The sequence below is a fragment of the Myzus persicae genome, unplaced genomic scaffold (assembly GCF_001856785.1).
Source record: "Myzus persicae strain clone G006 unplaced genomic scaffold, MPER_G0061.0, whole genome shotgun sequence".
Lineage (NCBI taxonomy): Eukaryota > Metazoa > Arthropoda > Insecta > Hemiptera > Aphididae > Myzus > Myzus persicae.
The window spans coordinates 674,005-746,093 of NW_019103922.1; the positions used below are offsets into that span (position 1 = coordinate 674,005).

Here is a 72,089-nt window from a genome sequence, read left to right on the forward strand (position 1 = left end):
TTAAGTACCTGAAATGATAAACCTAAAGTTGCGTCTGCGTATATATTATCTTATGCTGTACCGGGAATAATGATGCAAACACTAAGTACCTATAATAACTACGACTGAACAAGGCTCAACATAATTATAAACTAATAATATTGAGTTAGGTGGATTTGCCTAAATAAATCGTCTGAAACGTTAACGTAATATTCGTCTTCAGTTCGATGGGAATGGATCGTAAATTACTCCACTATTATTCACCACAACTTACCTCCATAGATTCAATAAATACACTGTAGTCATCAGTACATATTTTATAAGTTATTTCAAACTCGCCACAGTTAGCATTTAGTCTTAGCACACATGGAATATTGTACGACGCTTCTACGCCAGAAATATGTGAAATGCAAATATTTAATATTACTTATATAACTTCAAAGAAAAATTTAAAATAATACATAATTAAATCACAGTAATTTTATAGGAGGTACACTTAATATTTCATATTGATTATGCATGTGTAACAAATAACTTAAGTACCAAACTAAAATTTTAGAGTAGAGTTTTCTTCACTTTATATGTATTATTTCTACACAACTATAAGAGTTTCATTGTTTCTATTATCCACTAGTAATATCATTTATTTATAGTACACACATTGTTAAAATCTTTTTTAAATGTATTTTTCGTATGAGGTTATTTCTGTAATTTTATGAAGAATTGATAAATTCTAATTGATTATTTTTATTAAGTGGATTTAATTTTAAGTTCAGTACCTACAAATTTTACACCAATTATTATGTTCAATCGTAAGTTATAACATAGAACCAATTTACACTTTATAGTGCTTATAAATAGTTGAATACAAAGAGTTAGGTATATGATTCATAACAATGTATTGATATTTTCTTAAATACACAAGGTATTATTTAATATTATTTGTTTAAAATTTGAAATCTTTATATTTTTTGCTTGTTTTTGCTTCTTGACCAGCTTTCCGTTTTTTTCCCTCACCCTGTTGTCTATCCTTCATGTTTTGCTCATATTTAGCTACTATAGCTTTTACATCTCCAGCTAAATCTAATTCAGATGGATCTAAACTGACTTCAACTTCGCCAGGTTTATTTACCACATCTGTTTGTATGTCATACACGTGTGTAGATGCCACCATAGAGTCAAAAACAATGTCCACCTTCTTCTCTGGTAAAATACGATAGAGTGATTGTTGCTCACTACTTTCCATTTCAAATTCAATCTTTCGTTTTCTTAATTCAATATGTTCGGGTATTTCGTAACTACTTGATAATTCAGACATTGTTTCTGATGATGTAGCTAGATCTTTAGCAATTGGTGTGGCACTACCGCTAGCATCAGTAGCTACTTCTTCGATTTCCTTTACTCCTTCTTCCTTTTCATCTTCTTCTTCTTCTTCTTCTTCTTCTTCTTCTTCTTCTTCTTCTTCTTCACTTTCTTCTGGATCTGGTTCTCCCCACATTTTTGTATCAATTGGCTCTTTATCTATATGTGCGGTATCATTGTAAGTTGGTGTACCAAACACATCTCCATAAATAGGTCGACCAAATTCATTTACAGGAGGTTTACCCCAACCACCAGCATGATAACCAAAAGAACATCCTTCAGGAATGGCAACATTAACACCAGGGATTTTTAGATCTGGATAAGACGGTGGTGGACCATAACGTTGCATACCAATAAGCCACGGTGGAGGAATTTTGTGAGCATTATGACCAACTGGCATACTTAATGCAGTGCGCAATTCATCACTTAAAGCGCCAGGTTTCAAATCTTTAAGTTTAGTTTCACATTCTTTGCCTTCATAATACAAGTCACCATGAATTGTTAATCTTGGTTTAGTTTGAAATTTAAAAAATGCCTCATGTAATTTTTGGTAATCCATATCTATCTTTCCCATTGTGGGCCTAACCCTTTCTCTCATTTTATTTTTTAATGATGTTTCGTCTTCTTTTTCTTGGTGGACAGCTCTCATTTCCATAATACCAGTACGCTTAATAAAATCAGGCAAATCAAATGGTGGCTTTTCAAAACCTCGTTTACCTTGTAAATATTTACCCTTCAAACACCAATGGTGAGGTACAGGTACTGTATTACGATATGCTTTTAACTGTATTAAGAGATGAGGATCTCTGGCAGCCACATCATGCATTTCTACAACATCTGGCCGAGAAACAAGTTGCTTTAGTTCAGCTACACTTAAACGATTAACCTTTTTAAATTGTTTTCTTGATATCTTATCAGGACCATTCAACTGATTTTCTCTGTCATCTTCATCATCTTTAAATTCAGGGAGCTTAGGTACTTTCTTTAAATTGGGCGAAGTAGCTTTTTCAATGCCATATTTATCTGCTGGTTTTTTTTGTGGTTCAGGAATCTTGAAGTTCTCAAATACTTTAACATATTGCCTATACATAGGTACCAGGTTGAGCACGCTTAAAGGTTCTTCTATATATTCAACTTCAACAGCTAATTTTTCATCCTTGTTTTCTTTGTTTAAAGATATTTCTTTTAATTTTTGCTCATTTTTCAATTGCTTCGCCATTTTCTTCTTATACTTTTTCTTCCTTCTTTTAGCTATTTGACGATAATTATTAGACATTTTAACTACTTGTTCTTTTTCATCCCCATCTTTGTCCTCCTCAAAATCTTCAATTGTAGGCTGTATAACTTCTTGTGAATATTCTGTTGCTTGAATATAGTCCCATGCCTTTTCAAGCTCTGGGGGAACAGCAACACCCTTACCAAGTGGAATTAGCAAATCTTCTTCAAAAACTCCTGGTTCATACATAGTTTAACGACACAAGAAAATTTAAAAGATATTTTAATTATAACATAAGTTGACAGTTTTAAATATTTGTTGAAAGTTCTCGAGTACTGTTGCATGAATTGAGTTACAGGTATTCTATGTTTCTTAAATACGGAACACGATCACTATTTCTACCAGGAATCACCACTTTTGCACCTAGAAATATATAAATTTAATTGTTATACATAGATTACATGAATATCTACTTGTTAAATGCAAAATAATTATAAAAGTAATTTTCATTACCAATGAAAAAGCTCTCGGAAACTGAAATTTGGCAATAACTTGTATATTCAACATTACAACACCTAAAAAATAAAATAACATACATATCATTTTTTTTTTTTTTACTAAAATAGAAAATTAACAATCTTTAACATAGTATATACTATAGGCAAATAGGATACATGATTGTGAATATTTACATGAAACTGTATTTATGAGGAGAATGGCTGTCCAGTGACAGAACCCTCCATGTAGGTTATATGATATAACACATGCAAGAGATAATTCAAATTAGTTATCAGTTACAGATTATATGGTATTTAATTGTATGTAATTTTAAAGTATAGATTTTTATCTGTTTGATTTATATATGATTAATTATTTAGAAATTAGGATTTCTACAAGCTGCTCATAAAAAATAAGAACATGATATTTAGCTTTTTTGCTTAGTTTTAAAATAAATAACCATATTTAAACCTATACAATTGGGTAATACTTATATTGTTTGTTAATTGCCAACAACTTCACACAGGGGACTGCTGTTCTACTGATATTATTTTTAGGTAAACCTTAAGAAAATCTTCAAATAAAATTAAATAGTTAATAATAAATACATAATTTTTACAATTAATAGAGGGGTATCGCCCATTTGTGACAACAAAAATGAATTTGTTTTGGGTACACCCCTTTTCACCAAAATAAAAAAGGATGTTTTTTTAAACATCCCATTTGGGCCAAATTAATGTACGAAAACATTTTAAGGTAACGACTTGGTTAGTTCTTATATTTTAAAGACGTCATGTCTGTAACTTAAAGTACAGTAATTTTTTTAAATCTATAGATTTTAAATGTAAATGACTAAATAATACTAAATGTTAAATGACAGAATGTAACTACCGCTTACAAGCATGTGGCTGTCGAAGACATAAGTATTCGTCCTCGGAAAATTATTTTAACTGAAATGAATAACCATAACTAATACAGATTTCACTATATCTGATGTATCTGCTATACAAAAAAAAATTACCATTAACAAAAATTAAAGCGTTTTGAATATGTGCAAATAGTTGCATTTAATTACAATAAAGATTAGAAAGATATTATGTTTAAAAAATATTTATTTATTTTTAATAATGATTAATTTGATTGATATTTAAAAAAAATCATATTATTGACTATAATTTGATTAAAAAAATTGTATAATAAATTATTATTAGAAAAATAAAAGATTAAAAAAAAACGAATATTAGTTTATTATAATTAATAAAAAATATGTAAGTACTATTAACTACTATAAATTATTTGTTATAAATTATAATATTTAGTAATAATTTATTACCTACAGTTTTTAAAAATAATTTGTATTAATTTTGATTCAGGGATGGATTGGACCATCGGGAAGTCAGGAAATTTTATTTTTGTATCTATCATCACGGTTTGGGTCAGTAAAAATGCATCGATTTTCATCAACAGCAACTTTTCTGGTAGGAAAGTAAATCTAGGTGGTGCATATGGGAGGTCAAAATTTGAAATTCCTAATAGTTTTCAGAAAGACAGGAAGAACAAACAAAAAATTAAGGAAAACAAGAATTTTTATTCAAAATCAATTTTCGAAAAAATCGGTTTTGATTTTTGGTGTTACTCTAAAATAAATGACCACAGATTCATAAAATGTTCACTGAATGTTTGTGTTAGCAACATTCTATACACTATAAAATGTTCAAAATATTTTGACTCGTGTTGAACTATCTATAGGCATATGAAATTTTATTTTGAAATCACGAAAATTAGCAAATTATTTTGAGTCAGAAATTCATAAAAATGTCCTTTTCATATCTAAGACTTTAAAATTAAATACAAGATTATTTATAAGTATATGTACCGCTATCAAAAAAAAATTCTACCGGAAACTCAAATTAATTTTTTATGAGCGTTTGAAGTTGAAATTTTTACATCATTGGATATCCACTAGATTTATCATGTAGCAATTATTCGATTTTATTGTGCTTCAAAAACAAATAACTGTTGATACTTTAAATTTACGCCATGGCACCTATGTTCATTTTATCAATTCATATAATTGATAACATATTCAAAATATTTTGACTTGTTTTGAGCTGTTTGCTAACATTTAAAAAAAAATTATTTTTTATAAATAAGAATAAAATTGTATTTTTCTTTTTTAAAAAATCGTGAAAACTTAATACAAGCTTCCTGATAAATTGTTACAATATAAGTTGAAAAATGTTAAAATTAAAAATACAAAAGCACTTTTTTGTTTTATAATTATTTAAGTTCAAATTTTGACAACATTTCTCGTATTGAAAATTGAAAAATCATGTTGTAGTTAAACATTTATTAAATGTTTAACTTTTAAAACCAAAGATTGAAAATGTAATATGAGGTTCTACGTAAGTAGTTAATTCTGTAACTAAAAAATCTAATAAGTACATAAACACAGCTTTTTATAGTTATTTAAGTTCAAATTTAGACGAAATTAACACAAAGAATTACAATTTTAGTAATTTTGTTATAATTCAGATCCAAAATGGCTCAATTTTACATGAGTATATGCTATATGTAATATTTTTCCAGCATCGTTGATAATGTAAGAATCATATTAATTCAACCATTCATTAGTCTACCGTATTAATAATAAGTAATAAGAATTTAAAATATCCTAGACTGACATACCTTCTCCGTTCAAAATAGTTTTTCATAAACAATGAGATTATATCATTGAATTCAAATTTAATATCATCCATTAAAGCAACCTTCCAGACACCTAATGTACAGCAGAGTGACATACACTAACCCTCTTATTAATTTTGAAAGCGATGGTATTTGTAGGTCATTACCCAAACAAAATATACATTTTTTTGCTTTTTTCATGTTATTTTAGGACAGGCTTATCAGGACATCAACGTCCAGCCCTAATAGATATTATGATAGAACAATTACTAATCAAAAAATCATCTTCTGTGAACAATAAAATCTAAAAAAAAATATTTTTATTGTTAAATATTGATTATACACTTTTATGATTGAAGTATTAACCAGTTTATTTTAGTGTATTATTGTATTTTAAATATTGTCTTTTGCTACTGGTAAGATGTTAAGGATTGAAAATGTATAAGACAAGAATACTCATAACCTAGTACCTACACATATTATAATATCAAATATTATTTAATTTAATTTTAATTGCATGAATGAATAAAAATATAATGAATACTAAGAAATATATATTAATTAAATATATAGATTATGAGTATACATTTGTGTATGGGTTACTGAGTAAATAGTTATATTTTTCTATTTGTAATACTTCATGCCCTAAAAAACCTTAAAACATGCATGCATTTATGCTTTAAATCATTAAATACCTGTTGTACTAAACTATGAATATAGAAAAAATTATCATAGTATTGAAAAGAACTTTTTTATTTTAATATCTAAATAATATTTGCAAAATTATAAATTATAATTTATAATAAAAAACTTGTGTATTAACAAATAATTATTTTAATTATTATTTAGTTTTCTTTTTATATTAAGTTTTGGTCTAGAACAAAAAATTCCAAACTATAAAACGTTATTTTAGTATTATTATCAGGAATCACCCATGCAGTGTATCGATAAGTAACTATGCAAGTGATTAAAAAGGAAAACACAAACACCAGTTTTAAAATATAAAACCATTTTACTAATATCTCCGACAAACAGAGTCTATATATTAGAGTCTTCATTTATAACAATTTAAAACTCACGAATGTATACAAAAATTGTGTCAAATATGCACTTATAAATGAAAAATGGTCGACTATGCAAAATATGCAAACTACACATTTTGAAATATAAATTTGTATTGCTGTGAAAAACATTTTATTACTTAGGTATGTTTTTAATGGTTATTAAAAAAAACATACAAACTTTTAGAAGTCCCTAGCCTTATTTATTAACATTATTATTTATTACTAATTATATTATTATATTATTATTATATTTATAAACAATATTTGATACTTCCAATTATTATTATATTATTTTTATAAAATTAGTTTTACAAAATTATATATATTTTAATTTTGTGGTTTTGAAAAATAAAAATAACCTAATGTGACAATATAATTAAGTAACTCATAAATTAAATACTACATAACATGAGAAAAAATTTAACTTTTTACGTTGGAATTTACTCCTAAAAAAAAGTAATTCATTTTGTAACTTAGGTAAAAGGTACTTAACTTTAAGTTTTAACTCGACAATGCCCAGCATGGATTTAGCAATGTTTACAAATATTATGACCCATAAAGAAAAAATGAAAAGCATTTATGCCCCAAATATCTATAACTTCAGAGGAAAAACAAATACTACTGCATTGTATATACAAGCGCGCCCACTGAATAAAATTCAACCCAGGGCAAGATGTATAAGAATTACTTATAATCTAACTATAGTAACATTGATATTAAAATACACGCAGTTAAAAATGCTTATAGTCCCTTTGCCTCTCCCCCTTCCCCCTTTGCCCTTTGTGTATATCTGCAGAAATTGAAACATGTCATTGAATTAAAAATACTGACAAGTTCACCAAAAATGATAATCATGCAGCTTGGCAAAGAATTTTTGCTTATTATAACAGTAAAAATATGAATTGACTTATATTTAATTATTACTCAGTTACAAGCTTCAAATCACATAATTAAAAACTATTAACACTATCATTAATCTGAATAATTTTTTAAGTACAAAAATTTATATAAGTGGTAAACAAAATGGTTTCCTATTTAAAATGTTATTATAATTTGATTACTACAGAAATTCTAAATGCCCACATTGTTTTTAAGAGAAAAAAAGTAAAAAGTAGAATTGTATTTTCAGAAAAATAAGAGACCACATGGAAGCAGGAAATTGGATCGCAAATAAAGCTATGACGACAATACATCAAAACTACACAAAAATTTACAACCACATAATTTAGTAGAACTGACAAATGTAATAGTGTTGTAGCTGCTTCAAAACAATCTATACATTTGACACTAAATTAATTAATAATATATCTCCAACAAACTTTATACAAATGTATATATTTATGGATAACAAGTATTTTTTAAATGGTATCAAATAAAGTAATCACATAAATATATACTCATATACTTCAAGTATAACATGTCATGGAATAGTATCAAATTGAATACATTTGTGAAAACAGCAACCGTGTTCAATATGATGAAATAATTGATAATATAGCTAAGACTAATACAATTACATCAGGTGTTTCTCTAAAAAGCTGCACCAATAATATTTTTATTTTCATCATAAACCCAAACATTTTCTAGTTCATCAGCATTGTCAACTCCAGCAGAAAATTCTGGCAATCTGCTCTTAACTTAATATGTTGTATTGTTGTATAGTGCAGATTGTGTAGTACAAACTATAATTATTGAAACATTGTTTTGTGAATTACCTAAACATCTTCTTAGACGTTTAGGTACACTTTTATTTCCAACCTTTTATAATATTTTTATAAATGTAGATACAGTGCTCTAGTAAATTCTCCTTAGACCTCCACAAAGTGTTTATAAAAATATATGTATAATAATAAATAACCATGTGCTATGTGACACAAAAACTGACAATGCATATACGGGTATAGGCCGTAGCCTATAATAATTACAAAAAATGGTTTAAGTACAGTAATCAGTAGATAAATTTGATGTGTTATTTTGTAACTGATATTTGTGGATGTTATTGACACTTGCTATGTAAATAATCATTTTAAATATTATTTACATAGCATGTGTAAATAACATACACATCAATAAGACATATCATTCACATACTGAATTTCATACAAGCCTTAGCTTTCAGGAGCATTGTAACATTTAGCTCCCAATTTGTAATACAATCAACTCACTATATTTTATACAAGGCGATTATGACTAACTTACCATTTTATTTGGTTCCACTTAAACTTCAAAGACGAACTTTTTTTCAGACTTGACGGGTCGAAAGAATAGAACTTAGAAGTATGGATGCATAGAACACCACCGGTCTATGCAACAGGTATAAAACGTGTATGTCGTATGGTTTGTCGTCTGTGTTTGTTGATATTTTGATGATAAACATTGAACAGATAACATAATGGATGCCATGTGAATAACTGGGAGGTTGTATATTTAGGCGCAATTTTTCGATAATTTTAAAGGGTAGTTGGATTTCATATAATTTGTGAATTGTTAATCATTTTTAATTTTATTTCAATTTTTGACTCTTAGAAGTAGGTAGCTCAAGATCGGTAATATTTCATGCTCGCGATCAAAGAACAAATGTTTTCACTAGACGTGGCCAACACAAGGGGGATGATATTGAACCTGTAGAACGTTACCCGGCAATTCTAGGGGCCCGTAAAATGAATTTATAATTTGATAGGAATACTTATGTAATGGCCACAACAGTATACACTGTTCATTACTATGAAAGTTCAATAAAACTGTTTCTTATAATTTGTATAAATTATAAAGAACGAAGTCACTATTTTTGTTACTCGCTTATAAGATGGAGACAATAAATACGGGTATAACGTCCTCTTTAGACATAAATTAATTTAACTTGAATTAATTATTTTAATTGAACTGCGCACTTCAAAATATGGATTTTTTCAAATCTTTATAGAAATTAGACTAAAAATTAAAATTGTTTCGTACGATTATACTAAGATCTACAGACACTCTTCTGCTGATTTCAAATATTTTTTCTGAGTTAAAGTCAGATAACAATATAACATTAAGTGCATGGGCGTAGGTAGGAAATATTTTCGGAGGGGGTTTTTGTCTAAATCTATATTAATATGATGAGTTAATAATATTCTCGAACAAATTCACAAAAAGCTCAAGATTGTTTTATTTAATTTCGGGGGGTGTTTGAACACCCCCCCCCCTTACCTACGCCCTTGATTAAGTAACTTAAATTATGTTAAGACAATAATTAATAAGCAGGGTGCGGAAAAATTCGTTTAGTGAATTTTATATTGTTTTAGATTTATTGACATTCGGTGTGTATTGTACATAATATGAGAGTGATAACCACAGTAATAGTTACGTGCGTGAAGTTGGCCCCTCGGTTTTCCCGTGACATGAACGAATTGTGTTCATGGGTTTTTCGGCGACTAAGTTTAATGTTTGGTGAAAAACTCGTAGTAACTTCGGTTATGGATAATATCTTATCTGTAAATACAGTTGGAAATTATTTTTTTTTAATTAACTACACTACACAATATACAATTACAATTTTTAACCTCGCCATTTTTTAAAATCAACATTATACTTCAAGAATTTATTAAAAAAAACTATGACTCAGTTTAAAAACAAAAATATAACACGTCTTGACTTAGTTCAAAAATTCTGTAAAAGTGGGAAGGAACATATTTTGTATAATATTATCCAATTAATCATTTATTAACCAGATGCAACTCGTATATGTCGTGAGAAAATTGTGGAAGCAACTCAGATATGTTGTGCAAAAATCAAGGACGAAATTCGGATATCACGATTTTTATTTTCGTATTCTGGGACGCAATTCGTATATGAAGCCATATTAAAATAATATTTTTTTAATTCGGTGGAATATTTATATGTACTTTGAGCATATGAGATTCAGAGTAAAAAAAGTGATTCCTATATAGCCTATAGTCTAGAAACTTATGAATTTGACAATTTTTTTGAAACTATAATAGAACTACACCGTATGAAGGCGTATGCAATATAGAAACATATTATTACTGTAGGTAAATATCATGATAATTTTTAAAACGGGGAGTTAGTTTTTACATTGTAATAGTTACACATTTGAATTAGAATTGTATTGCTCAAATTAATATAAATTCCTTTAAAAATATGTTTTTATTCATAATATTATGTTTTATTCTAATAAATATTTATAATTATCACTGCAAATGTATTACCGTTATCGAAGTACCATTAAAAGTTATGGTATTTTTTTTTAGCTGTGCAAACAAAAATATATCATTAAATTTTCAGTGACCTATTGATATTGAGTGCGAGTGTTAAAAGCGATCACTTACTACTCACACATTCACATAACTCAAATTTTTTTTCGTATGGCACCAATTCGGACGCCTATTTGAAAGAATTTCTAATTGTTCACCCCAAGATTTCTGCAATATGCCTGGATGGAGGTCTCGCCGCCTAAACAGTTGCTTATCCAGAAAGCGAGCCGTCCTTTGCCAGAATTTAAACTGCCGACGGTGAGCGTTAAAAAAACAGACGTCGGCCGTATTATGCGTATAGTGCAGATCGATAAAAGAAAAACGCCGGTCGTCTTGGTATTGTGTTATGAATACCTACCATATGTTACAAAATGTGTTTCACTAGATTTATTAATTTTTTTTATTTTTTAATACTATTACTAAACACCAATTAATATCAATAGTTTTTGCCGTCGATTCGTTGTAAAGCCTTCGTTAGCAATTACCACTAGGCACTGATAAATTAAATAGTCGATTTTCAATATTGTCATCCAATTTTTATATTACGTAAGTAAGTTTTTTTATCCAAAAATTGCAAAATCCAGTGGAGACAGTTAACACATTTTCAATGCGTTTTAGGGGCGTTATCGTTGCGCAACATTTGCGACAATTGTACTTGTATGCCTTGTAGCTTTAGTATGATTGGCATAACACAATATTGCCACACAAAGTGGTCACCACTTAACACGACAGCTACACATAATAAAAAGTGGTTAGGCCAAGAACAGGTACCGATAGAGCGCGCAGCAGTTATATAATAATAATATATATTAATATAATAATAATATATAATAATACATTAATAATCTCAACAGTGAGTTTAGGTCTCGTAGGACAAAGGTCGTATGCATTGACTAGTTGCTTCTCGATGTACCTTCGTTTATCAGTTTTCGCGTCTTCGGCGGCGGCGGCGGCGAGTGTCGACAGCGACACCTCACTGGGCATCACGATCACAGCATAAGTCCCTGTTACGAATGTTCTGATAACTGATGATGTTAGAATGTTAGAACGTTTTTATTTTATTCATTTTACTCGCATATGCTGTCCCTTACAAATGTAAAACAAGTGACAAATATTAATAGCCAATAGGTCTACTTTAACCATCTATTGCAGATTTTGGTCCAGTGGCATATATAGGGGAGGGGCCAGAAGGGGCGATTACCCCAAGCGGTATTTTTTGAGGGGTGGCATCAGTTCTCATAATGCATATCTCGTGAACAATTATATAAATTGGTTAATTTTTTTTATCAACATTATTAATACTATTATTTATTGTTACACCAGCTGGCAGCAAAGGGCTAATAAGATTTGCAAATAATGATGATGATAATCGATGAGTTTAAAGTACCTCTAAGACTCACAACAAAATAATGTGAGTAAACTGTAAATATTTATTGTTTTGTAGTTAGAGTGGATAGTAGGTAAACCTATATTGTATTTGTGAAAAAAAAAATCGTGTCTATGAATTTTGAATATTTACCAAATGCTGTTACATTTGTTACTAGGCACTTATTAAGAACTTTGGAAAAAATGTCTAGCTTTTACTGACATTTATAGAATAAAAACCTAAAAAAATTGGAAATTACAAAGTATGTCTGAAAGATTAAAAATATTTTTAATATGTTAAAATTAACATTTAATAAACATTTCAAGTACCCACGATTAATAGTTTTTGATTAACAACAAAATAAAAAATTGTATGAGAATAATTGGTTAATTTAAGGGTGAATATCCAATGTCTTACTTCAAGTGCTCGTAAAAAATTAATTAGACTTTTCGGTAAATTTTTCTTTTTATTAAATGTTAAGAACTTACTAGGTATCTTATATTAAATTGGAGCAGACGCTTTGGTATAAATAAGTTTTTTTATGAATTTCTAACTCGAAATAATTTAATTTGATGAAGTTTGTCAACATTTTAACTTTAGATGCTCATAAAAAATAAAATAAAATTAATAAAATAAAATAAAAATTTACGCTCAACTTGTTTTATTTAATTTACACTGACAACAACTTTTGAGGAAGGTTGTTTTACATTTTCAATTGTTTTGTCCGTGAATAATTTTATATCGGCAATAGTTTTAAAAAAATAATAAAACTTGAAATTTTTATATTTGTAAATAGCTCAAAATGAGCAACAATATTTCGAAAATGTTGCATTGGAATTGCTTGTATAAACATTTAGTGAATATTTCATCCATATATGGTTATTTTTTTAGTTACCTTACAAAAACAAATTATTTCTTTTTGAAAACTGGTTTTGCGTATAAAAATCTGTTTTTCATACTGTTTTAACACTATAGGGAATTTCTTACTTTTCACCCTCCAAAGTACCAACTAGATTTTTCTACGATAGATAGAGTTATAGCCTTTTACTGCCCTAAGAAGCGGTAATAGACACAAAAAAAAATATATAAAGCTAGTATGTTTAAAATTGTAAATAGTTTGTACATCTTAAAATATTCATAACTCGCTTTTAAATTAAAACATAATGAAAAGCCCATGAGATGCCCTAGAAAATAATTTTACCTTTAAATTTTATGAGAGGTCAATTATTCATTTTAATTTTCAAACCAACGAAGCTAAACGTAATCTACTGAGCGTAAAATGTAATATGTTATGCACTTGTAAGACGAAGACAGCACATGCAAGTATAACATCTTCTAGAAAGAAAACAAAATCGAAAAGTTGGAAGTGAATAGTTAGCTAACAAAACATATATTATAATTTAAAAGTTAATAGGACAATAATACATTAACTTAACTCAGTTTAAAAAAGTTTATCTAATTGTTTTATTAGTATGTGATTATGTGAATCATATAAAGAGTGCAGACGTCGTTCTTTCGAATTTAATAAATTATAATGAACAGTTTTATTGAATTTTCATCATAATGAACAGTGTATACTGTATATATCCATTTTACTTAGTATCAGTTTTTTTTTATTAAATGGCAATTTAAAGTCATATTATGTTATGAAATTATTTAAAAATTGAATTGACTTCTTTTAAAATTTAAATGTGAGATTATGATCCAGGCAATATCAAAGACTTTTTAATTTTTATTACACATTAATTTCAAAGCAAGTCACGAGTACATGTAATACTCATAACTGGCTTTAAAATTAAAATATAATAAAAAGTCTGTGATAGTGCATAAATAATAATCTTGGGCGCAAGTGTATCGTACTGCAGGTGGTAATTTTTTTTTATTCCTTTAAATGGGTGGTAAATATTTATCAATATTTTATGGTGTATTCATTGCTAAAAAAATGATCATATTATACTGTACAGGTTTTAACAAGGAAACATGAAAAATTAATTACATTTTGTTCTAATCAATACTTTTTATTCTTATTTTTTAATACAGAAAAAAAATTCAAAATCTTATAAAAATGTTTTTTTTTTAAACTTTAAGGTAGCCAATTTTTAAGTTTGGTTTTTTTGACAACTTTTTACTAGAAAAACATTTATCTATGTCAAGTGTTTTATTTTTTATGATATTTTAAAACGTCCTTATTTTTTGAAGTAACTCATTATTTTCAAAGTGATACCTATAAGTACATTTTTAAAAAAATTGATTTTTACAATAACCCGTTTAGAAATGCTAGTAAAATGTTTAAAACAAGCTTACAGGTTTTGAATTAAATGTTTTTACAACTGGATCAAGTTTATTTATAAAATATACTTCATAAGCGAAAAAATATTTTGAAAATGTACTTTGAATTTTTCAGAGAAAAATGTATACCAGATTTTTATTTTTTTATTTTCAGTATTAAAAAATTGTATGGATGAAATGGGCACCTTACTTCAAATAAGTACACTGTACAGTTTAAAGATAACTTGCCATTGTATGATTAAACAACATTTATCGATCTTTTTATGCAATATAATTTTTTTATTATGACAATATTTAATATTAAAAATATAATAATAACCTAATTATTCGATTAAAAAAATAGTCACTGTAGCGTATATTATTATAGCCGCACTGGAAATTTTTTCTTTAGTTTTTTTAAAAATAATAATAATTCCCTAATGAGTAATAAATAATAAATCATATTATAACATTAAAGTAAAAAAGTTTAATATATCTATTATGTATTGACTTTTGACTAGGTATGTATATGGTCATATGTGGACTTTGAAGATTGTATTCAACATAGTGTGTTAAATTTAAGTAAATATTAAAATAATTTTACTTTGATACATAATTGTTTCACAATTAATTCACACTTCACAGAATGATCATATAATACAGGCATATAGCAGGAAAAATTGGTGGAATTAGAAATGAAATCTTTTTCGAAAATATCAAAAAAAATTGTCAAACTTTGTCGCGAGTACGTTATTAATAGATACATTTTATGTCTTTACTTTGGCACATTAAAATAAAAAACCGTCTCTAAAAAGTGTCCCCGAAATGCGTTACCTTCAGCAAAATGTTTTTGCTTTGGATCACAGAATAAAAAAACGTTACGAAACCGCTACGAAAAAAATTTGCCATGAAACAAAAAATAAAACGAATCGTGGACTGAAAATGAAAAATTTATAAATAAAATATAAAATAATAATAAAATAAAAAAAAAATTGAATACCAATAGGAGTCGTGTCTTTATTTTTTATCAATTATTACTCTACAAATATTATCTAGTTATGTGCTATACCTACATATGATAGCAAGGACAGCAAAGACATAAAATGTGGTACTCACTGGTACTTCATTGCAGACTCGTATGCAATATGTTTTTATTTTTTTTTTTAATAACATTTTGGACACAGTTATATAAACTTATAAGTGTCTTGTTTTTTTAATTGTAAATACTTAATTTATCGCATTTTAAACTTTAAAGCATTATGAGAGTGGTTTATTTTTAAAATTAATTTTTAGTAAAGCATTCTTAACTAATGTATAATTATAATTTTGCTTATGTATAATGAGGTAGGACTTGGATGTTAAAGTAGTTAAATTTAGTAAAATGTACTACCATTCGCACTAAAAAATAACAACGTTTCATTTTCAATATTCTAAATTCCTAGTTTTATCAACATTTTAAATTAAAATATCTACAAAAAAAAAATGTGCGTATATTATATTGTTTTGATTATTTGGTTATACATTTATTAACTGACTGCTTTGAGAATTTTTGTATTACAATTTCAATCATTAAATATAAAAATTGAAGGTTTTATAAATTTTCAACTATGAAATAATTTTCAACTTTCATGAATTTGTCTAATTTTGTAAAAATTTGATCTTTAAAAGTTTATAAAAAAAAATCTTGACTATGTATTTTTTATATTTTTAAACTGATATTGTAACAATGAGTTATAACTTATAGGAGAATAATTGTATTATATTTTCAAATCTATAGTACCTATAAATAATAATATAGTAATGAACTTTTAACTAGAAAATAATTTGTGAAATTCGAACTTTAAACGTTCACAAAAAATATTGCATTTTGTATTTTCAATATTTTTTAATAGCTGCATGAACCATTTATCACGAACTTTCTATCAAATTTTTCAGATAAAGTTTTTTGAAACAGAGAAAAATATTTTATCGACACTTGTTTTATATCAAATGTCAAATGTCTATATTATATAACTCGATAAGTGTCAAATTATTTTGAAAATGTCCATAGAAAACGTAAATAGGTATAAACATGAAAATTTCAAGGATCTAAAGCGGCTATTCTGTTTAGGTTAAGTACAAAAAACTAATTAATTTTTCTTTAACTGATTTTGTGTCAGAACTCTATTTTTCCTTAACTTTGTTTCTAATTAACCCGATAATTATAAAAATACTGGTAATTTTCTTTTTTGACTTAGTACCAACTAGATCAAATAATTTTCTAAAAGAAACCACCCCCAATGTGAAAAACTTTTATTCTATTATAAATCGTGTACTACCAAAACACACATCATTGTAAAATCAATACATTTATTACTCCGATCAGAATCTAAAATTATAAATAATAGGTATATAAAAATATTTTTAATGTAAATTTACCTGTACCTATCAGATGACAGAAGTAGATAGAATCAAAAGAGATTCACCACATGTTTTATGTAACAAATTATATTATAACTGTAAATATTCCATATTATGATTAATTATGTATTATTTCATTACCTAGTTGTTTCACGTAGCATCTATAGTCTATACCAGCGTTTCTTAAACTGTGTTCCGTGGAACCCCAGGGTTTCGCGGAGGTCACTTCAGGGTTCCCCAAAATTATAACTTGTGGTTTTTTATTCAAAATTTTAAATTTTGACACATAATTATAACTTTTATTGCAAACATTCCTTACATAAAATGACGCATTGAAAGTATTGAAACAATGTAGTGGTTCTAATTGTCGAGCTGTAATAATTTATTGTTAAGAGCTCAATAAAAAAAAGCTAAAAAAAGTTGGGGGTCCACAGTGAAAGTGCACATAAAAAAGGGTTCCACGGATAAAAAAGTTTAAGAAACGCTGGTCTATACTATAATATTTATATGTTTGGCATTTATTATTACTTTGAAATAAAATTATCCAATGAATAAAAAATTTCAAAATATGCGTAAATAGTAAAATAAAGGTTTCAAAATTGAATTGAATATTACCAGTAAGACCTTTTGGCTAACTAAACTGCGTTTTACCTAATCTAGAATAATATTATATTTTTCTATAAATTCACAGCCCTAATATTGCAAATAAATGTTATGCATTTATATAATAATATATCTATTGAAAGACAGAACGTGATCCGGGAGCTACAGAAGGATCGAACCAGCTGGACGTCGTCGGTGGTCCGTGGTGTACCCAGAATCCAGATAAGCACTCGGCGCGCACGGATCGGCCGGGCCTTGGCCTTTGACAGGTTGGACTCACCCGTAGTTAAGTTTAATATTATCACAAATGTAACCACAGTATTACACATAAAATATTACATTATAATATTATACTGTGGTTTAACAGCTGCGTAGAGACTGGCGTATCGGTTAGAACCATGATAAAATAACGTCATCATTTTACTACATTATAATATTATTAAAATAATGTAAGATGTTTATCGTAGTGCACTGGTACAGCCCGTACAGGTCAGTCGTTCGTCTATAGGAGGTTGGGTTGGGTGTTGAAACCCCGATTTCCTGTTGCCGGTAGCATAACTCGCAACTACACGGCTACCATAATATTTACCGACAATCGCCAATCCCGTTCTACCCGTTTGTGTAATTTTGAACATACCGGTTCGTTAAATTTATTTAATTTCTAGTCGATTTCACGTCTTGTCCTTATCACCTGCCGTTCACAGTACGCGAGTTTCTATTCCAGGCGTCGCCGTTGCAGTATGTTTTTTCCGCCAAAAACATAAAATACACACTAGTGCCTCCCGTCCCTCACTTCACAGTCAACCCCGCCCACGACACGTCACAACAAATTGTCACGGGCTGCCGCGTAAAATCGTACTCGTTGTCCATATCTCATATTATCTTATTCTGATATAATTTATAAATCATTTCTCGCGTTCTCGTCCATTATTGAACCTGCTTGCTCGTGGTTGGATAAATCATGACCATCTCCGTCGACGAAGTCCGCAACGAGTTGAATCGCATCGTCGAATCGAGTTCGTCTGATATTCGACGAGTTGCCAAGTGAGATAATATTTTTTATTACGTAGGTATCGGGAAAAATTATTGCTCATTGAAATCGTCTCCTCTGCGGATATACCCCGACCAATGTCGATAATAATAATAATCATTATAACATTTTTGATTGACCGTTTCAGGTGTAGAATTCTGTTGAACAACTTAATGTCAACATTTTTGACAAATTTGGTGGAAATATTGAAAGAAGTCATCAAATTCCGTAAGTTATTTGTATATTATAATCTCTTCATATTAGTAGGTATGTATTAACAGATATCTAACCTAACGTCCAAGCCTATCCAATCAATGTATTTACTTTTTACTTTAGCAACACCACTATTTAATTAATTAATGCATTCAATTGCAGTTGCTCAGGATAACGTCAACTTGTTTGTATCCAGACAAATGTTTTCTGATTTCTGTATGCGAATCTTACCTTGGATTCCAGATTCACAGTCGAAACTATTGGCTCATTGCATGCAGGAAGAAGTAAAGATAACACTGCTGTCTGCTATACTGCAGATACATTTATGTTACAAACAAAATTATTTATCATTTGGTTTTATTTTAGATGCAACCGAGGGAGGTACATTTTGAATATCATTTGTCCATTGTTTGTCATCATTTATCACGTATTTATGAGAAAGAGGGAAATTGGAAGGAAGCAGCTAGTTGGCTGGTCAGTATCCCAGCAGAATCTTATTACAGGTGAGGAAAAAATTTGTTCTTATTGATTTATCATAGTACTAAATAACTATATAATAACAGTTATTTTATTGTTATACTACAAGTTTAAAATGTTTTTAAAGATTTTCTGTTGATTATGAATTGGAACTATTCATAAAAATTGCATGTCTTTACATGGAAGACGATCCATTGCTAGCAGAGCCTTACGTCAAAAAAGCTTCAGTATTGCAAGTATGGTTTATACTCAATTAAAGTACAATTAATGTTTAACACCCATTTTCGGTCTACATTTCTATAATAGAATGGTACAACTGTAGGCTAAACTAATTCATTTTTTTTTATAAAAATGATATTTTGTCTGATTCATACTTAAGTTATGGAACTACGTTTTAAGGATAATAGTTAAAACTATATATTAAGATCATGATAATGGAAATATAATATAGCATAATGAATTTAATTTAATTATTATCTCATGATAATTTGTATTGTGCGTAAGACATGGACGCTTTGAATGCTTTAAGAGCGGCTGTGTTGTGTGCCTTAGTGCATTGAAAATGAAAAGCTCAGTCTACAACTGTGACGTAACAGAAAATAGATGTTACGTCAGGAGTTGATGCTTATGGCCATTTATTCCATCATGGTAATGTAGTTTTAGCATGAGTGCTATTTTTCAAAACGAATGCTCAAATTTGAAATGATAAAATATAATGTAATAACCGTAAACCATTTCACAACTAGTTTCAAACTTTCATCTTAAAATAATTTTTATTTGTTATATATTATTTTTTACTCCAATCAAGTACATGGTTGGACTTCATAAGAAAAATGTGTAAATTAAACCAAAACTAATAAACAGTGTAGGGATGCTGCCGCTACGCTCAGTTCATCAATTTTCAAATTCATCTAGAGGCCTACCTGTGAGCGCTGATGTGTAAACAAACGGTTCAAAGCATACACAATAACTGAACATAAATAAGCGTCTATATCAAACATACTCGTAATATTATTGTTATATCAATAGACTGAGTGCTATACTAGTTCAATTATAAGTTATGTAGAAAAAGCTATATTAGTGAAATGCAAATACATATGTCATAAATAATAAATAATTTTAAATATTATTTTTCAGTGTTTAACATCAAATAAAGATCTTGAATTAAGTTTTAGAGCTTGTAATGCACGAATGTTGGATTTCCGTTTGAAATTTATTGAGGCTGCACATGAGTATCGTGAATTGTCTATCAGTTCATTGTCACAAGTAGAAAGTATGACGGCATTGAAAAATACAATTGTCTGTACTATATTATCATTTCCTGGTAAGATATAAAAGATATTGTTGATTGAATCTGGTTCGAGTCATAATATGTTAATCCATATAATATCATATATCATAGTATAAAATGTGTTAATTAGTAATACCTAAAACTAACTGTGTTATTGGTTGCCAACATTCCTTAGAAAGATAGTCTAACTGGTTTTCCCATAGGTTAGTGCTAACATTTTATTTTTTTATAAAAAGTATGATTATTTGAGTATGTTCTTATCAGGTCTCATTGATTCATGTAGGTGTTTATGATGAATAACTGTTGACTTGTATCTTGAGTAGTTTTGCATTTTGTAAACATATTATATAGGTATTTAGTTTATTGAACATTGCAAGTTGGACATATCTTATCTAAAAAGTATAATTTTTTTTCAATAAGGTTAGGTTCACCCTTTGCCGAAATATATGTGGCCTATTTTGCATAATTTATGCTCTCTGTTGTATGCCGGTTTGACCCAATTTTCGTAGTATTAAAAACCTCTCTTAATTTGTCTCATTAGATGTTATCAATTTAATTCAAAATTTACTCCCTATAAATTAATTTTTTTTATTTAATTTTATAATACATTTATAGATTTCATTAGAGTTATCTAACAATCTTATCTTTAACAAACTGATCTGTTCTTTTACAGTCTTCTGGTATCCATGAACAAATACATCCAAATACACGTAACAATAATTATTGAATGTTGAAAGTGAAAGAGTGCATTGATAGTTTTAAGTTGGTAGTGATTTAAATATTCACAGTTAAAATATACAATTAGTTAGATACTTACAATAAAAGTTGACAAAATTGTAATGAAGTTGTTTTAAATTCAATTCACATTAAGATGTTAACAACTGCTCTTTAGCACAAGCTCTTGTCTTTAAACATTAATATTTTAATAATTGTATTATAACATTCTGTATTATAATAGCCTGTATTATAACATATGTCCCTAAACCAGTTAATGTCCTCCTAATTTTTTATCTATGATCTTTGTGGTAGGTGTTGATCGAACTCTTTTGTTGAATTCATTGAGCTGTGATCAAAGATGTGAAGTCTTTATAAAATCATCAATTCTTGAAAACCTGCGTGACGTTCGTATTATTAAACCTCAAGAAATTGATGAAATAGAAACATTGTTATTGCCACATCAGAAGGTTAAAATAAATTATGGTAATTTTTTACAATACCACATTAAATGCATTTTTATAATATTTAAACATTAATTGGTAGACACATCCATATTGGTTGAAGCTATAGCAGAACATAATATTCAAGCAATCAAGAAACTTTATAAGAATATAAAAATTGAGTCACTTGGCTGCCTATTAGAATTGGAACCATATAAAGCCGAATTAATTGCAAGAAGAATGATATCCGAAGGACGCATAGAAGGATCAATTAATCAGAGAGATGGTTTTATATCATTTGAACGTAAGTCTCATTTTGGTGCTATTTTATTTTCTATAATTTGTTATAATGATATTTTTGTACACAGTCCAAAACACAGATGAATTGTTAGAATCTTGGCGTGACCGAATTGAATCCCTGAACATTCAGTTTAATCGTCTAAATGAACTCGTATTGTCAAATAGTCCATTACAGACAGTCAAGAATGATCATAGAGATGTTTAAATTTCATTGTTGGCGTACAGTGAAGAGGTTTGCAAACAGTCAGTTATTATCAAATAAATATAAATGTACAAATTTGCTAACCACTTTCTATAACAAAATTCTATAATACTAATATTACAGGATGCTCGATGATCAGGATGATGTTGATAGCTTATAGCAATGTATAATTTTTTCATACTTTGGCCAACTTCTACATCTCATAATATAATTTTAAATATAGGTTATTCTCTGCTCAACTAATTATAATGTTAGGTTAATAAGTAATTTCAATTTTTTTTGTTACATCTTGTTTTTATGTAATTTGTAATTTATCATAATATTATTGATTCTTGTATCGTTTATATTATTCCAAAAGTTGCTTGATGCTTATTCTGATATAATTTTAAAAAATTAAAATAATTGATAATATCAAGATATATCAGTATAATATAACCAGTATATAACTTGTATGTACCATATTTATGAATCAAGTTAATTCTGGTTTTACATAATGGTATGTATTATGAATTAGGGCTCCAAACTTAATAATTATGTCGAAATGACAAAAAACGACGGACTTTTAAAAAAAAAAAATTTAAAAAACATGTAAACATGGTTTTTATTCAAAATGGTTCAATATTGGATATTTAAACAAAGAATAACGATTTTTGTTATTTTGTTGTAATAAAAATAAATTATCCCTAGTTATTAACTAAAACTTTTTTCATATTTTATTATTTTTTAAACACACATTGACATTTTCAAATGTTATAACAGCGATATTAATAAATCATAATATAATGTACTTTGTAATACAGGCTGATGGCCGTCTTCTGTCAGAATCGTTGATTTATCATTGAATTAAAATTAACACATTGGTACCCACATTAAAGTGACATTCCTAAACGTCTTGGCACCTACCTATCCCTTTTTTAATAACTGACTTATTATAAAATGTAAAGGCAATGATTATATTCTGTATGGCATCTCTGCAATGGCGGACACTTGGTTGAATTTTTAGGGGTCTATAATAATCCAATAATCTTTTTGAATAGTTTTAATTTTGGGTGCTATTGAAATTTCTAGAGAGACTAAGCCCCCCGTATCTGACTATGCATCTCTGGAGGTTTTCTTAATATTTTAATTTTGAAACAATAGTAATCAGCACTAAACAAAAATTAAATTGAAATCATAATTTACTACCAACTTTATTATTATTAAGCATATATGTATGGTATTTGTATTTTTATATTTTTTATATTCATAAAAATGTTTCATATTATAATATTATATAGTTTTATTTTAATTTGTATTATTATTTTTTTTTTTTTAGGAGTTTTTCTCTTATTGAGTACTTAATTTTATAAATACATGCTGTAATTGGACACAATGCCCTTAATTTTTTTAATAAATAATTTAATTGCAATGGTAATAAAAGTAGTTTTATTTATACAATGAAAACAGTTTACAAAAAAAATTACAATTGTGTTTTGTTAAAGAACTGTCATGTTTTTCAATGCGTTATTTGAATTATTATTGAAATTATTTGTGTAAAGTGTAGTAGGTACACTGTTTATTTATGTATAATTATTATGTTTTTTCTTTTTTTGTAATAAAATATTATTTTAAAACATTGTTATATCTAGCATATGTTTGTTGAATCAATGGATTCATTATGGTGACGGATAGGTATTCCTTTTTTAGTGGTTGACAACAGAAAAATAAATTGTCTATCCTTATGAAATTTGTAGTTTTTTGGTTGATACAGTCCACTATCTGCTATAATAAAACTAAAAGCATGTTCACTGGATCACAGTCATCTCTTGAATTCAATTCAGACTATGAAAATTTAATAGATATAATAATATATTATGTTATATTTTTTATTGAAACATTGAAATTCTGAAGTATCTGGTTTTTAAAATGAAGCAACTTATTTATTTATTATGTCCATTTATTAACAAAACATATTACCTTGAAACCTCTACATAACTGTCTCCACAAAATCAAATGTCAGTAAAAATGTTTTGTTATTCAGAGTTCCAGAATATATGAAAAAATTGGAGAATATTAAAATAAAACATTTTCGAAAAAACAAGTAGATTTTTTTAAATAAAATTTTTTACCAAAGTACAAATAAAATAATTTAACTACTATTATATTTTTAATTTTACCCTTTTGTCCCTATTGTGACTTCTCCTTTACAAATTTTCGAATGAACCAGTTTAAAATTATCTGTAATTTAAACCCATGGTCTATACGGACATAATAATGTTACATCAAATTCAATGTGTGTAAATATTGCCAAAATATCATACATTAAATGCATCAGCTGTGTTATCACTTATCAGGCTCATCATGTAAACAGCATTTTGAATTTGTTTAAAGTGTTTGAAATGTGTTTCGATTTTAATGTTGCTTCTTAAATTTAAAAATTGTTCTTTTAATTAAGAATGAAAAAATCAGGTACATTTAAAAAATTTAATTTATTTATTACTGAATTGAATTAATACTCCATTTAAACCAAGTAAAATTTAAATTAATCCAAGACTGGAAAAGTGTCACAAAATAAATCAGGTACATTTTATAGTTTTTATCTTTTGAATTGTAACATTCATTGCTCAAAGTAAAACAAAATACTTAGGTAGTAGACACCTACAACTACCTACTAGGTTTTCAATACTGTGGACTACAATGTCGAGAGCTGAGAAGAACAGACAGATGATCTGGTGATTTTTATTGGTGGCTGCTGGACTATAATACGATAATATTATAGGAGTCACCCGTTAGCTGGTCACAAGAGGTCTAATATACAATTATAGAACTTTAAAATACGATCAGACGAATAACACATTAAAAAATATTCCGCATAGGCTGTACTTAAACCACAGAAATCTGTCCACTAAATCCACTAAATCCAGAGATTTATTTTCAACGAAATAATTTTTTTTAACTAGGTACCTATTTAAAAATTTCTACGAAGTTCAGACTTTTCATATTTCGATCTGACATAATTTCATTTATTTTAATTACACACTCCATTTGGAATAACAAATGCGGCTATATAGTTCTGACTATTAACTATAATGACTAAAAAGTATAATAATTAATAATAGTATATACTAGGTAGGTAATAAGCAGGGCTCGTAAGTTCATGCACTAAAAAATGTATAAATAAGCATGCATTCATGCCCTCAAAATTAGCAAAATATGCATTAAAATATGCACTAAAAAGTTTGAAAATTTGCATTTATAAGCCCTAACATTTTTAAATTATGCACTAAAAATATGCATTATGTAAAACAACCATGGGCAAATTTTAAAATAATAAGAATATATCCATTAATTTAAAAGTGTTTTATTAATTTTAATTTGTATACATTTATTAACCAAAATTAGTGAAATAAAAAAAAAATGAATACTTGTGAAGTTCATAATATGGATAGCTAGGATACTATAGGTAGTCACAGGATAATAAAAATAATTAAAAATACTCTCATTTTGTAAACGGAAAAGTAAATAAAAAACAAGAAACTTTTCAAATATTTGTCTAAAAAATTTTTTTATGAAATAATATGCGCTATCAACTCTAAAAAATCGACTATATGCCAAATATGCCCTAACACCCAAAACATGCAAAAACATGCACTATTAAACTTTATATTATTATTACTACTGTTATGAAACGGATTTGTATCTCAGTTAGCATGTTTTTCGGTGTAGCAGAAAAAACATGCGGATGCATGAACTTACGAGCCCTGGTAATAAGTAATAACTATTAACTACCTCTACCTGTTACTAATAATATATATAACTAGCTAATCCCGTGTCTATGTAAAGAGATTATTGCGACTGTGAATAAAATCGAACGGAATAAAAACAATACGAAAATTATCACTTTACAAAATTTAAACTTTACTTTATATAGTGAAACATAATATATTAATACCTAATATTCAATATACTACATATTTGTCCATGTTGTTTTTGGTGTTGGCCGGGGGCTCCATTTTAACGATTAATTATGTAATATGGAAAATTTTATAGGCTAAAGTTTTAGCTTTTTCAATTCAAAAAAACATTCGGGAACTCAAAAAATAAATCATCAAAAAAATGTTTAAAAAACGGTTTTTCCAAAATTTTTTCGTAAAAACCTCTTCCTGGCAATGACGAACAATTGAAAAAAATTGAGCTAAATCGGCCCAGCCGTTCTTAATTGATGAATTGTTATACATTTTAGGCTCCATTTATATATATATATATAGATATATGATAAATGATAATAGAAAGTGTTATCTTCCGATCGTCGTCGATGACTTACTGCGACGGCATGAACGAAAATAGTAAATATTACCAGAAACATAAATATAATAATATTAAAATTAATTAAAATAATTTTTACACCATAAAAATATCTAGATCAATTACAGTAGATGAGTAAAGTTCTCATCTCAGATAGATAAATAGATAATTTTAAGATTTTTATGTAAAATATCAACACTGAAAGTAATAGATGTATCCTGTTTAATAAATAATGAAAAATACAATGAATTTTAAGTGCAGCTTCTGTTAAACATTATTCAACTAGTAAACGCATACCTATGTATTTATAAATAAACAATATAGAGTTTATAAATTACCTCAATAATAATTATTCATTTTATAGCGGATGAGTAAATAGTATTTTCACTTATATTTACTATTTATTATTGAAACGCTATCAGCAAACTGCAAGCCCTTGAAGACATTTTCAACATGAACAAATTGATACAAATAATTATTCAACATCCTCTTCTTTTTTTTTCCAAACTTCGTACCACCACGGTAAAACTGTAAAAGCACCTAATAGTTAATACCTAAATAATATTAATATTAAAGTGACGAATACAATCATATTTAACAAATTAGATACTTACATAATTTGTCTGCATACTTTTTAACAAACTGAACATGATTCTAAAGACAATACACTAGGTAAATGTTTAATTATTGGTCCATCTTTCCAATTTACAGCACACTCTTCAAAAACTAACATAATGTTGTATTCTACTATAAAAGACAGGGATGAGAAAGATAGGTACTAAAAAACCACTATCGCGTTACTAGATACTAAATACTTGAATTTGGAGTATCGAGATACTTTAAATACTCGATACTTACATTTTAAGTACATTAAGGAACTCAATACTCTATAGGTACCCGATATTTGAAATAAAATTAGTCACAGGTTTTTTTTAAAATTTTATTTATACTCAATTAAGTATATCTATATATATAACCAGCAATATGGGTAATTCAGGTATTTTATAAAATACCTAGGCGTTATGTAAAATACCAATTTTTTAGGAAAAGTAAAAAACAATTTATCATAATATGTTATAATATTATACTAAAATTCTTATATAGTCATTATATATTATTATTCATGTTATAAAATTTAATTTTTATCTATTATTATACTTTTATACATATCAATAATATTTTTAATAATATATATTGCTGTATTATTAATATTATATAATTATAAGTACTATTACCTATTTATACATTTTACTTAAACTACTAGCTACTTATTACAACATTTTGTGGAAAAATGGCATTTTAAGTGCCCAAAACACTATTTTTAAGGCAAATGCACATTTTATTTTGACACTTTTATTACAAACACATTTAAAAAATCTTTGGTCAGTTCCTGTCGACTCCTCCCTTTGCGACTGTTCGTAACGCCACTTCTGTGTCTGTTGGAACCTCGTAAATTTGTAGAAGCTTTATCTTACATAGGTACTGACTTCTGGTGATTAAAGGTCCCCACACACTGCAGCGGCAGCGGTGGCGGTGGCGGTAAAATGAGTTCGGACACAATTTACCGCCACCGCGGCGGCACCGCCAAGACAAAAGAATTTTACCGCTACCGCTGCAGTGTGTGGGGACCTTAACTGCTTCAAAACTTCAGAATTTTAATCTTAATTGCATAAAATCGTACACACACGGACACGGTACGTGCATTTACGATCAACTATAATATGTAAAGTCGTTGATGATGGACGATACCGTCGATACCCAATTTTGTTTATTTTTATCATATTTCCTACTCCCCGTTGGGCACTATACATAATACCTAGGCAAAGATCGTATTATGTATATTTCCGAGTGATTTTTAGCATCTTATATAATGCCTAAGTAATTGGCAAAATACCGGATTATCATCCATATTGCCGGTAACACACACATGTATATTATATATCAATTAGTTAATACAGACCACATATTTAATAACTTAATAATACTATTAATACTACTAATATTATTAAATGTGTAGTGTATCAGTGTGTGTAATGATTTCTGTGTAGCCTGCAGTGTTGTGTAAAAAATACTTGTCGTATACGTATCTATAGTATATTAGTAGGGCAGGGACTTGTAGACTGTAGTTCTAAAAAAATCAACAAATAAGCACTAAAATGTACAAAATATGCATTAAACAATTCATTTTAATTAGTTTAGAGTATCGACTAATCTTTTGGTGTTCATTGCATACTTTATCGGTGCCACGGGAAACGTAGACCATACAGTATACTGTATACAATATGTACGATACACTAATGCTACACTATGTACTATGACACTATGTCGTACAGATTACGGATATCTAATATAGCCCATGTAGGTACTCACAGCAAGGACTTAAAAGCCCGTTCAAAATGCATGTGTGGTGTGTCACAGTCGACAGTACACAGATACAACTAACTATGGGTAATGGGTTCAAAAATAATTTCCTAAAAGTTGTATACTACAGCTTTCGAAAAATCACCTATAACTACATATTTGTGTTTGTATAAGCAAAATAAAATTCATTACGATATTATTAAAAATCAGAATTATTGATAATTTTGAGTTAATTAATTCTGCCATTAAATTATGGTGTACCTATATAAATTTAAATTTACTGCGCCTTTTACACATATTATCTATGCAAAAAACATAGTCGAACAGTCGTGGTTGGTATGTACTACTACAGTACTACTATATATAGGCGTGCGAGTGAAAACAATCGTAAGCAAATAATTTTTCAAATCATCGCATTAACGTAACTTATGTGACTAGAATCTTTGGATTAAATTATTTTATGAAATACTCAATACATTGACTGAAAATGAATCGAGATACAAGATACTAGATACTTTATATAATTATATCGAGATATATAAGATACAAGATGCAATTATTTCTAAGATAATGCCCGACCCCGACGATAGATACTACAACATTTGCACAATTATTGCACGATATTAACAGTTAACTACACACGCATTTTTATATTTGAATGGTTATAACACCGTACCAAATGCTGTGTATACGCAGTTATTGCACTGAACAATAATCAGTGTGTGCGTGGCTATGTGTTTCATCATTTAATTGTAATAGAACAGTAAGTCACACGGTGTGCGTGAACCAACACAAGCATCTCTATAGGGCACCGTGCAAGGCATGTAAAAATTCGATATTAATTTTGACTAAAAACACGATGCGATGAACTGAGATTAAATCGACATTCGCACACTGCCAATGCGTAGCGCTCACATTACATTTACACATTCATTGCACTGAAATTGCTACTCGGGATATATAGTATATATTATCATATATGGCTATATATAATAATATTATTTATATATTTATGTTGTAATGTTATATGTTATGAAATACTTACCACGTAAGTATGTCATTATATAGGTGACCAACGCAAATGATCTTGTGGCCTAGTGGCCTTGTGGGCCACTTCAGAAATCTATGCTAATATTATATAAAGAAGGATGATTTGATTGTTTGTAGGCTCCGAAACTACTGAACCGATTTAAATGAAATTTAGTGCATAGATAGTTTAGACACTAAAAAAGGACATAGGCTACTTTTTAATACTAAAAAAAAGCTATAAGGGGTTGAAATAGGGTATGGTATTAATATATATATACGTATAATATATATTTATAATAACAATACACACCGAGCTGTACAGCAACACTATGGTTATCGAATATTAGTATTAATACAACTTTTAAACGATAAAATACATACAATTGACATAAAAAAAACAGAGCATTGCATTAATATTATGAGTTTTGGTAAGTTATGATGGGATATTTTTGTTTTTAAAAATGCCAGCAATTAGACACACGAACTGAAGTCATGGAACTCGCAATGCTACAAATCAAAGATATACAATATCAAGTAAAAAACATAATTTGAAAAAGTCAGGTTGTGGGTTACTGGAAACCCGCGGGCTGATGTGCTATAAAATATGTGTATAAGCGTGTCCAAGTATTATGAGTTATGACCAATAATAGGTACTGCAATACAAATGATTTATCCGTTTAGGTCAATATGTTTTTTTGTTCTTAACCTTTTTTTGTAATGTTTTAAACATTTTATACAAAAAATATAAATATATGGAAACATGTTTGTGGGTGGGTATGAGTGCTCTCAGACATTTTTTTATCCCACACAATTTTAAGAATTAAATTGAAATTCTAACGGTATGTAGGTATCGAGATCTACAGATAAAATTTATATTTCATGGAAATAATTACGAAACAACTTTATTGTTTAAACGTCGATTAAAACTTTTAAACGCGTATTCATAAAATAATTTAAATATAACTACTTGTTTAAAACGTTTTAAACACATGTTTAAACTCATTCCGACCCTGCTTATAATATCGTTATATTATAGGGTCTTCTTAAGTATCGTACAAATGTGGAATGACGCGTCATTATAGGGTGGCATTATATTATAATTGTATCAGTCGCGTAAAATCCATTAATATGATACCGAACATATGAAGCAGTTTGTTATTTTGATAAAGACACATTCGAAAACGTAATTTGTATCACTGTACGACGTACAAAACACACGCACACATGCACGCTTAATATTGATGGTTATACACATAACTTTATCGTGTATAATAATATACTTACATTTAATGATTAATATTTATCTTGACCCTACCCTTTTTTTATAAACACATTACACGGGAGTCTTTATAATATTATCCGTACCAAACTGCAGTTAGTTTACTATTACGCCATATTATTGTGGCCAATATATCATATAATATATGATATATATATATATATTATAACGCAGTCGTGAACCCAAGTAATAATAGAGTTTACCTCCTCTACATTTATCCATTTATCCCGAATCCGGAAAGTATACGAGCTCTGCTATATGCGAGTGCCAAAACAACAATAATGATAGTTGTGCATTATTATACTTATATATAATTTTTTTCTTATACCTACTGGCCGCCAGTAGCATGTGCAGGAGTTTTCGATGGTGGGGGGGGGGGATTGAAAATTAATATAATTACTCATGAGTTATGGTTTGTCACAACTCACGAACATTATGTTTAAAAAATAAAGTAGTTGCTCCCTTAGTTCTTACTGATGCCTATGAAAAATAAAATACCTATATTTAATAATATGATAATACAAACTAATAAAACAGTTAAATAATTATTTGAAAATTACAGATGGATTTATGATGCCTTAATATCTGTGATATTGCACTTAATCGCACTATAATTATTAAAGTAATAGTCACTTTTCAATGTCACACGTACACCTAATACGCTGTTTTAACAATGTTCTATGCATTCTTAAAGTTCAGCATAATGCACTTAAGGCCCTTTTAGTTAATTTTTCATAATATACAGTAAAACCTCATCTAGCGGCCACATCTAAAAATTGGACACCTCCAAATAGTGGACTATTTTTTGGGGAAAATCTACCTAAAAACTTTCTATAAGCTAAACCTTAAATAGTGGACGAAATTTCAGTGACCTAATCACTTTATTCCAATTAATTAGTATGAATATAATATTTATGAATTCATAACAAAACAACCATTATGGTTAAACCATACGTATTCATAGAGAAAAGTATATCATTATTTCATAAAAAATAAATAGTTTACTTGCCAAACAATTATTTTTTACATTAATTTATTTAGAGAACGATCTCGAAAATAAGTATGTATTCCAATTGAGACGGTCATTGAAAATGAAGCCGTTGCAAATAAATATACAAATCATCAAATAGTTAATTATATTGTTTTTATTAATTTTAAGGTATTTTTCTAAAATTGACAAATCTAAATAATATTAGGTACCTATTTAGATGTATTCTGTTATGTTACTTTTTATAGTGATGAATGACGACCAAAGGATTTTTTTGATAAGTAAAAATTCTAAAATAAAAATTAATTTCCTATATGTCATAACATATACTCGAGTGGGAATAATTTCAATCGCACATCGGAACTATTAAACAAACTGGCTATGTAAGTTAACTAAATTATTTTAAGTATTCAAAAATAGGATATTAAAGTAGGTATCTGTGCTCAATAAACAATTTCAAAAATCACACTTTGAATAGGTAGACAAATTATAATAGAAAAAATAGAGAAAGCAGGTAACACTTCCTCTGTAAGTATACATGTGAGTACCTACTAAGATACTAAGTTTTACTAAACATTTATACTTTACTATTAATTTCATAATATTGACATACAGGTGTCGCTATAACGAAGGTATCGATGGGTACTTCTGCTACCACTAAAAAATACTTAATTAGAAAAGAAGCCAACTAAATGGAATAGAGATAAGTGTGAAAAAAATTACAAGCAATAAGATCAGTATTAGGTAACCACTAACCAGTAACAGTTTAAATTTTATTCTTAATAAGTATTATAATAATTAGTAAAACATAGTTAACATGTGTACTTGTATTAACGTGTAACTCTATAGAAAATATACAGATTTCAATATTTTATTTAAATTCTAAATAAAATAAAAAGAGTTTAAATATTGACAATATTGTAATGGTATCTATACTAAATGAGCATTATTTGAACATCAAGCATTAAGATGTATTATTATCTATAGTATTCCATAAAATTACGTATTTGAGCTAGGGAAGCGAATAACCGAATGCAAATTGTTTCTAGCAAATTATTATTTTTATTGTTTGTTCTCAGAAATGTTATAATAATTAGGAATGTATTTAAAAAAAATACGTACCAAATATTAATATGTCATTATGTAACTATTGCGCTCTACATGATTGAAAAATTAAGTAGATTTATATTGTATTTTAGTAAATAATATCTGTTGGAAAATTTGGAACATGTTTCAGCTTTATGTAGGTATACATAAGATTTCGTAGATATCATGATTTAATTGAAGCATTTATCTTATACCTAATATTTATAGTTTATACTATTATAATGGCGTGCAAAACCCAGTAATACATTTAATTTCTTCATGAGCTCAAAAGGAACTCTGATGTTACGATGAAAATAAGAAATGTTGGGCAATAGCTAATAAAGTTGTAGTCATTCTGTCACGAGGAAAAGAACCTTGTATCTCAAAATAAAATGGTAAAAATTGTACCTCAAAAAAAATATATTAATATAGAAGGTTTATTTTTTTTAATAATTTTAATAATTTTATATTTTTATAGGTATTCAAGTTTTTTTAATTAAAAAAATAATTATAAAATAGTAATGTACTGATGTCGATCATTTTAATCTAAAGTGGTTCTTAACCAGTGTTCAGCGGAACATAGATGTTAGAGAAAATGTTCCACCCTAAATTTGGAAATGTTTCCGAGAGTTTTCTTATCGCTGCATTAATTATTTTGGTCACGGCCATTCCTTTTGATAGTTCATTAATACTAAAATATTTAGTCCTATATTCACACCCTAAAAGCATATTATTTACACGACTTCAGGCTGCTTGATGAAGAAATATTTTTATCGGTAAAAACTAATTTAGAGTAGCAACCAATTCTTCCGAGTGATTTTACCAATTTTTTTGTTTTTGTAAATAGGATTGTTATACTTAAAAATAAAAATCTGGAGTAAATTGAATCGTGTTTAAATACAATATAGTACAATATAAATGTCATCAAATGCGAAAATAGTAAAATAAAAGTTCCTAAATAAAATTCACTATAGGACCTAATTTAAACGTCTGATCAACGGAGCAGGGTAGTACCATCTGGACTTTGTCGGTGGTCGTTGTGCCCTGCAGAATTCAGATAAACACACTATTCACTATTCAGATAAGCACGTAGCGCGCCCGGGTCGGTCGGACCTTGGCCTTTGACCGGTTGGTCGCCGCCGTGGATAAGTACAACTACCATAATATAATGTATAACATAACATATAACATAATATTATAATATACTGTGTCTTAACAGCTGCTTATCGGTTAGAACTATAATAAATTAACGTCATTAATTTTTATCATACATTATTATATATTTATCTTCGTCAGTTCAGTTCAACCGTTCGCCTACAGGAAGAGGTCGGGTGTCGAAATCCCGATTTCCTGTTGCCGGCACACACTCGCAGTCTCACAGTTGCACGGTCACCATACTTACCGACATCCACCAATCCCGTTTAACGATAGTTTTTGTATAGTTTTGAACTTGATCTATTCGTAAAATTAAATTAAGTTCAAGTCGACTTCACCTGTTTACCTAACATCAGCTGTGTTCTCAATACGCTCGTTTCTTGTCCGGGCGTCACCGTTGCAATTGTGTTTTCCTTAAAAAACGTCGAACACTCGCCTGCGCGCACGACCCCCCCCCCTCCCCCCCAGCCCACTTCGTCCCACGACAACTCAATACATCACAATAAATTGTCACAGAAGATCACGTAAAATCGTCGTTATTGTCCACTCATCCAAATCTCGTATTTTCGTCTGTTATTGCATTTTGTACGTGGTCGAATGAAAATCATGACCATCGCCGCCGATGAAGTCCGCGATGAATTGAATCGCATCTTAGTCTCGTGTTCGTCTGACATTCAACGAATTGCCAGGTGAGATAATATTTTTTCATACGTATCTAGGTATCAGGAGGATTTGACAATTGATCGTTTATATCTTCATGTCTTCTGCGGATACACGAAACCAATGTCAATAACAATAATAACACTGTTGATCGATTGTTGTAGGTGTAGAATTTTATTGAACAACATAATTTCAACATGGTTGACCAATTCGGTAGAAATTTTGAAAGAAGTTGTCGAATTCCGTAAGTGATTTACATAATATTTTAGTCTATACATATCAGTAAATATAAGCTAAGGACTTAAGGTTAACACAATGTCCGAGCTAATTCAACTATTAATGTATTCACTTTTTACCTCAGCAATACCACTATCTTGTGTTTTGATGTTTTCGATTTCAGTTGCTCAGGATAACATCACATTGTTCGTATCCAGACAGATATTTTCCGACTTCTGTATGCAAATCTTGCCCTGGTTGCCGGATGCGCAGTCTAAGCTATTAGCTCAGTTCATGCAAAAAGAAGTTAGGATAACACTTCTATACTGCAAATGCCTATAATTGAGTTTGCAAAAAAAATTATTGACCTTTTGATTTGATTTTAGATGCAACCTAGGGTGGTTCATTTTGAATATCATTTGTCCATTGTCTGTCATCATTTATCGTGCATTTACGAGAAAGAGGAAAATTGGAAGGAAGCTGGCAATTGGCTGGCCAGCATCTCAGCAGAATCGTATTTTAGGTGACTATAAATGTTTTTCTTATTGATTTATCATAGTACCTAAATATATTATATCGTTATATTAAAAGCTTAAAATGTTTTAAAAGATTTTCTGTTGATTATCAATTGGAATTATACATGAAAATTGCACGTCTTTACATGGAAGATGATGATCCATTGCTGGCAGAGCCTTACGTCAAAAAAGCTTCAGTATTGCAGGTATGGTTTATATGCAATAAAAGTACAATTTAAGTTTAACACCCATTGCTATAATAGAACTGTACCACTGTAAACTAAAATTATTAATTTTCTTTTTAAATAAAAATTATATTTTGTTCGACGCTTACTTAATTGATATAACTATAATACTACTTAAGTTTTAAATTGTAAAAATAATAGTTAAAACTACAGATTAAGATCAAGATATCGTTTTATTTTTATTATCATTTTATGAATTTATGATATCAATATTTAATATTATTATTTTATTCAATATCGATATACCGAGTACCCACTATAGAAACATACTCATAGAGTAATAAAACTATATACTCGTATTATACAACAACTAGATATCTATAGCCGTCTCCTTCGTATCATTGATGTCGATTTATAAAAAGTTGTTGTATGTATCTTTGGTACCTTCCAAGCCTGGACAAGTTAATGATAACTTTTAACTAAGTTAAGTTAAGCTGATAAAAAACATTTTAAGAACTTTAAAGTTAATAGTTATCCTAATTTTTGTTTAAACTCAGTTAAGTTAAAAGTTATTTGAAAACTTATAACTAACTTATTAACTTAAGTCAATTGATTTATTTATATATTTTTTTAATATATAAGAAGCTAGTATAGGGCTTAAAACAATAAAAAGTAAATGTTTATGCAATATATATCTTCAAAAATAATTTTATTATATTTATTATTTAATTATTTATAAATGAACAAAATTGGATTTGATTAAAAATTAACTCGTTGTTTATTACGTTTATATCAATACAAATCAGTTAAGTTAAAATTAACTTCAACTTTTTAACTAGTTTATGAACAGGTACCTACTATACAAACACCTAAGATACAAAATATATTATATTATCCTAATATCTATAGAAAATGTTACATAAGTGCAGTGGTTCTTAACTGGTGTTCTGCAGAATTTGTGAGTGACTTAGAGAAAGTGTTCCTTGAAAATTAGTGAAAATGTAAAATCGTCTATAAAGAAGAATTTTTAATTTCATTGTCTTGGTTTGATCTATAAAATTATTTAATTTTATATCAAGTGATTTGTAAACTGCTACATATGTAATTTTAAATATAGGTACCTACCCAATATCTAATACATAAATATTGTTTCATTTTACGGCTGTGATCTTCAAAAATCTTACAAAATCATAAGGTTCCGCAACTTTCAAAGCTCAAGAACCACAGCATTATTGTGGAATGCAAACAGAAAAGTGACCTAATAATAAAATGATTTTGAATATAATTTTTCAGTTTGAAACATCAAATATTGATCTTCATTTAAGTTATAAAGTTTGTTATGCACGAATGTTGGATTTCCGTTTAAAATTTATTGAGGCTGCACAAGCATATGATGAATTGTCGAACTGCTTAAAATTAAAAGAAAATGATCGTTTGACCGCATTGAAGAATACGTTGGTCTGTACAATATTGTCATTGGCAGGTAAGATATAAAAGTAAGCGTTAATGGAATCTGGTACGAGTCTTATGAAACATTTGCTATTAAAAATAAGCTTCTCCAGTTTCGCCTTGCCAGTTTCGGTTAGTGCTAGTATTATACTTATTTTAAATAAAATTATACAAATTTATTTTTTGGTTAAAAGTATAGGAACCTAGTATTTATATCACTGTGACTTTGTCAGGTCTCAGTGATTCATTTAGGTGTTGGAGATGAATAATTGTTGAATTGTTTGTTGAGTAGTTTTTTGTATTCTGTAATTATTAAATATGTTCAGTTTGTGGAAAACCACAAGGTTAAAATGTAGTTTCTCATAAGTGTACCTTATGGCCCATGGGTGAAATGACGTGTACTTTTCTGCACAAATTGTCCCTTCTGTTGCATGTTGGTGGATCGAACCATTATTGTAGTATTGTAGGTGTCTCTTAATTTGTTTTATAAGACGTTATTAACCAAGTAAATTGTAATTTACTATCAATGAGCCTTTAATATTTAATTGATGCTTGACGTTAGTTGTATAACCCATTTACACATTTCATCAAAGTCCATCCTTTCTTTTATAGTGTCCTGGTATTCATACAAATATTGTGATACTGTTATTTTCAATAGTATTGTTACTGTTTCTATCATTAAGATTTGTAATAGCACTAGACTAGTCAATTGTATGCAGTTCATAGTTTATTTATGTTGGATTTTGATGTATATTTTAATATTTTTATATATATATGACTGGAACTCAGATGTAAATAATCAAAATTTCATTAAAATAAGCATAAAACATAGCAATAAGCAATAAAACATTACATATTTACTAAATTTACAATTTTTAATATTAAACTTATAATTTATTAAATAAGTGCTTGTTACTTAACATAGAAATAATCAATATATGTATTTTTTATTCTAAAAAATGTAAAAAAAAAAAATGCAAAATAGGTTTGCATATTTGTAATCTAGATTTTTTTTAATCAAATTTATATCATACTTGACTAAAGAGTTCTGGTTGTATTAAAAAAGTATGCAGTCATAAACATCCAAGCTGTAGTTATGACATTATATATTTCAGACATCAGTGATTCCACTGTATATGTCCCACTATAACGGGGAGAGAGGGGCAAAGTTAAAAATCTCTGATAACACATCACATCCTTTTTTTTGTTTTTACAAGTGATAAAACAATTAATATTAACTTAAATACCCGTGGGCATAGCACCCCCCCCCCCCTGCAGCTACTCATAATAATGATTATTGGATGCTGAGAGTGAAAATGTAGGTTGATAGTTGAGAATTTAAAATATACCTAGTTAAGACATACGGTTAGTTAGATACCTACAATAAATGTTGACAAAATTGTTTAAAATTGTAATTCACATTAAGATGTCAACAACTGTTTTTCAGCACAAGCTCTAATCTTAACAACTAATATTTTTATAATATTGTTATAACATTCTGTATCATAATAGACAATTATAACATATGTCCCTAAACCAGTTTATGTCCTCCTAATATTTTATCTATGATTTTTGTGGTAGGAGGCATTCGAACTAGGTTGTTGAAATCATTGTTCAATGATAAAAGATGTCTATTCTTCATAAGATTATCAACTCTTGAAAAACTGTACTTGGTTCGTATTATTAAGCCTCATGAAATTGATGAAATTGAAAAATTGCTGATGCCACATCAGAAGGCCAAAACAAATTATGGTAATTTTTTCAGTAACAGACATTATAAACGCATTGTAATTAATATTTAAATTTTTTTATAGGCACCACTCTATTGGTTGAAGCCATAGCGGAACATAACATTCAATCAATCAGAATACATCATAAAAATATAAAAATTGAGTCACTTGGCCATTTATTGGGATTTGAACCATATAAAGCCGAATTAATAGCAGAAAGAATGATATCCGAAGGACGCATAGAAGGTACAATTGATCAAAAAGAAAGTTTAATAACATTTAAAAGTAAGTCTCATTTTTGTTCATTTTATGTACTATAATTTTTTTATAATGATATTTTTATGCACAGACCGAAACCTAGACCGATTACACTCTTGGCAGAAGAAAATTGAATCTTTGAACATGCAGTTAAATCGTATGAATGAACTTTTATTGGCAAACAGTTTGGTATGGAGAGTTGAGGATGATCAATAGATGTTTAAATGTCGTTGCTAAAGTACAATACAATACGAGGATTGCAAACAGTCGGTTATTTAAATCAAAATTAATGAATCTGTTGTCAATCATACCGATTGACTTTGTCATTCAATTATACTTTTGAAAATTGATATGAATTGCTTTTATGTGTGATTGAGATCTATATCAGTCTACTTTATAAAATGTTTGTCTCCAGCTCCTAAAAATTTGGTTTGAATATATTTTAAAACTTATGAAACTTTTACAATTATAAATATAGATTATTCATATTTTTAATTAAAAATCTTATTATGTGCCAGGGTTGATCTCAATTAGTAGCCATATTAATAAATTCAAATCAGTTTCAAGAACTTCATCAGTAGGATTTATTAAATATATAAGCAAATGAGCATACTATATCTGTTATTGTTCAAACGCATGACGATGTGGTGATGACTTGTAGATATGTACGTGCGTAGGCACACGGTGTTATTAATTTTATAATACATTCACACACTAATAATCATTTACCACTCAGATATTTACAAGATCGACTTACATTCAATTAAAAAAAAAGCCAAAATTGAACTCTAAATAATTGTCTATTTGCAATCCTCTTAAATATATTGATTTATTTGTACATATATTATAATACCTATAAATGTAATCATTTATATTTTTATAATCAAATTTTATGTTTAGAGTTTATTTTTATCAATTTGTATTAACGTTTAATGTTGAACAAAATGTATGTATTTATATATGCATGTTTGCACTACTGGGTTTTAACAAAATTCATTCATAATATTAAAGATATAAATAATAAATAATAATTATTAATTAACCTAAATCTTTTCAGTTATTTTTATTACAGTCTATGCAACAACCATTGTTGTGTTCACTCTTCGCCCATTTACTCTATTCACCTATAATTTATATATTATATGATGCTAAACTTTCTTGACTTGTCCGACCTCTTGGCTATTTATCATTCCTTATTTTTTCAACTTGATGTAGTTCACATTCATTATGTATTTGAATTGGGACCAAAGAATTTGTCCATGTTACCTGGGTTTTAGTTTCCGTCTTACAGAAGTTCCGTTATACTGAAGTTTTACTGTAACATATTATAATAATATAATATAACATAATATAATAATATAGTCCTTACCTTTGACGAATAGGAATCACTATCAGATACTATAGAGATTTACTCTACCGACCCATATTAGAAACCGAAATATGTAAGATTTTACAATAGGTATACATTTTAGAAAACCTTAAATGATGCGTGAAATTTACATTTCTAATTAAGCTACCTGTTTACACGGACTGAAATATACAAACGCAACGGGAACAAAATCAATTAAATAAAAGTTAAGCCATTTTTAACAGTATTCACGAAATTAACGAGATTAATATGTAACCTCAACTGGCTTAAGTAGTTTTAAAAAAATCAATAATCCATAAAATTGGAACGTGATTGACTATTATATATTTTACATACATTTTAATCAGGGATGTCCCTAGACAGTTTTTAAGGGGGAGGGGGGGGCGAACTTATTTTTAAAATCTATATATTATACGTATTAATAATAATTTTGTTGACATAATGGTAATTATATTCATTAAAAATTGTTATGGCAGGGGCGAACGCCCCTTCGCCCCCCCCCCTTGGGGACGCACCTGATTTTAATATACATTTTTATTTATATACTTAAATTTAACACAAAAAAGTGCACCGTAAAATCGTGTTTGTAAATTATAGTTGATTTTTTTTCTCGTTCAATTTAGATCTTATTATAATTATATTATATTTTATAATATTATTCTTATACTCTATAAATGATGTTAAGACACAGTTGGACTGGGGTATGTGTGATCTCACTAAAATATACTGGGCTTTATTTAGGATTTCCCACTTTGGGGCAACAACAAAAAAATGCCTTTTATGTAATACCAAATAAAAATGTATTACTATTTAAAAGCTTGACATTTTTACAGCCCCTTCATAATCAGTCACCCGGGTGCAACAGCAACCCCCCCCCCTAAATACGGCCCTAGACACTCGTTTTGAGGGTCCTTAGAGGAAAAAGAAGTTTGAGCAGAAAGCACGTAGTTAGAAGTCTAGATAATTGTAATTAATAACATATAAAATACACATTGAAGAACCTTTTTGTAATCAATGAAAATAATGTAATTTACAATAAGAACACTAAATTATATACATACTATATTAAATTCAAAATGACACCAATGCCATCAACGAATGTTTATACAAAAGATAAGATAATAAAAATACATAAAATAAGTCATGTTGTGTAAATTGAGATTTGAGTGACATAAATTATTACATACGTAACGTATAATTATAGTGGTTATTATTTATAGGTATAATATAGGTAGTACAAATATTAATATATTTGAAAATCAAAAAATTGTGTTAAAGTACAATAATTGACATTACATAATAATAAAATAAAGGAAATAGTTTTAAAAGAAACATTTAGGAAACTTCTTATGGACATAAGGGAGTTGTGTGGGTAAGACAATCGCAGTCGGCGTATTTTTAACTTTGCAGTATGTATGATCCCACTGACATTTGTTTACTGCGTTTGGAGGATCATTTGATGACCGTTTTCGATCTTTCGAAGAAGACTGCGAAGAAGACTTAGATGAAGCAGACTTAAAAGAAGACTGAGAAGAAGAAGGCTTAAAAGAAGACTGAGAAGAAGACATACTGTTTGTAAGCTAAAACAAAACGAAGAAATCGTAATAATAATATTTATTTATCATAAAAATCAACTTTTTTATTTTTGGCGAAGTATTAGTTATTGGTGTATATAGTATATTATACATTTTTTAAGATTACTAAGTATATAATGTTATGTGGTTGTGACTGTCTAATAAAAAATAGAATTGTTTGATTGCAATGTTACGCAATTTTGTTTAAATAATTGTTTCCGTTGCTATACTTATTCGAATTTTAAGTGAAACAAAAACAAATTAATTTTGTAACATTAATTATTTCATTATTTCTGTTTATTTTCAAAAATAATGGGCATTTTAATTCCTACCACCCTGGGTACTTAAAAGAAAAATTTTGATTACTTAAACCAACCTAAAAATTGAAATACCATGCATTTTTTCTACAAAAAAAGGGTATACAGAAATAATTTAAAAACACTTAAATGTAAATTCAATTTATTCATTGCCACTTACTGAATTGGCTCAACTAGGGGGGCGGCACCCCCTAAGCATCCCCTAAGCACCCCCTAACTCAAAATTAGTACCTCCTAAAAGATTCATCAAAAATTTGAAATGAAAAGTTGACTTATTATTATTTATAATGTTGAATTGGATGTTTTCATTTTAATTTAATAGAATTAATAAGATAGACTCTCTGCCCAAGTCACCGAGAAGAAGAGTGAGGACACGACATTCGTTGTTATCTAGCCTAAAACAAAACGAAGAGATTGTAAAAATCAAATTTATTTATTTAAAACAACAACTTAAAACTAAATTCATTCTTTAAGTAAAAATCAAAAACTCAAGTGTACTGTATACGTACGAGTATACTTAAAGATTTATAATTTTAATTACATAGCATTACGAAAAATACCAAAACTTGAATATACCGAATTAAGTTAATTCGATCAACTCTGTTTTTCTACTTATCATAGGCCAACATTACTGACTATCCCAGACTCTAGTCATGGTATGACTTCAACTTTTTTCAATTTAATTTTTTAACGCTTTAAAATTAGGTGGGTTTTTAAATTTTGATGATGTTGAATTGAAAAAATGTTACCTAAGTGTAAGAAAGCCGTATTGAAGATAATTTCAAGATAAATTCAGAATGTGATATGAATTTTTATAATATCAATAGGTTAGTTAAAACAATTTATAAAAGATCGAGAAAAGCTTTTATGGAAGTAATAAAATCTGTCTTTATTTTTGTTTGTGTGATATTTGTGTGTCTAAGCCTGGCCACCGTGCCGTGTAAAGTTAATCTTCCTTCCTCCGTCTGTTGTACTATGATATTTTGTGTATAGGTACCGTTAGAAATCTTTCAAGTAAAAGTAAATAAAAATATTACATTCTTTAGAATAAATAGTAGCATAGTTAATAATTTAATTTATATCTCGAATGAATAAGGAAATCAAATGTTTTCAAAATTAAAATCAAGTTGATCAGTTGACTCAGGGATGATTGAAATTATCATAGCCCGAGTGCAGAGTGCAGATCTAGGAGTTCTACAAATATTTATATATATTTTATAAATTCAATACACTTATTGGCAATTGTGGCTTGGAACTTAAAATAATAAAACATTTCATGTCGGCGATGGACAAAAGTACTGCAAATTTCTTAAAAATAGAATCCACATAAAATACAAAAGTTTACATTTTTTTGTTCCAAACTAATTGACACATTTAAAATAAATATTATATTTTATACCTAATAACCAACAATTATAAACTTCTGTGATACCAGGCAAATTTTTTAAGAATAAGTCTTAATAACTTTTTTTTTTACAAAACAGATTATATTACTATGTGCTAACGAAAACACCTACCTAAATTAAATCAATATTTCTTACCGTTATAAAAATGTTGTGAAATTCAATTGCTGTCCTAATATTGATGGCTACACAAGAGAGCAGAAAAATTAACAATACAAAATGCGTAAATAATTTAATGTGCAACAACTAAAAACTGAGTTTAGACTAAACGCTTTTGACATTTTGGGTTGGATATTCATAAAGCATCTTATCGATGATTAATATTGCTTAGTGATGTGATAATGTAGTTAAAGATTTAACCATACATATTTGATGACATTTACTATCCTAATTTTTACCTAAATGTCATTGCTTTGATAAATGTTGGTTTTCTTAAATCAGATAAATACAGTATTATGATAAAATAAAATGCATTACGATAAATCAATTATTAAAATAATATTAGTATACTAAGTATCTATAATTATCATTAAAATATTTAATTATAAGATCAAATTTATACAAGTAATTACATAGAAATACCATGATTATTAATTAAAAATCTAGATTCTTAATTAATATTTTGAAAGTTGTACATGCACTATCGTTATTATATCGATTTCCGTAGAGTTAGAAAATGTAGATCTTAAGATAAACAATATTTCCCGGACCAATCAATTTGTTGATTATCAGTTTAAGGTCGGAGCAAAAGATCAACAAAATAAATAGAAAAATTGTACATGTACAACTTTCAAAATATTTATTAATAATCTAGGTATGCTATGTGAGGCAATTGGAGTGAGAGAAGGCCACTTACCTAAATTTAGGGGTTCCTCAATCCATTGAATTCCTCAATTTTTACAGTTGTTTTGATTCCTTGGTTATCGCTAATAATTCATACAAGCCACGAGTATATGATTGAATAAGCACCTTTTTGCTTATCTCCTGATTCCTTATATTCTGGTCGAAAGATCAATGTTACTTTGTGAATTTTGTAGACTGCATTTTATACTCGTTTAAGTTATAAGAATTTATCTTACGCGGTGATTGGCATTTGGCAGTCAAACGCATTCTGACAATCATATTATATTAGTATCTATGTCGCATCCATATAGTAAAATCACTTATTTCATGAAGTGGATATCCAGATAGTGAAATTTGCCTAGATCGAGCATTTTGACAAAAATACATTATATGAACATACATTTCAGGAAACGGAGAACACATATATTATCGGTACTTTGTGTAATTATTATAAAATAAAAATGTTATGTTATTTAGCAATAAACAATTAAATTATTTCATAGTATTATAACCATACTTTTCTATATTATTTAATGAACAAAAATATTAATATTATAGTCAATAAATTATATCATATTACATTTTATTTTATTTTTCATAAACCAAACTAATATACGTAATAATCATGAAATAAACTATACCTACCTATATTTATTATATTTTATAACAAAATAATTAATTGACTTAAATAATAATTAATATAATATAAATATTTACATGACGATTGATTATGACATCGACTGTTACATAGGATATTATTTTTAAAACAAGCCCACCTACTTAATTGGCAAGAAGTGTTTTCCTTACACAAACTAGACAAAAATCATTGATCTCCTGAAACTATTTTAATCGTGTAATGACATCATCCCTATAACATGTTTTCACTATGTGGATACGACATAATATATAAGCCTTCTTCATGAACAGTTACACCATACCTAAGAATCCGATTTGCATATAATTGCTTTGAAAATGTAATCGTCAAAACTAGAATTCAGTCCCATTTTGGCAATAATGCATATTTTTGGATACATGTCAGTCAATAGCTTTTATTCACTAAAAATATTTATGTACAATTTTTTGTTTTTAATTATTAGATTTATATTTTAAATATACAGACTACTGACCGTCCAGTCTTCAATTTGGACCCGATCCTACCATGCTGTCTAGCATCTTGTCTCGTTTTATCAATAATGCATATTTTTTGCTAATTTTTTTGTTGGTCCATAGAATTTATTCTATATAAGATATTTATACACATTTAAGGGGATTGGAAGTGCTCCGTTTCTAAGGAGTAAACGATAGGCAATCAGTTTAACAGTTGAAGTCGCTTACTCCTGTTGTGTGAGTAGTAAATGCTCATTTGTGTGAGTGTCCAACACGCCACCACTACTATCCGCATATTCCACAACGGTGCAATATTCATCACAATATCCAAAACCGGTTTTCTCAGCTAACTTTATCTAATAATACAATAACAATAGTCATTAAGTCGTAATTAGAGTAGTATGCGTGTGTGACCCATATTAGGTCAACGGCCAACTAAATAACTGCATAAAATAAAAATTACAAGTAATTCATTCATAAATAGTTATAGTTAAAAATAAATCAATACTAATACTGACTAAAATATTTTATAAAAAAGAGTTTTAGAACGAATATTTATAACATCTAATTATTAATTAATTCCAACATAAGCTTTTAGCTTATAAGAAGAGTGCAATTTTTGCTTGTTTATATTTATTGTATTGCAAAACATAAATAAATATACAAAAAAATAAAGATGTATTAGAAATCAAATCAAAAACTAAAGGTGACAGAATTAAAAATTGTTTTTGGAAATGCCTGGTCTTATTGGTAATCCTCGATCAAACCTAGAATCGATTATTTCTGGAAGTAATGAGACTCCATATAAAATCGAGTAACAAATGGTTCAATTTTTGTATTCCAAAATGATTTATCTCTAGGTATTGTATCTATCACAAAACCTGCCAAAATCATAAACCTTTAAAAACGATTAATAACGACTAGGTATATAATTATTTGATTGCCTTTGGGACTCCATACAACAAAATAACAATATTTTTTTTCGGCAATATTAAGTTGGCCCTGTACTTGGAAATAATAATTGTCCGTTTTTTTTAAAATAAACTTCCCCTTATAATCGGTCATATACTTTAATTTTTCGAGAGTAACCGCTTCCTGTGGTGTGTATTCTTTTATACTCGACGAACATTTTATTTCTATTATCGAGTCTTCGTTTATAAACCCGTCTGGACTCGCAGCCAAATAATGCAGGGATTTATGAATAAATAAACTTGATAACTGTATAGTTATTCCTAAAGTTTCTTGAACTGCGTTTCTGGCAATTGACTCATTTTCGATTCCATACCTATTTAAACAAAATAATATTTAAATATAATGCATACTAATCTATAACATAGTTAAAAATTATAGTTATAAATTAAAATAAATCAATAAATAATATTTAGTAACTACGTCTCAATCATTAAAAAACTTTAGCTTACCTCGTAACTTCCTTGAAAAATATTGTACAAAAGATGCTTAACAGTATTTGCACGGGAAGTTGTTGGTCGAAGCTTACAAACCTTTCCAAAGTTGGACCCGTTAGTCGATACTTTCTATATTGCTGCCACATATCATTATCTTACTGTAAAATTGTACTGTCAATCGCTACTATCTCTTCAGATTTTAATGTTATTTTTTTAAAAAATAGTTCCTTTTTATTTTGATACTCATCAAAAGGCATATCAATTATTTCGCAACCCATTTCCACAGCTCTATAATCATCATCGGGTCCAGAAAATAATTTACTCTTATTCATTGTAAATCTATAAATAATATTAAGTGATTGTAGTGTGATATTTATTTTGAAAAATATATCAATTAAATTACGTCGGTTTTTTAAAATTTAAAAGTCGTCTTCTTGATAATTCGCGCATTTAATCAACTTTTTTAATATATTTTTTTGTAATTATACCAGGACTTAAATTAGTCATTTGTTTATGTAAGTGACTAATGTAGTTAGATCCCAAATTAAACGATGTCACTGCAGTATGACACCTAGCACCATACGATCCTAAAATAATAATTTAAGATTTAAAAAAAAATACAATATTTACCTACAATGTGATATGTTTTTATAATAATTATACCTCGTAAAGAAAAGTTGATTCTTTTGCCACCAACGTACTTGGCAATCACGTTATTAAAACCCTTCAACCACATTGTTATTGACATTATAGATCAGGCTCGATACATGATGTGCAACTATATTTCTGGCCCCTAAGATATCAGCCCATAATCCAGAAGTTTGCATTTGAGGAACTTTCTCATTGGATTCAACTTTTTGACAAACAGCACAAAATTTATTTCGAATTCCCATAACAAGTTTTTTTTTTTTGTTATGATTGTCGCCTATACAAAATAATTTATAATGTTTTTATTTATAAAAACGATTTATTGAATATTTTATAAATTTTTAACCATAAAATTCTGCGAAAGCTTACGTAATTTCGACAAATTTAACGATACTTAACCCCTTTATAAAAAAATGTTTGAAGGGTTACACTTAACTTTTTATAATAGGTAAATTAAATATTTATGAAAAACTTTAAATTACTATTTTTAAGTATTTTTAGTTAGCGAAAAAATTCTTATTTCAAAAAACAAAAATTTTATATGTCTAAAAATTGTAAAATATTTAAAATATTTTGAAAATGTAATAATGTATTAAGAATGCAATTTTAAAGATTTGGTGAAAATGTTAAGTATCTACGCCTATTTGTTTTTAAGTTACACTAAAAATATTAATTCAATTCAGCCAATAAAAATTTAAAAAAAAAATTTAAGACAATATAAATATCATATAATAATAATACTTACTACACCAGAAAGGGTATTGTAGTTACTTTTGTAAGACCTTTTAGACCATGTACCGTCTGCTACAACCGTAATTAGTGGTATTCCATTTACATTTACGTTATTTTCTTCCAGTGGCGTGGCGAAGTAGTTTTTTTGGGGCAACCGCCCTTAGTACAACCCAGGGGTGGGTGGGTGCTTATGTTAGTGGGTGATATCTAAGGGTAAATAATATATTAACCTTTATGACATTTGTCATTCAACTACAGTATACTATTCTAGAATTCTTATTTACTATTATTATTATTATTATTATTATTATTATTATTATTATTATTATAATTATTTAGAATTGGTTAATAATAAAAATAAAAATAATAACTTTTTTAGAGGTTTGTAATAAAATTATGGTGGGGGNGGGGGGGGGGATATACAAATCTGTGAGACGTGGGTGGGTACCAAAAAAATGTATTCGCCCCTACTATAAAATCTTGTCGCCACGCCACTGTTTTCTTCCACTGCAAGTCTAGCCTCTTCTTTACCAGCCATTTCTATTGCTTCTATAGCTGTGTTCTCGGTGTGTTTAATCAAGTCATTATGAATTTTTTGATACAACGGATTACTCATATTAGGCATATTTAAAAATACTGAAAATGTGTCTAGTTGTGTATACCCTTGTCCAGTATTTACGATTGCAGCCACCATTGCCGAATTTACAGGCATACTAGCGCGATTTTCATTTGTAATTATTTCTTGTTTGTTACAAAAATTACACATAAAAACGAATTCAGAAAAAAATTCATTTCTGATTTCTTTTACCAAAATTAAGTTTTTGAAAGTACAATCGAATGGGTGGTGGTCAATATTTTTAATGGCATCAAATTAAAACATTATATCAACTAAACGTCGACCACTACATTTCACCCTTTAAAAATTATTAACTATTTTTTAATTTTAATTTTCAATTTTATAAAATTACTCCAACACCTAATCGACAGGTATTATATTATTTAATGATTTTCGCCGGTATTAGAATTTATATTTTCTCTTTCAATCTGCGTTCGATTATCATGTCTGTTATACAAATATAATATAAATTATTCGTCATTTTTTACAACTTATTGTAGTTTATAATACATACTTTTGTAAGTAATTGCTACAAATGATTTCATCACAAACAGCAACCGGTTCACCTAAATCTGAAACCTGATAAAATAGCATATAATGATTTGTTCATGAAAGTTAATCGAATTTAAATATACCAAATTATTAAGGTACTTTAGTACTTACCTGGTGATCAATTATTGGGTTTTCTTTTATTTTAATAAAAATTTTTAATTTTTGCTTTTTAGATTAAATTGTTTTACTTAAATACCGACGTTTTTTCGTCCCGTATCTATAATCTTTGTTATTCATTTTTTTATGAGAACTTGGAATAGTAAAAATATAACCAATATCTAAAGCACTGATACTATTACACTAATACTGCACTGAAACCAAAAGTACTAACTACAAAGTGTCGACTAAATCCCTAGATAACTTCGGGCACAATCGTACAGTAGGTACTAGGTATATTATGTAAACTCATTACAGTAAACATATATACCAAATTATAAATATATTGCAATTCATTTGAATTCATTATAAGTCTATTTATGAATTATATATAGGTACGCTGGCGGCTCGCGTTGCGAGCCGGTATCAAACGTTTCCGGGAAACAATTTATGGCCCTCACGCGCATGCACAAGTCTTTACATTTGATGAAATAAAATATTTTGTTCCGACGAGGAAACTAATTTCAATCAATGTGGTCCTAAAAGCCTGACAAAAATACGTCAACTCAAAATGATCGTATTTTAATAAATTCTGTAAAAATATCTGTACTTGTCGTTGTGTTTTTTAGGTTATTGTGGAAGTCAATTTTAGAATGACTGTTTAACATTCTTAAAAAAGACACTTAAGTAAATCTAAAAATTAAAAAAAAATTTTAGAAACTCAAATAAGATTTACAAACAATTTAAAAAAAAATCGATTTCCACAATAACCTCGAAAAAAGGCCAATCAACTCAAATCTTTTTATAGAATTAAAATATGATCATTTTAAGTATGCGTAATCTTGTCAGGCTTTTAGATCTAAAACGTGAAATAAATATGCTGCTTCCAATCGCCTTAATAAGTTTTATATTGGTAGTTTTTAATATAATAATGCCGGGTTTCATGATCAACGACATTTATTGAATCAATAGTGAACTAACGGCCATTTAAACACGGTTAAGTGGCCCTTGAATTATTAAATAAATAAATTTTCAAGTGACCCGACATTAGTATCTATTATTATAATTAAAATAGGTATTCAGCTTAATAAGGACCTAAGCTACTCGAAGCAATTACATAGAAAGTCTTTAACAGTTGTTGTAAATAAATATAATGAAAACTTCAAAAAAGATAAAATGACTGGACAAATGATCATTGAAACGATTTTTATCTAACGATGGGATTTAATCTATGTAAATTAATAAATTTAATATGTTTATAAAATTAATGATTGACGAAAAGTATTCTCAGTTTCTCATTTGGCCGAATTTCATTGAAATGTTTTTTGTTAAGTTCGTGTATGGCAAACACTTCTTGCTAATCAAGTAGGTGTGCTTGTTTCATTATATTATGCTTAGTTAAGGCGATTCGATGCCGTCATTTTCTGTTTTTGTCTAACACACGCGTGACATAGTAATTTAGACGTGTTTTTTGCCAAATATACCGATTGATCTAATGAAGCGATAAGAATTCTAAAAACAGATTTGAATTTGTGGTCAAGTCTACTTGAAATCGACTTTCCTACATTTATGATTTTTTGATTTTAACTTCTCCGAACATTGAAATACAAACATTTTTAAATGTTTTTTTTTTTAATATGACATTTTTAGGAATTTGGGGAATAATATCAAAAATGTGGGAAAGTCGATTTTAAGTAGACTTAAAGACAAATTCAAATCTGTTTTCAGATTTATTATCGCTTCATTAGATCAATTAGTATGTTTGGCAAAAAACAAGTCTAAACTACTATGTCACGCGTGTGTTAGACGAAAACAGAAAATGACGGTATCGAATCCCCTTAATCTATCGATTAGTTTCTATCTTCATTAAACTAAATACCTCTTATAACATTAAAATAACTGATAAGCACTAATGCCCGGGTTAAACGAAGAATAAAATTGTATTGAAAATGTAATTAATTAATTTTACATTTAACCCGTCATTGGGGCTTATCAATTATTATAATATTGTAAAAAGTATTTAGTTAAATGGAGAACAAAACTATTCGAAGCAATTAAACAGAAAGGCTTTAATAGTTCTTGTAAATAAATATAATGAAAGCTTCTATTACGGGACGAAATGACTGGACAAATGATCACCGAAACGGGTTTTATCAAACGATAGGATTTAATCCACATTAATTATTTATATCAATTTAATAAGCTTTAAATCATTAGAGAAATAACCGTATACAGTTCCGTCCAAAGAATTAGCAAGTTTATTCACAGCTTCTCACTTGAATGAATGTAGGACACATTGTAGTCAAATCTACAATTCATTTTTCTTAACATTCTAATCGACGATCATTTGCTTAGTCGTTTTGTATCGTTATTGAAGTATTCATTATATTTATTTAAATACAATAATAATCATATTATTTCTATGTAATTACTTGTATAAATTTGATCTTATAATTAAATATTTTAATGATAATTATAGATACTTAGTATATTAATTTTATATTAATAATTGATTTATCGTAATGCATTTTATTTTATCATAATACTGTATTTATCTGATTTAAGAAAACCAACATTTATCAAAGCAATGACATTTAGGTAAAAATTAGGATAGTAAATGTCATCAAATATGTATGGTTAAATCTTTAACTACATTATCACATCACTAAGCAATATTAATCATCGATAAGATGCTTTATGAATATCCAACCCAAAATGTCAAAAGCGTTTAGTCTAAACTCAGTTTTTAGTTGTTGCACATTAAATTATTTACGCATTTTGTATTGTTAATTTTTCTGCTCTCTTGTGTAGCCATCAATATTAGGACAGCAATTGAATTTCACAACATTTTTATAACGGTAAGAAATATTGATTTAATTTAGGTAGGTGTTTTCGTTGGCACTAGTAATATAATCTGTTTTGTAAAAAAAAAAATTATTAAGACTTATTCTTAAATAATTTGCCTGGTATCACAGTAGTTTATAAGTGTTGGTTATTAGGTATAAAATATAATATTTATTTTAAATGTGTCAATTAGTTTAAAACAAAAAAATGTAAACTTTTGTATTTTATGTGGATTCTATTTTTAAGAAATTTGCAGTACTTTTGTCCATCGCCGACATGAAATGTTTTATTATTTTAAGTTCCAAGCCACAATTGCCAATAAGTGTATTGAATTTATAAAATATATATAAATATTTGTAGAACTCCTAGATCTGCACTCTGCACTCAGGCTATGATAATTTCAATCATCCCCGAGTCAACTGCTCAACTTGGTTTTAATTTTGAAAACATTTGATTTCCTTATTCTTTCGAAGTATAAATTAAATTATTAACTATGCTACTATTTATTCTAAAGCAGTGGTTCTCAACCTGTGGTACGCGCACTACTAGTGGTACGTGGAGAGCTCATAGGTGGTACGCGAAGAAAATCTTAAAAAAAATTTCTACGAATTATTATTAACATTAAATATTATTTGGTTTATTTAATGTTTATTTGATGGTGTGGAGGTCGATTGTAATAGTATAGATTGTAAGGTATTTTGGCAAAAGAATTATTTATTGACTTAACCAGTGACTCTACCCTAAAAACCACTTTCAAAACCAAAAATATCACTAATTTTTGGATGGACGTGAAACAAGAATACTCGGCATTATCCACACAAGCTTTACAGTTTCTAATCCCTTTTGTATCAACATATCTGTGCGAAAATACATTTTCTCACTTATTGTACACAAAAAATACATATAGAAGTAGATTAAACGTAGAAAATAATTTAAGACTTAAAGTTAGCAATTTGGAGATTGATGTCATCGTCCAACAACACCAATCGTCTCAGTGAAATAAAAAGTAAACCATAATAATCATAATAATTATTTTACATATTTAATTTTTTTTTTTTTTTTAAGTTTTTTTCTTTCTGTGCATTAAATACTCAATTAAATACTTTATTTTTTATTTTTTATTACATATTTATATATTTTATATTATCTCATTTTGTAATTCCTAATGAAATAAAATTCTATGCATACATATAAAATAAACGTATACATTATTAATGAGCAAAAAAAAAATGGTCAGGTGGTACGTAAAAATTTTCAAATTGTGTAAGTGGTACGCGACTATAAAAAGGTTGAGAACCGCTGTTCTAAAGAATGTAATATTTTTATTTACTTTTAGTTGAAAGATTTCTAACGGTACCTATATACACAAAATATCATAGTACAACTGACGGAGGAAGGAAGATTAACTTTACACGGCACGGTGGCCAGGCTTAGACACACAAATATCACACAAACAAAAATAAAGACAGATTTTATTACTTCCATAAAAGCTTTTCTCGATCTTTTATAAATTGTTTTAACTAACCTATTGATATTATAAAAATTCATATCACATTCTGAATTTATCTTGAAATTATCTTCAATACGGCTTTCTTACACTTAGGTAACATTTTTTCAATTCAACATCATCAAAATTTAAAAACCCACCTAATTTTAAAGCGTTAAAAAATTAAATTGAAAAAAGTTGAAGTCATACCATGACTAGAGTCTGGGATAGTCAGTAATGTTGGCCTATGATAAGTAGAAAAACAGAGTTGATCGAATTAACTTAATTCGGTATATTCAAGTTTTGGTATTTTTCGTAATGCTATGTAATTAAAATTATAAATCTTTAAGTATACTCGTACGTATACAGTACACTTGAGTTTTTGATTTTTACTTAAAGAATGAATTTAGTTTTAAGTTGTTGTTTTAAATAAATAAATTTGATTTTTACAATCTATTCGTTTTGTTTTAGGCTAGATAACAACGAAATGTCGTGTCCTCACTCTTCTTCTCAGTCTTCTTCGAAAGATGGTAAACAGCCATCAGTTGGTCCTCGACGCAAGGTGGATAAAAAACTGTCGGACAAGGATAGAGAACGATATCATAGTTTTGTTACAGATTGCCATCGGTATGTCTTCTATTCTCAGGATTCTTCTCCATTATCTCCTTCTCCATCTCATTCGAAAGATCATAAACGGCCATCAGATGATCCTCAAGGCAAAGCAAACAAACGTCAGTCAAAAAAAAAGGAAGAAAAGTGCAAAACCAATAGTACGCCTCCGACTTCGTCACATCCAAACAAGGTCATAATGTGAAGTCGATGTTTACTAAACCGAAGGTTCGTCAGAACTAGGGTCTACATTTTATTATTTTACTATTTTTAAATTTTAATTCGTAAACTGCGGGTGATCAATTGAGGTAAAATAATAAATTTTGCCATTTTTATGTTTTTGTTTTTGAGGTATTTATATAATATTATTGTAGAAGCTGTTGTTTTTAATAATTATTGTATTATATTACATAATATACTTATCATAACAAAACATACGTATTTCAGTACGTCACATAATTAAACAATAAAATTATATATATATATCTGTTTATAATCAATTTAAATCATTGATAGTTGTAAGTATATATTATTTTATTATTTTAGCAGTAATTTCATTTTATTCAATCATATGAATATTTTATCCTGTGTCACCATTGTTATCTCCAGTAAGCACATCTTCAATTAATGAAGTATGGATGAATTAATTAAATATTAATATAAATTCAGTCATGAAGCCAGATCAAAACAATTGCTTTTTCAAAGATTTTCTTTTATATTAAATATATTTTGTTAAATAAAATGTAAGAAATAAAATCTCTAGGTACTATGTATCAAAAATGTTTTTACTACCACCCATCCATGAATATTAGTGAGACTGGGTTATATCTCTACTCTGTGTTCTAACTGATGACCTGCAAAATCAACGGTGTATATTTTAAAAGCTCGACCTGGTTCAACGAGCTCCACTGGCAAGTTGTCCATTATAGATTGCACTATTGTGGGTCGAAGCCGGAAATATTTAATACATTTATGAAACATATGTCTAAGTCTAACCATATTTAAGCCAATTATCCAATACTTCAGTCGGATAATATGGCCTGCAATGGACCTGCGTGTAACAGTTTTTTATGTTAATTTTGTAATATTGCATTTGTGATGATGTTATTTTAAGGTATTAAAATAGGATTGCGTTAAAACTGGTCTAATTTTCCTGCGTTGTGTAGTTAAATAGATCCACAAGTTGTTCTTGCATTAAAACTGTGTCGAAATTACTGGTCAGTGCATTCATTTTTTAAAATGGAACTTAAGTAATTGAATATATGTAAAATGCGAGTTAAATTTTTTTCAAATTGTATAGTACAATATAATACGTCTATCGAAAAAAAATGACTTATGTAATAATATACCGAATTATGCCAGTTGTATGATTATTTTTTAAGTTAATTCCATTTAAAAAGTAATTAAATACTCGAATAAAATTTTAATGAGATTATAAACTTCGCTAGAATACCGGTTAGATAAAAATGTAATATAAAGGTCTATAGTATAAACTCCGTAAGTATTGTTTTCTTACATATAATGAAATTATGCGGAAACTCTGCCATGATGCAGTGCTTTGTTCAGTGGCCTTATTACTTATATGTAGACCATGATAATATATCTCAACCGATTAAACTCAAAAATTCAAAATGAAATATAAATTAATAGTTTGTAATTTTTGTCCGTAGCCACTTGACATTTTCACATAATGTTTAAATAGGCAATTTTTTTTTAATATTTTGTTTCTTTTTGAGCCATTTATATCCATGAAAATTTTTCAATTTTACTATTTTTTTTTTAATATTGAAAGTATAAAGACCCATCACTGTAAAAACATGAAAATCATTTTGGCGTTTTGCACAGAAAGTGTTTTATTCTTTTTAGGTATTCAGTGAAAATGTAAAGCCGCGTTCAGACCAAAGAAACATTTGTCGGAAACACATGTTTTTACTACTCGAAACTACCCTACAAGGTGACCATCAAGCATGTTGTTATTTAAAATCTTATGTTTGGAATTTTTAAACAGAGATACTCACTGATAAGAAATAATTAGTAGTAACTACTAATTATTAAAATACTGAAATTTTATGAAATTTTGGAAAGGCAAGGACACTAGTGAAGGTAGTAGTGTGTAGTACCACTAAAAGTAATTATTGGTTGCCTATTCAAGCGCCTTATTCTGTGACATGATATTATTATGATAAATTATTTTATATTTAATTCTGAGCGGAGCGACCGGACGGGTCGTAAGAATATTAAGAAGTAAGATTATAAAGAATAGAACCTGCAGTACCAGCTATTATAAGTGATGATCCTCCAAGCATGCTCACCCATTTTTTCTTTAATAATGTAGTTTTAAAATCTGATATATCATCTATGGAATTTTTAAATATTTGCTTAAAAAGACCACATTTTAAAATTCTTAACATTTTTTGTACTTGTTTGTAAAGTAGTGTTTGTAGTGTTCTGTGGAGCTATAATAACATATTTTTTTAAAATAAGAGTTCACCTTTCCTACTCTAAATTAGTGTAGATTATTTTTCTGATAATTTTTTTTATGACGTATCAAATTTCCAAAATTCGTATGAGTACCAGTTTTTTAGTTTTAACTAACTTATGAGCAATAAAGTACCAAATACTATAGATTAGAAATTAGAATACGGGAAATTTATGGAATTTCCAGGTAGGCATGGTCCAGGGGTGTATTTAGGTATGTAGTAACTAGTAACTGATAGGTTAGGTGGAATGCATTGTATGGCTATTTATACATAAACATGTAAATATATTTTTTATTTATCAAAAAACATTTATAATCATATTTAGTAATAGTAAAAATAATCTAGCAGAGTATAAGTAATATCATTATAATATTACATTCATTTCTGACATAATAATTGGTGAAGCAGTTTGATATGACTGAAATCGAAACCTAAATGAAAATTATAGGTACTTATCTTGTATTAATAAGACTTTTTTCCCTAATTTTTATTTATAATATTAATGTGTTTGATTATCAATTATTACAAATTTATAAATGCCAAAGTGGTCAAATATATGTATACAATATATATATTCAAGTTTAAACAATTATAGTTAGGATATTCAAATTTGAAGTAGGTAGGTATAATATACGTATATCTGAGAAAAAATATTAATAATAATATTCAAAAAGTAATATTTATTGGTTAAATAATATATATATATATCATTATGTATTATTAAATATAAAATATATATTATTTAAAAGTAATATTTATTCTTTTTATAGTAACTTACTGTAAAACTTCGAACTAACCTCAGAAGAAGTGGTTGTGTTTTGCTGTGTTATGAAAAACTGCCGTTCACCTGGTTTTTTAAATTATTTAAGTATTTTTTTTTCTATTTCTTTTGTCAATTTACATTTCTCTGCACCCCTCACATAAAATCTCTTTAATTTAAGTCAATCTTGTTCCATTTTTAAATTTGTAAAAAATTATAACACAATTCACTGGTTAATAACTTAAAAGAAAGTATTATAGTCTGTAACTAGTGTAGGTACAAAAACAAAATAGAATAATTATGAAGATTATTATTTACAAACACAACTGCTGCAGGAATACTAGTATGATTGTACAATGTAAGTACACTGTGTGTCTGTGCATTTATGTAAAATTTAAGTTTGGATGTAACTGGTATTTGTAAGTACCAAACTTATCTATATTTTAGAGCACTTTTTATATAGGATAGTAGGTAATACAACTACAGTCTACAGCATAATCATTTCCAAACTCGATACTTGAACAAAAACTATTATTTACAACTACTAACTACTGGATGTTTGGATTCTTACTATTATTCTAAAATATTCAAATACATATTTTTTCTATAGAAATTTGGAGTTCAAATTTTGATGAAATTGGGAAAAAATGATTTTTACGATGGTCTTAGTTATTCTATGTTTCTTTACTGTACTCACCTCATTCAATAAATATTTATGGTGGGGACTTGAAAGTTGACACTTAGCATAATTATGTTTGCATATAGGTACCTATTATTATTTTAATATTTTCTATTAACAATGACAAGATCAAGTATTTTGACTTATTATTATAATATGAGGTACACTATTCATAACCGGGAACCTTTCACACAGTTTTACTGGAGGTACATTACTATTAGCTAAATTAATAACAATAATATCATATCATGCAGGTATTAGGTAATATTTATTTATAATTTTATTAAATATGGTCATGGAAAAATAACCAATCATGAAATGAATTTACATTGAGTATACAATACTAAATTTGAAAAAAGAAACATATTACTACCCATATTAATTAAATTAATAGAAATAATAATAATAATAACAATCAACCCAGAACAATGGATGGATGAACTATGAAGTATGTTTAGTTTATCAAAAAATATGGGTCCTATACTTGTATAATATAATATATCTATATAATATAATAAAATCTATGTTTTTGACGGAAATTAGTTACAAGTTAAACCTACCATTTTACTAAAATAGACAAATAAAATATTGATAGTACCTAATTTATATTACCTAATACCTATTGTATTGTTCAAAGAAGCAGCACCTCGCAATAAAAGAAACATCACAATAGTTGATTTAAGGCCCTTGCAAACTCTATTCATTTTTCATCAAATCGACCTTAGCGACTGACAACAATTTAATTACTTCTAGTTTTTCGATTTAAAAAATGTAAAGATGTTTTAATTGGTCAACAAGTCTACTTTGCATCGGTCGGGCCATATTTTTGATATTTTTGAAGATATTCAATACTAAAAATGTATAAATTTTTAAAATGTAAAATATTTATTCTCGTCAAGAATTTTTCTAAAATTGAAAAAGTGCTCCGACCGATGCAAAGTAAACTTGTTTACCAACACCAACATCTTTACATTTTTTAAATCGAACCACTAGAAGTACCTTAATTTTTGTCAGTGCGACGGCTATTTCACGACCATAAATCAGATAAGAAACAATGTATGGTAAATTGATGTAAGTCACGGGTGATGGTAGGGTAGTATACACACACTAATGATCATTTACTACACACAAAGACGATCAGTAATCGCAGGAACGAAATAATTGCCTAAACATAACTCCTTAAAAATGACACATTTGCAGAGGCCTTAAATTTAAATGATATAAAATATAAAATAGATCTAATTAATATGACTTTGCCAAATTTATATGCAAATACGTCATGAACTTGGGAGCCTAAATTATTACCAAGGTAAATCAGAAATTAGAATACTGGAAGCTTATAGAATTTCCGGGGAGGCGAGGACACAACTACACAAGTAACAATAAATTTAACTATTAGTTGCCTATTCAAGTGCCTTATTTTGTGATATAATAAAATTATGATAAATATGATTTTATATTTAATTCTGAGAGGAGCGATGATTGTATTTACTGTTGAATCTACAACGATGCGTATTTTTTTTCTTTATTTTTTAGCCTGAAGACATTGTAGTTTTTAATATTATGTTGAAAATCGAAGCTTATATTATGATGATAATATATATATTATATTATGGATGATGGGTACATTTTTTGGAGAATGGCATTCGGGAAATGTATAATGGAGTTGCAAATATGTTTAATAAAATAATATCATTTGCGATTTCTAAAAACCACATCATTGGGTCCACCAGGATTTTGTTTGTCTTAAGGTATACTATTATATAATAAAATTGAGTATCAGTTATTTTAAGTATATGTACATATTAGAGGCAAAGTGTATAGACGTATCGTTGTAGTTTATATATACCTACCTACTAAACAAATACTCGACCAATTTTGACAAAAAACAATTGAGAATATTTTAACAAAAGTAAAACGCAAAAGATAGTTAGATAGTTAGATGGATTACAATATATTTTCGATATAATACCGATTTTAGTTGTCTGGTTAGTGGTTACCAATATCTAAATGACGAGTATATTATACAAATCCTCAAATTTTGACCATCACTTGGCACCAAATTGAGCAAACTGTAAAGTTATGATATGGAATCACGGACGGGTCTTAACAGTAATAGTTATTATACAAAGTGGTTCTCGAAGCATTATCTTTGTCATTTATCTTCTACAATGCAGTTATTCAAAATCTGATTTTTAGATTTTTTAAATTACTTAAAAATTCTTGAGATTTTTTGTATTAGGTACTTAGAGAGTATCCTGTGGAGATACAATAGCTTCTGTTTTTCAAATAAAAGATTCCCTTTCTTACTTAAATTATTAACTGGAAATTTTTTTGAACATTTTGACGTATGAAACTTCCAAATTCGTACGAGTAGTTTTTGAGTTTTTTTAAACTTTGTGTACCTATTAAGGTTACCTAACTTACAATCCCTAACCTAAAAAATACTATGGATTAGAGATTAATACTCGACGCTTATGGAGTTTTCGAGGATGCGGGTAGTAAATTTTTTTATAAAGTTCTAACTCAAAAAAACATACACATTTTCGTGATTTTTATTCACTTTTTCAAAATTTGAACTTTAAATGGTTATAAAAAAAATTGTGACTATTTATTTTGAATATTTTTCAATTGCCATTGAAATAATATATTAGGAACGTTGAATTAAATTTTCTAGCTTGTCAAAAATTTAACACAAATCACAAAACATTCACATCAAATAACTTTTGTCGCCCTCTATGGACTATGACCAGTCCAAGAAAAATTATATATTTTTAAATATACAACACATCAAATACTGCAAATGTTTTGCATAATAACATATTATATTCTTGGAAGTACATATACTTATAAGATTGTAAGTACCTACCTAGTACCTGTTACCTTTGGAACATAATATATTATACTATATTAATATATTATAATACTTATAGTTACAACTTCCAACTAAACGATATTTGCGTTAATTGTATAATTAACACAACATATATACGTGTTAGAGTATGAAAATTCACCGAATTCTGTAGTTTAACTTAGACTCTATTTCCAATAATTGTGATTTGGGTTTTGCAGTCCTACGATAAGACGTGACAATGATAAAGAAATTCCAAAACATGCGTTTGGGATATTAATTATTTTCAACAACACTATACTACATGTTCGACGGAATAATGCATGGGAAGTTGCCTATAAAATGTCCCTTGTAATCTAGTAGTCATGAGGCCTCCACATACTCACAATACTGATTATTTGTGAATTTTTGAACAAATTATTTGAATTTTATTATTCAATTTGATTTTCCATTAACATTAAGTACTTAAATACAAACCGCATTTTAGTATATTGATTTTGCTTTGAGATACTGAAGGTGATAATATGTACCACAGTTTTTGGACGACTGTATTTTAGTATTGTGTAGCAATGTTGTAGGTATTATTGGTTTTATACTTATTTAAGAATAATAATATATTATGTATAAAAGTATTTCATTTTAGATTATATTATTATTGAAAAATAATGTATTAATGTCTTATTATTTTTCCTATGAATTGTGCATATTAAATGACAAATGCCGATCATAATATTATTATATATATTAAATATAATGTAGGTACTTATAAATAGTACTATTTACTCCTGTAGTCTTATAATTTTATCTCGGTATCTCGAAAACTTAAGGGACCAAAAAAAAGTTTGACCTACAGAAAATTCAAGGTACCAGAATTCAATATACCGATTTTGTACCGTATTATAATACAAATAATTACAGAAAAAGGGCCAATATAGGCAATTTTATATACGATCCGAAAAATTATTTCCTGCGAAGATCCATTCGTTAATAATATCAAATTCTGACTAATCAAAGTAAGGAACAAACTCATTCAAATATTTATAAATTATGGAATTGCAAAAAAATTTAAAACATTGTATAATTAATATGTATTATAATTTATTATACCTATATAATTGTATTTCATTTTCATACGTTTTATAAATATTTAGATTTAACTATTAATATTGAATACATAAAATATGGAATTTTATTATATTGAATTATAAAATGTATAAAAATGAAATATAATCATATATAATAATATATTTTTTGCCACGTAGGAATCTACAAACCTGTGTACCTTTTTTTTCTAACATGTAGGAATTAACATAATATGTACTTTTTTAGCTGCTAGGTCTCGTGTAGGAAATTAACTCCCCCAATTAAAGATTCCCGAGCACTCCACTGATATGATAATATGAATATTAAGTAGAGACACCCAATACTTCAGTCTTGTAATGTATTTGATATTGAAAGTTTAAAAATTAAGTAGGTATTTATTAAGTATTTTAAATACTGTGTTCAGTGTAGTTCGGCCCTATAAGATATTTTTCAATATTGGGAGCCCACCATAGCCTAATGGGAAAATGTGTCATATCACATAGAGCGCGAGAGGAACATTTCAAATTATTTTTAACTATAATGACAAAGTCAAGTTTATCCACTGTTGGGCCTCCATAATATGCCACTAAATTAAATGCATTTAAATATTCATACTAGTATATGCACGAGCTGGGTTTGAAATTAGGGTGTTTGAAATGAATCTGATTTCATGGACGAAATTTAATTTTCCATATTGATGAATATTTTAAGGTTTAAGGGTTTAAGCATATTTTGTTATTAGAGCATGAAATTTGCATATTTTGTAAACTACTTCATTACTCTTGATGAATAAATTAACTCTTTCCAAGTTCCTCTTACAATAGAGACAAGAATTAATATGTCAATCAAAAACTTATTCTAAATTACCTATCATAGAAAACGAATAATTATATACATTTATATTTGAATGTACCTATAAATACTTTTTTTGAAGTATTTAAATAAATATTCAAATATGTTTTTTATTGAGTACGTGTATCTACTCAAATAGCTACAGACTTAAAATAGTTTTCAAAATAAGTATCTGTATCTGTTAAGTACCTATTTTTAAAAAGTATCTTTTAAAAGACTGCTAGTCATTTAACTATTGTCTTCTTCTCACAAGTAGTATAAGGATTATATGTACATCAAAATGTATAAATGTCAACATTTTGATGTACCTACTAAACTTAATAATGTGATCGTTAAACGATAATAAAATCAATGGCACTAAATTCCTATATGTTGTGATGCGATCACTTCACTTCTTAAATTTAGATGACTGGGAAGTTGCTGTGGGTGGGTAGTTGAATGATAATTTTAGAGTTCGGCACCACGGAATAAAACATTTACTATATAAAATATAATCACTTGAAATTTGAAAATAGATTTAGCTTAATAAGTAGGTATAGGGCTCTAGACTCGCTCTTGAAAAGTACTAAGTATGCATTAATTTATGAAATTAAAAAGTAAAAATTATGAACTTTTAATTTTGTTTCGCTTCAGTGCGAATAGTAGATAAAATTATAAACAGCAAAGCCTAGAGTTAATATTCTTAAGAAAGTTCAATACTTCAATTAATACGATGTGCCTTTATAGATACACACTCTTAATAAGTATAACATAAATGATAAAATAAATAACCTGTATATTATGTATTTGTATATTTTTAAAACATAATTTCTAAATAACTTTAAAAAATGTCTTCTTGTTATTCTAATGTATTATTAAATTATACATCAGCAGATATTAATATGTATGTTTTTAGTTACCAATTTGAGATGAACCGTAATATGTATATAAATGTAATTGTTGTTTTTATACCATATATAGGTCAGTGATCTCAAACGTACGGCCCGTGGGCCACATGTTGCAAGCAATAAAAATACATTTTGAACGAAAATATACCAAAAAAATTGTAAAAAAGTTAAATTTTAATCCTAATTTGTTTAAAGTTAATATTCATCAATCTTTTTCAATGATAATTTTTAGTAATTATAAGTAAAATAAACAACTAATTTATTTATATTTTTATGAATAATTTTTGTAATAGTAATTATAATAAAAATAATTTCATAATACATTAAGTCATTTAGATAAATGGATTTTGCATGTATCTTTGCCTTCATTTTGTCTTCAGTTTTTAATGTATAAGTAAAATAGAGGATAATTAAATTTGGCCCACGAACGTTTTTTGAAAAAATGTGTGGCCAGTAGATAATTTGAGTTTGAGGTCATCAATGATCTATAGGTATTCGTAAGACGGGTAGAACACGATTGAGAACGGTCCTTATCGGCCGTACCTTTTTAATAGCACGATTAAGAACGTCCTTACCTGCTAACTTTTATGCAACGTTGCCAAATTAATTAAAAATAAAAATAATAAAAATACAATATACAATATATATAAGATATAAATCACTATATTTTGGTTACAGAATGTTTAGTTCTGGACGTACTAATTGGTTACTAATTCAGTATATGAGACCTAGCTGTTGTTATCGACGATAACTTTTACCTATATATATATATGTATGGTATATAGGTATCTACAACGGCAATAGTTTGAGGATAAAAGCCTAGCAATGATAATTTAATATTAACCGTCGACAGTGTGCCAAATGTCTCTTGTTAATCGCATGAATTGTACATTTTATAAAAAAATTATGAAAAATGCCCAAAAAATGCATTTTAAAAAAAAAAAATCAGATAACACATTTTATACTTACAAAACAACTTTTCAAAACACCAAAAACAGATGCCTTTGCATCAAAATCCCAGCCCTAAAAATTATTACTAAAAGTTAAGATAAAAGGCAACGTCGATAGAAATATCGTTCTCAATCGTTTGATTTTAAGGTACAAAATATTGTTTTTTTGATCTGCCGACATCGTTCTCAATCGTGTTGCTAAAAAGGTAGAACGTTCTCCATCGTACAACACCGACGTAAGACACCATCATACAACATGAAGTGAAGACTGATATCTCCCAAAATGAATATATTATTTTGATTTTGAATTTTTATATTGTATTTTCTTTAACTATTCAAATATGCACTAAAAATTGTGAAATTAAGAAAAAATAATATGCCTTTAAAACTAAATAAATACCAGAAATATTAAAAATTTTGCACTATACTTATAAACCTTTAAAATTTGTTTCGCTATGTCTTGAAACTAATTTATAGCTTATTAGGAAGTAATAAGTTATTACTTATCAATAAATCTATTAACTCACAAGCAGTCACGCCCTAAATTCAGTGCCGTAACAACTAAATTTTGCTTCCAAAAACTTGGAGAAATTGGGTACAAAATACAATCAATTTTTTAAAAATGTAAATTATTATAATAATGCAAATTTGATGTATATGACTGAATATCAAGCTTTTTCATACACTTGTAAAAAATATTAAGCTTAGAGAAAAATGAACTATTTAGAGTAACAACAAGATGATAATTCTGTTCAATGCAGTAGCTCGACGTAATTTTTGGACCATTACTACTAACCAAAAAGTGATTAGATCCATAAAAAAACAAATCTATACATTTCCAGAAACTAAAATGAATAATTTTTGTGTAAAATAATAAAATTAACCCATGTCCCTAACGTTACGATATAATAACGTTACGATGGACTTAAAAAATATTAAATTGGTACATATTAAATACGCGAAATAACCTATATACTGTACTCCACTCATCTATCTAAATGGCCACACTAATAAAAAAAATTTCCATTTAAGATATTATTTAAAAATATAAATTATAGGTAAGTTATCTTTTAAAATATAGTAACTAATAATAAAAAACATTAACATATTTCCTATTCAAATCGTCGCACCATCATTATCGACGTTTCGGCCGGATAAAAATAATATGAATATTACATACGCATAAATTATAAATACATGTTTATTACATAAATGTTTATATTTATTCCTATGCAGTACATAGGTAGCAAAATCACTTCAAGACTGCGAGACCGTATCATATATATTATAATTTTTGTTAAATTTGAACATATTATAGTAATGTGGTATTGACTACGGACACATATATAAAACTATAAACGAATTATTCCTGAAGTGCAAGGACTCCCTGCATGGCTGTATATTACCATAGATAGTTGTATTTATAAAGTATTATTAGTTTTCTACTTTTGCATACAAATTTTACAATTATTAGATATTTTAATTTTTCTTGAATCAACTGTATTCAACATTAATATTTTAGGTATTGAAAAGTAAAAAGTAGCCTGTGACTACATAGGCGAGGGGGAGGAAGGGCTGAGGGCACTGTAGCTCCCGAAAATGTTAACACTATCTTAAACTTTGTTCAATGACTCCTAATGCAATGTAAACAATAATACACTAGTATATTATTTTTAATACAGCCAGTTTGGTGATTTTGACCAAATATAACATAAAGGTCTAAAATTATAAGATACAAATACAATATTATAATAACTATTTAATTTTATTTATTATCAATTTCATACTTTTACAAACAAAAAAATGTGTTTTTAAAGAACGTACAAATATTGATTATTGATATTGAATATTATCTTCGTATTCAGTCATCCTCTGTTAAGTCTATATAAGTCGTGGGTGGTGGCGTATCGGCTTTCCTTTCCTTCACTTGATTTTGATTTAACTTCTCCTCAGGTTGTGCCAAGCTCCACACCCTACATATTCTTGGCAGATTCGTAGTTTCGACTTGATCCAGAACTCCACCTGTATGTTCCGCATTTAAGTCCAACTGATCTTGATTGGAGGAAGACATTTTTAGAAGATTGTCTTGTAAGCTCTAAGAACATATAAAAAATACAACGATTTTAATATTATATTACCTATACATATTTACATTTAATGTCTGGTAGCTACTATTTATATAAATATTTTGTAAAATGTCAACTGTTATACTCATACAAGTTAGTTTCATAACTAGGTTAATAATTTAACTAATTAATAGTTAAATATTACAACAATTGAACAATTTCAATTTTGTCAAAATCTACAGCATCTATCAAATAGTTCTCATTTTCCATAATTTTTTATGGTTTTCCAATTATTTTGAAAAATACTGGGAATTTCAACCACCTATAAAAGTAAGTACCAACTATATAGGTTTTATACTTTTATATAAAAATATTATGATTATTAGTTATTATTTTCAACAACTACATCAATTAATATAAAGAAGGTTGAAGTTTTTATAAATATATTATACAACATTAACCGTTGTAATTTTAAAAACGCAAAATGCAAATTTCTTATTTTTACGTCTTCCCAGGAATTGCGCCTATAGGCGCATATGCACCTTTCACCCAATCTCGCTTCAGCCCTGCCTAAATGTATAATGTATATTATAATAATATTTTATACTCATAAGTTAAAAACTACAAACTTATGATACATCGTAAAATTTAAAAACGTTGATATTGAATTATAATAATAATAATGTATAATGTTTTTTTGTTTTATATATTATGATAATTTTGATTTCAAAGACATACATAAAATAAATCTATTCTGTAACACATTTTGACGATCAAATATGACGTTAAAAACGATTTCGTGTTTAATAATTATATACGAAGAATCGCTTATCTAGAAAGCCAAGTCCAATATTTTAATCGAAATGATATCTTACCCATAAATACTGTTCAAACTATAACTAAACATTAATTATTTATTAGTTATAGATAATCAGTAACAGCTTTCTTTATTCCATCTCTTCTCTTTAATTAATATTTTAAGTTTATATCATAGTTTTTTTTTTATAATTACACCGAAAACAGAGATTATATGAACTATTATTTTTTATAAACTATTAATTATAATATTAAACACAAATAATTTGTTAGTAGTTAAACATCAATTTTAAATAATATTAAACTAGACTTTTACGTCACTCCTGTTACAATTCAATAATATTAAGTTATGAAGTGTTATTGAAAATACTTTTACAGAACACTCACGTTTTTTTAAAAAGATTTTGTAAACACACTGCAGTTAACAATTTTTATTGATAAATATATAATAAAGAATTACTACTTTGTTTTATTATTTTAAATTTAAATCTTTGTGTTAAACACAACTGTTAACCAAACAATTTTTAATCTATAAACTTTTGATATTTTTTTGTAGTGTCAGTGTTTGAAACTAATTTCTAGCTCATTAACTATTAAGCAATACATCTCAGTTACAAAAAACATGCAAATGCGACAACTTCCAAACCGTACTTATAAGTATACTTTTTATCATTCAATATAGTATACAACTATTATAAACATATATTTTTTTAATCGTGTGTTAAAAAGTGGAATTTTTTTTATAAATAATTTTCCCATAAAACAAACACATTAGCCGTCAGTCATTACTCATCAGAAATAGTCGCATATAATTGGTTCTAGGTTACTTTGTATACGGGCGGTTAAAAATCTAGATTGTAGAACGCGGAAAATGTATACGGTCGGTTAAGAAGTCATGACCAATAATATTAAAAATGTTACTTAATTTAAGTACCGTTTGGTATTATAATTATAATTCATAAATATATTATAGCACCAATTAATGTTTGGTTGTTACTCAACCTGTACATTTAAAAAAAAAACTGAATATTTTGACATATTAAACATATTACTCATTTTCAAAGTATTTTCCTATGTAGGAAAAACTTATGTAGAACATTATATTCAATTTTCGGCTGTCATAATATAGTACATTCGCTTTAATGGTAAATTTATTTATTTATAAATATAGTAACACCCGTGAGGGCAGAGAGTACTGTATAAATATATGGGTAAAATAAGTTTTAAAAAACATTCAAGTCACAACCATTATCATAGAAAAATCAAAATCAAATAGATGTTTGTTACTCTAATGTAAAATTCTATTGATGGGATAATGAAAAACAAAATTACGAATGCTTGTTGCAATACAAAATATAGGCTATAATATGTCTAGTATCGACTGGGGGGGGGGGCCCTAAGGTCAATAGCACTCTAGAGCCCTGGACAGTTTACACAACTACAGATCCATTCTTAGTTTATAATGTTTGTACCACAATAAAAATACTTCATCGAACTACATGTAAAAAACGACTGAGTAAAAAAAAAACAGATCTAATAATAAATATATATAAAATAAATATAAAATTAAAAAATTAAATTAAAATAATTTAATAACTATAAATATGTGATATCATAAATAAATGCCAAGTAAAATATACTTATTTTGTTTCAATAATTTATTTACTTGGCGAAAAATTATATACCGCGGCACACGAAATAACGCGAATAAAATAAACAAAAGGCATTAAAAGTTCATTATAATTTAAAATATTTTAATAGACATTTCTACTCAAAATAATTTCCCAGCAAATACATAAATTGAAACAAAATAAGTGTAATTTAATTCAATTAACTTAGAATTTATTTATGATGTCACATCTTTATAGTGCATAAAGATCTGTTTTTTTTTTACTTAGACGTTTTTTTACACATAATTCGATGAATTGTTTTTGTAGTGATATCACCAATTTTTTACACCAATAATTTTTGTTCTAATTTTTCCTTCCTAATATTACTATAGAAACGTCTTTACCGCTACGAGGCCATATGTCTTTCTTACTACTGAGGTCAAATTACATCGAAACTAAAGATTTGATTTTTTTTTTCTTAACTACTTAAATTCAATTTACTTAGCATTTATTTACTTACGGTCTTTTTGGGGATTTTATATTTTTGATTCAGTTGGTACTTTTTTCTATTTTTCATTCTTTGTTTGTAAACTTTAGTTGGCAATGTTGGCATATTTTGTTATTTCGAACACGGTAATAAGTAATAATACACTGTCTAGTACACAATACACTAATTTATATATTATAGTTTATAAAATACAATTTAATTTAATAAGCGATAGTCGATAACGAAATGAAACGAATAATAAATACGTAAATGTGAGATAGTAATAATTTTGTAATGCGAACCCGAAATGGAGTAGGGGAACCGGTCAATACGACAACCCGTGATTCCAGATTTCATTATAATTTCTGATTAAAAAGTTTGCACTTTTCCTTTAATAACTTAATTTCTAACCTTACGATTTTGATGATTTTTGCAAAAAGATCATCTGTTCAATTTGTCTAATTTTTCCAATTTATTAGATATTAATTGATTCAGTAGATAATTAGTAAGGTGAATTATACAATTTTAAAAAATACGTGTGGGTCATATCTGAGTTATAAAATTATAAAAACTTCCACTCTTGTTACATTTATGGCTTTTTCGTTTGCCTAAACATTGTTGCTCATTAAAAAAGTGGTAATTAATCAGTGTTCAATATACTTATGGTTAGGATTTTCTCACACCGCTATGTAGCCTACAGCTTACCTCCAGTTGTACGCGTACCACATTTTGAGAAGCACTGGTTTATACCAAGTGCATACATTTATACTTATCATATGTTTATAATAAAGTAGTTAAATAGTTATTACGTTACTACTTACTAGATATAAAGTGCGTACAAGACAGTACAATTACTTTATTTCCATACATTTGAATATTTCATGTGTTTATTCAAGACGATATTACAATAGTCGATATAGTTTCAAATTTAATTTAAACATTCGTTTTTGTTGTTCATTTAATTAAATTTACGTTTTATTTTTGCGGGAGGAAGGTGAAATGACACGTTTGGTCCTTACGTTTTCTGAGGTGCGCAACTGCTACCACTGCGACCGCTGCCACCCCTCCCCCCCAATGCTGAAACCTCTAAGCGCTAAAAGGTTTTAGATTTTCATTTAAACACGCTCAGAGACATTCTACCCACAAAAATATGTACCCAAAAAGCTACAAAAAAAAAATACTATCATAAAAAATGGAAATATAACGTACTTGTAACGATAGGTATACACAATAACAATGTAACCATAGATAAGTATAATATATGAATGTAACTAAAGAAGTAAAGAATGACAATTATACCGATAAGCGATGAAACGTCGATATTTCAGACATAGCAGTAATTGTGATGGCAAGCGGAAGGGTGACGGGCCGACGCTGTGTGGAGTGTGGACACACTGTCACCGC

General features: G+C 27.8%; 3 protein-coding genes and 1 pseudogene across 4 annotated transcripts; 2 read left to right on the forward strand and 2 right to left on the reverse strand.

Moving 5' to 3' along the window:
- Positions 1-925: 925 nt before the first annotated feature.
- On the reverse strand, positions 926-9,100 carry LOC111036366 (annotated as a pseudogene).
- A 9,445-nt stretch (positions 9,101-18,545) lies between these two features.
- On the forward strand, positions 18,546-22,938 carry LOC111036368 (COP9 signalosome complex subunit 4-like). Of its 2 annotated transcripts, none has more exons than XM_022318374.1 (10): positions 18,546-18,741; positions 18,876-18,955; positions 19,103-19,224; positions 19,307-19,443; positions 19,545-19,653; positions 20,555-20,741; positions 21,738-21,908; positions 21,969-22,169; positions 22,234-22,408; positions 22,491-22,938. In XM_022318374.1, the coding sequence occupies exons 1-9, from the start codon at positions 18,659-18,661 to the stop codon at positions 22,368-22,370; spliced, it is 1,227 nt and encodes a 408-aa protein (XP_022174066.1). In that variant the 5' UTR covers positions 18,546-18,658; the 3' UTR covers positions 22,371-22,408; positions 22,491-22,938. The 2 variants fall into 2 exon arrangements, with proteins under 2 accessions (XP_022174066.1, XP_022174067.1); XM_022318375.1 differs by having other exon boundaries at positions 22,234-22,397.
- A 12,217-nt stretch (positions 22,939-35,155) lies between these two features.
- On the forward strand, positions 35,156-39,778 carry LOC111036344 (COP9 signalosome complex subunit 4-like). Its single transcript, XM_022318342.1, has 9 exons — positions 35,156-35,238; positions 35,374-35,453; positions 35,610-35,731; positions 35,812-35,948; positions 36,035-36,146; positions 37,419-37,608; positions 39,156-39,326; positions 39,389-39,589; positions 39,654-39,778. The coding sequence occupies exons 1-9, from the start codon at positions 35,156-35,158 to the stop codon at positions 39,776-39,778; spliced, it is 1,221 nt and encodes a 406-aa protein (XP_022174034.1).
- Positions 39,779-67,564: 27,786 nt separating this feature from the next.
- Positions 67,565-70,953, reverse strand: LOC111036383. Its single transcript, XM_022318397.1, has 2 exons — positions 70,719-70,953; positions 67,565-67,801 (listed from the first exon to the last, which is right to left on the reverse strand). The coding sequence occupies exons 1-2, from the start codon at positions 70,809-70,811 to the stop codon at positions 67,568-67,570; spliced, it is 327 nt and encodes a 108-aa protein (XP_022174089.1). The 5' UTR covers positions 70,812-70,953; the 3' UTR covers positions 67,565-67,567.
- Between the last annotated feature and the right edge of the window lie 1,136 nt (positions 70,954-72,089).

Excerpts from the sequence above, each read along its gene's own strand:
- LOC111036368 (XM_022318374.1), top strand. The coding sequence starts at position 18,659 with ATGACCATCTCCGTCGACGAAGTCCGCAACGAGTTGAATCGCATCGTC. Across the intron at positions 19,444-19,544 it reads CCAGCAGAATCTTATTACAG|ATTTTCTGTTGATTATGAAT; the intron begins GTGAGGAAAAAA and ends ATGTTTTTAAAG. Across the intron at positions 22,170-22,233 it reads TGGTTTTATATCATTTGAAC|TCCAAAACACAGATGAATTG; the intron begins GTAAGTCTCATT and ends TTTTGTACACAG.
- LOC111036344 (XM_022318342.1), top strand. The coding sequence starts at position 35,156 with ATGACCATCGCCGCCGATGAAGTCCGCGATGAATTGAATCGCATCTTA. Across the intron at positions 37,609-39,155 it reads TACAATATTGTCATTGGCAG|GAGGCATTCGAACTAGGTTG; the intron begins GTAAGATATAAA and ends TTTTTGTGGTAG. Across the intron at positions 39,327-39,388 it reads GAAGGCCAAAACAAATTATG|GCACCACTCTATTGGTTGAA; the intron begins GTAATTTTTTCA and ends ATTTTTTTATAG.
- LOC111036383 (XM_022318397.1), bottom strand. The coding sequence starts at position 70,811 with ATGCCAACATTGCCAACTAAAGTTTACAAACAAAGAATGAAAAATAGA. Across the intron at positions 67,802-70,718 it reads ATAAAATCCCCAAAAAGACC|AGCTTACAAGACAATCTTCT; the intron begins GTAAGTAAATAA and ends ATATGTTCTTAG.